The 72,089-nt window shown below is 42.0% G+C and overlaps 3 protein-coding genes across 4 annotated transcripts; 2 read left to right on the plus strand and 1 right to left on the minus strand.

Moving 5' to 3' along the window:
• Positions 1-6,266: 6,266 nt before the first annotated feature.
• LOC141578697 (binder of sperm protein homolog 2-like) lies at positions 6,267-14,227 on the plus strand. Its single transcript, XM_074370847.1, has 5 exons — positions 6,267-6,306; positions 7,485-7,517; positions 9,986-10,126; positions 10,367-10,514; positions 14,112-14,227. The coding sequence occupies exons 1-5, from the start codon at positions 6,267-6,269 to the stop codon at positions 14,116-14,118; spliced, it is 369 nt and encodes a 122-aa protein (XP_074226948.1). The 3' UTR covers positions 14,119-14,227.
• An 8,978-nt stretch (positions 14,228-23,205) lies between these two features.
• SULT2A1 (sulfotransferase family 2A member 1) lies at positions 23,206-42,050 on the plus strand. 2 transcript variants are annotated; one of them, XM_045510630.2, is made up of 7 exons: positions 23,206-23,395; positions 31,769-31,972; positions 33,218-33,426; positions 35,780-35,906; positions 38,425-38,519; positions 40,112-40,289; positions 41,605-42,050. In XM_045510630.2, the coding sequence occupies exons 2-7, from the start codon at positions 31,837-31,839 to the stop codon at positions 41,715-41,717; spliced, it is 858 nt and encodes a 285-aa protein (XP_045366586.1). In that variant the 5' UTR covers positions 23,206-23,395; positions 31,769-31,836; the 3' UTR covers positions 41,718-42,050. The 2 variants fall into 2 exon arrangements, with proteins under 2 accessions (XP_045366586.1, XP_010945180.1); XM_010946878.3 differs by having other exon boundaries at positions 31,772-31,972.
• A 26,819-nt stretch (positions 42,051-68,869) lies between these two features.
• On the minus strand, positions 68,870-71,593 carry LOC105062572 (cone-rod homeobox protein). The gene is made up of 3 exons (XM_010946877.3): positions 71,494-71,593; positions 70,609-70,760; positions 68,870-69,517 (listed from the first exon to the last, which is right to left on the minus strand). Exons 1-3 carry the CDS (start codon positions 71,591-71,593, stop codon positions 68,870-68,872), a joined length of 900 nt encoding a protein of 299 aa, XP_010945179.2.
• Positions 71,594-72,089: the final 496 nt, after the last annotated feature.

Consider the following 72,089-nt stretch of genomic DNA (forward strand, 5'->3'; position numbering starts at 1 on the left):
CAAACCCAGGCATTTCCAGCCCCTCACGAAATACTCACCCTCTGTCTCTTTGATACTTCTACGTGTGACGGTGAATTCTCACATCTCTCATTCTCTCTAGAAACGCTCACCTGCACGAATGCTGTAGATTAGAATTAAGCTCCACTTGTCTACATGTGGGTGCAGGTCAACTTTTCCAAGAATCAAGACATCTTTGCTTTTCAGGTTGGCTCTCAATTCATGCCCATGATCTCAGCTTTTTCCACGGTGTCAATGATCCCATTCTGCAGAGACAAATCAGGGTATTAGGGACTGAATTGTGTCTCCCTCAAATTCCTATGCTGATGCTTTAACCCCCAAAGATACACGAGAGATGTCTTTCTTTTTCCTCCTTTCTTCCCCCCCACCCCGCCTCCCTCTGTCTCTGTCTCTGTCTCTGTCTCTATCTCCTTTTATGAGCACAGAGGAAAGACCTTAAGCATGGTGAGAAGGTAGCCTCTCCAGAAATCGAATTCACCAGCACCTTGGTCATGGACTTCTAGCCTCCAGAACCATGAGAAAATGAATGCTTGTTGTTTAAGCCACTCAGTCCGTGGTATTTTGCTATGGCCACCTTTACAGACACACAGGGTGTCAGGATTTATGTATCTTATCTGCAATTACTCACCTCTTAAAAAAATAAGAGATACTACTGGAGGTTTAAACACCTGCCATTCATCTGGTGCCGTGTGTCAATGAAATATAGATATTAAACAACTCTTGTAAAAGATCATGGTTAAGTTATTTAACCAATGTCCCCAACTAAGAAGTGAGAAGTCTGGGATTTGAAAGTTAGTCTACCAGACATTAATGCTTGTAATATTTTCCACTGGGTCTAGAGTTGGCATTGCAAGTACCCAAACTCAGTGCTATATATCTCTTCATTTTTTCAGAAGATAAAACTGAACCCCCCCCTGCAAAAAAAAAAAAAAAGGACACTAATGAACTCATCTACAAAACAGAAACAGACTCACAGACATAGTAAACAATCTTATGGTTACCGGGGAAAGTTGGGGGGAAGGGATAAATTTGGGAGTTTGAGACTTCCAAATGTTAGCCACTATATATAAAAATAGATTTAAAAAAAAAGTTTCTTCTGCATAGCATAGGGAACTATGTTCATATCTTGTAATAACCCTTAATAAAAAATTGAAAATGAATAGATGTATGTATATGCGTAAGAGGGACATTGTGCTGTGCACCAGAAATTGTCACATTGTAATTGACTGTACTTCATTAAAGAAATAAGTTAAAAAATAAAGTATCTCCAAGAAAAAAAAATCAAAATACAAAACAAACAAATTTAAAAGAAAACTGAACTGCACACCATTCCCTTGCTGCTAGAGTCGCTCGTAATTTCTCTCTGTTTCCCTGTGGTTAGAGGTATTCATATGGAAGCTCTAGAATCCACGTCCCACTCTGCCACTGGGTAGGTTTATGACTTTGTAAGGTTTTTCTTTCACCTTCACCCCATCCCTCCCAGTACTGTTGGCTAGATTCCAACTTTGGTTTTGAAAAATAGTTTATCATAGTTGGTTGAGTGCCCTGGGGCATGATGATCATTTGGTTGAGCAAGAAAGGAATAATGAGTTCTCTCTGCCTTTTCCTTCAACCCTTCCAGAGGACAGGGTGTTCTGGATCCTGCTCACAGTGTCCTGCCCATGCCTTTAGCGTGTGGGGTCAGATGAATCTCTACAATGTGCCTCACCAACTCAGGATCATCACCACCTCCGTAGCCCAGTGAATATTCAGGACTGTAACTTCTCATTATCTTTGGAAGAAGTTATAATTAGAACTAAGAGTGTTTTTTAAAATTCACCAAGAGACAAAGTCAGATGCACAAACTTCCTTAATAAATGACAATAACTCAAATATCTGCCACAAATATCAGCTTATTAAATAATAGCCATAGAAAATAATAATTATGATCCAAAAAGCAGGCCTCATATTCCTACGGATTTTTGTTTGTAGGGATCCTGGATGGAGGTAGTGACAGACTGAGGTGTGATGGAAATACTTAACCGGAATTACTCCCCACAAAAAAGGCCTATTCACTGGGCTCTCAACAATCGGATGCAGGTAGCCCAGACATTTTCCAGACCAGGCATGCAAGCTCACAAAGCAAAAGGGATTTTCCAGAGTGACTCAGCGAACAAGTGTCAGACGGGAAGCAAGTTCATCGAGAGAGAGTAAGGGTGGAACCTGTGACTCTGAAGAGAGCGGGCTTCCGATGAAGTCTCTTCGCCTGGAAGAGCTCGCTGGCGGCGGGCTCGGCGCCGAGCCACGTGGCTTGCCGGCAGGCGCCTGTGCTGCGTCTGTGCCCTTCCACCTCCGCTCGAGCCGCGTAACTTTGACACATGGTTTTTTGCCTCTTGGGGCCTCCGTTTCCCCAGATGTCAAACCTGGGATACAGTTCCCATGCCACCAAGTTGCGGGAGATGTGTCTCAGCTCGGGCGGGGGAAGCACGAACGCCCACCACACTGCTTACTCGTGATTGACAGGTGACCACATCTCCTGCCCTGCGTTCAAATCCATCAATTCAGCAAAATAGCAACATAGAAAAAGCAAAAGCCTGTGTATCAGACAGGAGAGGCCGCCTCTCCAGGCCTTTATTGACATTTCTCGACTTCTCTTGTGTTCCGTTTTCTCATCTCTTTGAAAGAGGCAAATGTGTTTCTAAGCCATAGCCAGTCCCCATGTGTTTGCAGATGAGGCATAAGTGAAGTCGCATCTGAAAAGACCTCAGCACAGACAGATGCTGAAAGATGAGTGTTAATAACCTCCCTTCCTGACGCTGCCAAGATGCTTGGTCTCTGGGACGGCCTGTTCCTCATTTTGGATTGCCCTGAGGATTCCCCCAGGACACCCGCCTCCTTAGGGGAAGTCACTCTTCCAACCCTTTGTCTCTCTTATAAAGTGCTCTTGTCTCTTCTGCTCTACCTGGATCCCTCCAGAGATGGTGGATGGGAAAGGAAGTCTACAGTGGGCCAAGCCCAAGCAGTGGACCTGAGATTGAGATCTGTCCTTTCCACTTACTGGCTGATCACAGGCATGGTGCTTTCTGAGCCTCACTTATCCAGGAAGCTAAAACTGGCTTTGCCTTTCTAGCTGGAATTTTTTTTTTCAATAATCAAGGGAGTAAATGATATGAAATGGATATGAAAATATTCAGCAAGCTCCAGAGAGCAGTGGTTCTCAAACTTTATCAAACAGCGGACTCACCTGGAGGGCTTGTTACAACACAGGTGACTGGTCTCATCCCCTGAGTTTCAGCAGCTCTGGTGGTGGGGTGGGGGTTGGGGGGGCCTAAGGATTTGTATTTCTAACAAGTCGGCAGGTAAAGGTGGTGGAACTGGTCCAGGGACCACACTTTCAGAATGCTGCTAGAGAGCCTTCTCAGATGGAGGCTCCTACTTTTTCTAGGCACTCTGAGATTTAGGGCTTGGGGGGAAGAGGCTGTGGAGTAAGGCTGTGTGCTGTGGGAGCAGCTGGAGTAGGAGGGGCAGAAATTGGAGCATATAAAACCAGAGGCCACATTTGCAACGGTGCAGGCCACCTGCAGGTAACTGGAAATGGTGAACAGTCTGGCAAGCTGGGTGCCCCTGGTTCTCTGTGTGTGTGGGCTGAAGGCAGGTGAGATGGCAAGATGCGTGAGAGAGGGGAGAAGGGGAGGCCAGAGGAAGAAGGAAAGACCTAGGAGGCAGTGGCTTGGGGTGAGACGGGCAGGAAACATTCTGTCCAATGTCCCTAATCTCTTTGAAATGCAGCATAATGGTTGATGCAGAATAGAGGATTTCGAGAGTTCTGGGTTCAAATTTTGCCTCTTCTTCTCAATGGTTGAGTGATCACGAGCAAGTAACTTTGCATTTCTTTAAGCCTCAGCCTTCTCATCTCTAGAATGGTTATGATAGTCTTTAAGAAAGAGGAAGCTAGGAAATCCTGCCGTATGTGACAACATGAATGAACCCGGGAACTCAACGCCGAGTGAAATAAGCCAGACACGGAGGGACAAATACTGCATGATTCTACTTATATGAAGTATTTAAAATAATCAGACTCGTCAAATGATTATAAATCAATAAAAAATGAAAAAAAAGAAGAAAATATAAAATAATCAGACTCACAGAATCAGAGCGTAGAATGGTGGCCACCAAGGCTGAGGAGAAGGGGCAATGGGGATTTGTTCAACGGGTAGAAAGGCTCAGTAATGCAAGGTGAGTGAGTTCCAGAGGTCTGCCGGTAACACGGCGCCTAGAGCTAGCAGTGCTGGACTGTGCACTTAAAGCTTTGTAAAAAGGGTAGATCTTATGTAAAGGGATATTATCACAATAAGTGAGAGAGACAGGAAGGAAGGAAGAGGTGGGGGGAGAAAGGAAAGAAGAAGCTTAGTATGCATTGCTTTGGAAAGTTCTCCAAGACCTTTTAAGGGAGCAAGTTTCAAAATAAATGGTATGTAGGCTAAGCTCTCCTTTGTGTAAAAAGGGAGTGAAATGTTATTAATACGTGCAGTGGAATACTCATAAACGATTTCTGTAGGTTTCACAAGAATCACAAAATGGTTATCTGTGGGGAGACTGGGGTCAGGGATGGCCAGGAAGACTTACATGATTTCACTTCATAACTCACTTGAAATTTGAACCATATGCATTGCCTCTTCAGAAAACAAATAAATTAAATAGAGGGCAAGTGATCTTTATCTCCCATTGTTGTTCTAAGGATTAAAACAGGAAAGGTAGGCAAAATCCTTGGAACTGTCAAAGTCCTGCATCCAACCCAAACCCGCCAGGAACACAAAGGAGTTGAACAAATTGGGTTTATGACTCATTGGAGCCAGGAAGACCACACAGCATGGCGTACCATGGGCTGTCTCAGTAAGAGGGTGTCAGAACCTATTTCAGGGTTTGGGCTCTGGGTGGGAGATCTGGGGTGGGAGGGCTTGGATTAAGAAAGCTAGGGCTCACCCAAGATTGGATGCTATCAGAAAGGGGAGGCAATTCTATGCCTGGGTATCTCAACAAATCTTCTCTAAATGAAGGCAGACTGTCACAAGGAGAGAGGGCTGTAACTGGCTGAGAAGCAGCAGTCACTCTCTTCGGCCAAGGGGAGGAGGTGTTTGATAATTTGTGACAAGTGAACCTGCTTTCGCCTGTGCTTACACACAATTCTGAAGGAGTCTCGCTTTATCCTGTTGTCTCATGAGCTCAGTAACCTGGTCTGAGACTGTGATTCTCTGAGTTCTGCCCAGTTGGGGAAGGACATGCCTAGCTAGCCCCGGGTGCCAGGCCAGCTTTCAGATGCAGGGGGCTGGCTTGTGTTTCTTCTTTCTCAGAACACACTGTGCACAGTGTAAGTCCTCAATAAATACTGGTGGTGGTGTTTCCTCTCGTCATCAGGGAGGAGGAGGAGGAGGAGCAGGATGACGGAGATCGGATGGTAAATGTGTTCATGTTTGGCCAGGCGTACAATGTGGTAACGACATAAAGCACAGTGACAGGGGATCTGTAAGGATTTCGACATGTTCAGCAGTATCAGTAGACGAGATGGCAAAGGACAACTTCCGGAGGGCACCAGGGTCTAGAAGGAACAGCTTATTTCCTGGGATCAGACAGGGCTGGTTGAGAGTCTAGGCTGCACCCATTTTTGACTGCAGAAAAGGCCTAAATGAAAATATCTCTCTGCTCTTTGATCTGTAAAATGAGGAGCAGGCTCTGGAGATTAAAAACAGAAGAGATAAGAGGTAGTAAAGGTTAACCACCACACCTGGACAAAGCAGAAAACTCAGCCAGCCAATGCAACAAAATATAAGTAAGCCATGGTTTTATCCCAAAGTGGCCCTCACCTGCACGCAGCAGAGCTTCAGCTTTGTGGCGGCTCCCTCCTGAAAGTATTCGCAGGTCAGCAGCATCCCCCAGAGGCAGGATTCTTTCAGAGGCACAGCCACCTGGAGCCAAGAGTACCTGAAGTACTTCTCACTTCTCTGATTTTGAACAAATGACTTCCCTCTCCAAGCCTCGGTTCTGGTATCTACAAAATGGGGGTCATCATTAATCATATATAACTTATAAATACAGCATGTAATAATACCAGCCTTACAGGGACGTTGCAAGCATCCGTTTCTATGAGATAATTAGCATAAGGCATTAAGTACAGGAAACCACCCATAAATAATGATTTATTTAACCATGACTTCAAAAACGTTGACACTTTGTCAGCTACTTTCTGAAGAGCAGGGCTGCGACCAGCTAACATGGATGCCCTACTCACCACACGGCAGATCCTGCATCAAAGTCTCATGCAAACCTACGAATTAGCATCACTATATCAAAGATCAGGAGAGTGGGGCACGTAGGGTAAATCACTTGCACGGATCAGTGACAGTGCCAAGGTTAATACCAACATCCTGTCCAGAACACAGTCTCCAAAACCAGACTTCTTGAGTTTAAACCTTGTTCCCACCAGCCAGTGGTCATGTAACTTCCAGTAGTTCCCTGTTGCCTGTTTTTTCCCTCTGTAAACCTTTGTGGGGATGGGGAGGAGAAGAGAGCTCTAAGGTATAATCTGTCTTTCATAACATTGTTGTGAAGTTCAACTGAGGCAATGACTGGAACATAGAAATGGCCAATTAAACATTGGCTAATGTTACTGATTAATAGGTCTTCATATTTACTTTTTAGCCCTTATCCAGGTCCAATCTGGCTGAGATATTTCCTCAAACAGGTTCAAGGATGATAAAAGTGCAAAATTATAAAAAAAAAAAATTTTTTTGCCTGCCATCCCCAGGTACAGGCAGCCAAACACTAGCCTACTGTCTGCCTCCACAGATTGATCTTTTCCAGACATTTCATATAAATGGAATCATACATGTGATCTTTTGTGTCTGCTTTTAAAGTTGAAAAGTTAATCATGGAACTCACATGGGTTCACTGTAGATAGGTCAGTGTGTCAGTTCTTGGAAGAGTTGAACCATATCCACACGTAGACAACTAAGACTCAACTTTAACCTCCAGCTGTCATCAAACAAAACCATCAAGGCTACTGGAAATATTCAACCTCTAGCACGGAACAAACAAACAAGCTGTTTTCCTGAAATGTTGGCATGTGGGCGAAAGCGAGAATGTTCCCTCCAACAACCTTTCAGATGTGTGCAGTTTCAACCCATGGGTGGAAGTTGAATGACGTTGAATAGGATGGATTTGCTCTAACTTAGTCAAAGAAAGAGCTTGGGAACAGTCAGAGCTCATACCTGAACTGACGGGCTGTCTTGGGTTGATGCAAAACCCCCCACCCTCAACTGGAAGTAATCATAAGTTGTCCAAAATGTGATTGTTTTTCTGCAACAGGAGAACAGTTGGCTGCATGAACTTCAAGGTACTTACAGTGGCCTTGAGCCTAGGAATTTTAGGAGATGGTTTAGGAGAATTTTAGGAGGTGGTCTAATTTTTACCCTTTTTTCTTTCTCTGTCAGACTTGATTGTCCATTTACGCCCTCCGTTTCCAGGTGAGGAGACATTTCTTTATTAGCATCTCAAATGTTAGCACCTACCCATGAGAAAATATTATATTCCTGAAAGCTCCTTGCACTCCCCTGCTGTTTTACTCTTTCCTTCACTGTTCTTCTGGCACAGAAGGCCCTCCTTGGTCATGGTAGCCAAACCATGTATTTCAAGATCCAGGTAAGTTAGCCCTCTGAGATCTCCTCTCCTGCCCCTCCGGAAAAGTCCTCTCTTCTCCACTGAAATTAACATCAGCATTTGTGGGTTTTATCATTTGTATGTTTGTTACTTTCAGCAGCCTTATAGAGAGAGAGATTATCTACACACCATAAACTTGACCCATTTTAAGTGTACCATTTAATGGTTTTTGGTAAATTTACAGAGTACTGTGAACATCACCACAATCCAAGTTTAGAACATTTCCGTCACCCCAAGAAGATCCTTTGTATTCATTTGCCATCATGCGCCCCGCATTCTCATCCCCAGGCACAGGCAACCAACTGCTAGTCTACTGTCTGTCTCTACAGATTGATCTTTTCCAGACATTTCATATAAATGGAATCATACATGTGATCTTTTGTGTCTGCTTTTAAAGTTGAAAAGTTAATCATGGAACTCATGTGGGTTCACCATAGATAGCTTGGTCTCAGTGTCTCAGTTTTTGGAAGCACTGAACCTTATCCACATGTAGACAACTAGGACTCAACTTTAACCTCCAGCTTTGATGAACTTGAGAGTTTCAGGAGAGACATAGAGATGTGGGAACGCTTTCTGGGGATAGTTAAGCCAGCGAAAGGGACACTTTGATTACAAAAACACTGATTGGCTTTTTAACTATTTCAGCCACCAGTTACTTGTTTAAGGGGCTGAGCCAACATAGCCTGGAGTATATGGTGGGAGAACGTGACCTATCAGCCTTTTTGGTTTTGAGAGTCAGAAGGAAGTTATTTTCAGAGCAGTGGACAGCAGGGTTCTTTCTATATAAATAGGGATCACGTGCTGAGGACCAAAGCTGAACTTAGGAGGAGCCTAACGACAGTACTCAGCTCATTGGACTGATGTAAGGATATCATTAAATGTGTTAGTGTTTGTAAATTGCGCACATTATGTCCAGCACAGAGTAAGCTATAAAATAGCTCATTATACAAATAAGTTACAATAACTAATAAATAATGAACATAGCAATAGCTAATTCTATGTAAAAGAAGTTGTTAGATAATAATTTAAAATATTAAATGATCGATATTATGATAACAACAGTTATATAATAAAAGTTCAAGCATGCTTGTTTAAAGTAGTAATGTAATTATTATTAAATAATAAACCATGTATATTGATTAAATAATAAGTAATTGCTAAATAGTAAAAATAAATGAATCTTGTTTCAAAATTATTTCTGGCTTTTCTATAATGGAAAAAAAAATTTTGATTATGGACCAGTCCTTATCAGGTGATACCATGGATCTACCATTGAACAGGATACATGTGGTCACTTCTGACAGATGAGAAAGATTCTGAACAAGTCATTACATGTTAAGTAAATAAAAATGTTCCCTGTACGGGGGAGGCTATAGCTCAGTGGTAGAGCACGTACTTAGCATGCATGAGGTCATAGGTTCAATTCCCAGTACCTCCACTGGAAAAAACAAAAAGGAAGTTCAGTACAAGTGGATCTAGTGCAGTCTGGACATTCAAGGGAATTTCATGGGTATTTACACTTAGGCTGAACATCAGAGGTGGGTAAACATGCAGAGGGTATGTGGTGTTCCTGCCAAGCAGAGATCGCATCTAGTAAATCCCCAAGGCAAGAAAGATGGTGGCACACTCGGGACACCTTACAAAGCTTGAGCAGAGGGAGCACAAGGAAGGGAGGGGGAGGTCCAAGGTGAGGCTGGAGGTGTATCTGGGAACCAGATCAAGTAAGGTATCATAAGCCATTTCAATGTTATTTCTTATCCTAAGAGCAATGGAATATTAATAGATTCATGGCAGGGTCAAGTTGCTATTTAAGAAGGAACACTCTCCCTGCAGTGTGAAAATCGGATAGGGCAAATAGGTTGGAAGCATCCAGAAATGAGTTACTGAGTAGTCAAGGCAAAGCATGATGCTAACAGAGGACAGCTTTGAGAGACACTTAGGAACTAACTTTGACAGGCTAAGAGTTAATTTTTCTAGGAGAGAAGGAGAAAAGAGACTCGAAGAAAGACTAGAATTTCAGCTTAGGAGATCGGATGCCCAGCCCCTAGAGGACCTAAAGGAAAAGGCAGCCAGCAACTCCGGTCTGTTTCCAGCTCCAGGCTGGAATAGGCTCCCCTTCACCATCACGTATATTTTGAGCCACACCCAGAGAAGGCAGAGAGACCAGCCACATGTGGATGTGGGAGTGGTTGGTGCCAACAACTGCGATGGATGCTAGAAAATCAATTCCCTTTGTAAGCTTGCCCCCACATTCTGCCTGTTTTCTCTTTTCCAGTGTTTTTTAACCATTCCTGTGTCTTTCCATTTGTGTATGGCGAAGTAACACACTATGGCTGCACCTCGGTCCACAGTGACTTTGCCTGGTGTTCTCTTGATGAGACGTTCCAAGGCAGGTGGCGGTACTGCACCGGGGCAGGTGAGGATCCCTGCGACGGTCTGTCTTAGATGCCTCGGATCTAAGGAGCAATTGACAGCAGCTAGCTATCTGATTTTTGGTGTCAGGTTAACCTGGATCCAAAGCCTGACTTTTCTACATGTTTTAACCACTTTGGAGACAGTTCTGTGTGGTAGAAAAAGCATGTGTTGGTTTGGCAATGTTTAACCCTAAGACTTTCTGTGTTCATATGTCTCCTTCTGCTCCTCTCTTTCTCTGCAGATCCCCCGAAATGTACTTTCCCTTTCCTGTTTGGAAAAAAACTCATTAATCGATGTACCAGAGAAGGCTATGCGTTGAGTCGTAGTTGGTGCTCATTGACAAAAGATTACAACCGAGACAAGAAATGGAAACAATGCTCTCCTTACAAGTAAGTTGACTGGGGAAGGATGGAGTGGGGGGTCTTATAAATCTCTTAAAGTGGGGAACCCTCTGGATTAATGGAAAGGGAAGTTTGGAGTCTAAATTATCTAGTGATGGCTTAGATCAGAGGTCAGCAAACATTTCCCTACATAGGGTCTATTAGTAAGTATTTTAGGCTGTACAAGCCATACTCAACCCTACCTCATAGCACAAAAGCAGCCACAGGCAATAAAAATAACAATAATAAAACATGGATGTGTTCCAATAAAACTTCATTTATAGACCCTGAAATCTGAATCTCGTGTAATTTTCAGCTGTCACAAAATATCAGTCACTTTTTGTTTTTTGCTTTTTTGTCAACCATTTATTTTTTTATTTGCGTATTATATCTGCTTCTCTATTATAATATTAACTTTTCATTAATGATAAGTGCAACCATTGTCGTCAACCATTAAAATAATAAGAAAATCATTAGTTCACAGACCATCCAAAAACAAATGGTGGGTTGGATTTGGCCTCCAGGCTCTGGTTGGCTGGCCCTGGCTTGGATGATTTGTCCCTGACCTCATTTGAATAAAGAAACAAGATTAGTTTCCATTGAAAAGAAGACAGGGGAAGGAGAAAAGTGTGGTCGACAGGCATTGAAGAGTTCACCTACTTCTATGCTCAAATTATAGTCAAGATTTTGTGGGGTGCACAAGAGTGTCTCATTCAACCTTTCTGGTCAGGCTCCCAGAAAAGTCAAAGCCCCATGTGGGGACCCAGACATAGCAACTGTGTTGTTTTATATGTGCAAAGGGTCCCGCTTTCTCCCCCAACTAACTTTGTTGATTCTTGAAGCTGCTCTGGAGCTTGGACAGTAGTTATTAATTCCTAGACCAGTCTGCAAATTTACTTCTTTGTAAGATGCCTGGAAGGTTCTGTGGCTTCCACTCGTGACTTTCAATTGGCTCTCCCTCACCTGCAGCTTTTTATTATCTTACAATAGGGTATCCATGGTGCTTAGCTACAGCCATCCAATTCCATAGTTTGTATGGAGACAGTTTCCTGGGACTTCTCAAGTTCCTGAAACACTGAACCAGCTAGTGTATGCCTCTCCACGAGATACCATCCCAGTTCAACTCCAGGGAGACTTTGACCAATTGGACCACCACCTTGCACCAGGGGCTGTGTGTTCTTCACCTGCCACCAGTAATGGGCTCCTCCTTGCCATCACGGGTTGCGAGTGACCCAGATCCAAATCCTCATTTTTTTTTAAATGGAGGTACTGGGGATTGAACCCAGGACCTCAGGCATGCTAAGCACACACCCTACCACTGAGCTGTACTCTCCCCCTCAAATCCACATCATATGCTTTCTTTCCTAGACCACTCCCAGTACTCTCACAGATGGGGTCCTCAGAAACAGATGTTCTCTCTCTCTCTTCTTTCCTCCCTCCTTCCTTTCTTTTGTTTAGCCTTTATCTAGAAAGTTTGAGACAGCTAGTAAAAAATAATCAGCCTTACAATAATAAATTGAGTTACTAGACATAATCAAGGGCAAGTCAGAGTAATAGAGCAAGAGGTAAAATCATTGTACAGGCTGTATGATGAGACTGTGCAATTGGAGGTGAGCTTCCTAGCAGCCAAGTAAATAGGAATATATGCTTAGTTCCATTAATCACATTATCCTTAATACTGAAAACCTACTTTCAAGGAAAGGCCTTCAGAGGGGCTTATCATCCCCCTTCATAAGAGATGTTCAATTTTATGCATGCAAATGACTCTCCTCCATCCCATCTTCCTACACTACTGCTACCCTTCTGCTTTGAAAGGCCATACTCGGCAGTGGCTAATTACTAATCCATCACTTACTTCACCTCTGGGAGCCTGCTTCCTTATGTATAAAGTGGGTATTTTATAGACAACCATTCATAACCATTTGTAATGGTTATGAAGATGGGCCTAACACAGAGTAAGTGTGGTATTGTGTGTTTGCCTTTTCCCCTCATTTCCCTTTTCCTTCCTTCTTCCTTTTTCCTCTTCCATCCCAATTTTTCTTGATACAAAGAGATTTAAGGTGGAGTGCCTAGCCATATAAAATAAAAGAGAACAATAATTAGAAGTGGGTTAAAAATAAGGATGGATGCATGGGATGTGGAATGGAACTGAATAAGAGAGAACACAGAGCCGTCATTCCTGCTACAGGTGAGCCAGCTTTGGGCGACCTTGAACTCTCCTTGTCCATATGTAACCATGCCCTTGGAGCCAGCAATTGTCATTCTATGGATATATCCTAACAGAAACATTGGACAACCGCACAAATGTATATGGAAGGCAACGGTCATCATGGTGACCAAAACCAGTTAAGATACCCATCAGTTACAATTGAATGAGGAGAAGAAGGTAAAATAGAATATTGAAAATAGATATCTAGGTTGGTATTTAATGACATGAAAAGCGTTCAAGATACAATGTTATGTTAGATGACAACCTTAAGAAACACAGCAATTTGAAAATACTCACAAGTATTTTATTATAAATATAGAAAAAAGTCCCCAGACAGATAAGTATGAAGAAATGTGAACAATGGTCACGTTTGTACTGGATTGTTGGCAAGCTCCTCATTCTCAGCATATCTTTCCACGCTGTCTAATCTTTGTAATTATAGGTATGCATCACTTTTGGGGTTTTTTAAATATTAATTTTGATTTACACAAGCAATATGTGAATAAATGCACATTGAAACATTGGAGCAACACTTGAATAAAGGGAGTGAGGTGTTACTCTTCTGTCTTACACTCCTTCTCCCCTTCCTGCTCTTTCATGGCAGAAAATACGCACCTGACAACCAAGATGTCTTCTTCCAGGTGAATTCTATGCATTTACACAGATATAAACTATTAAGGTCTTTTTAAACATAAAGGAATTATACTCTCCCCTTTGTCCTGTAACGTGATCTTCATTTAAATATCTACAGTATGGAGATTCTTTCCATGTGAATGCATAAACCTACCTCACCTTTCTTCCTGCTGTGAGTCAAATTTCACAGATTTCCTATCAAAGTACAATTTGATTGTTTCTAATAGTTTGATATTACCGTGACCAAATGGGTACCTTCTACATTGGTTTTTTAGTAAGTGTGTAAGTTTTTTTTAATGGTTATTTAATTATTAATAATTATTTATTATTTTTTAAATTATTATTATTATTATTTAATAGCTAAGTGAAATCATTGGATCAAAGAATATGTACACGTTAAGTGTGTGTGTGTTAAATTTTAAGTTATTCCGAATTATCTTCAGCCAACCTTACGAGACTGCTCATTTTTAATAACTTCTTTAACATTGAAAATTATCAATTTAATAAATTTTTTCAAATTATGGACTGCATCATTCATGTTAAATTAATCAGTAAATTAAAATATTGGATTTGAGAGTGAGAAACACTGACGCCTTCCTTAGCCGCGGATAGCTGACGTTCCTCTGGCCTCCTGTTGCCCTTCTTCCGTGCTAGTTTAATTCTTAGAGGTAGACTAGATCTCCCATCAGGGAGGAGCCCCGATTAGCCTGTCTTGAAGGGTGACAGACTGTGACACTGACCCTGATCCCTTCTTTCTTCCACAGTGTTTAGCGAAGTCTTGATGTTCTTGAAGAGACAGAAGTTACAGGATTTATCAGCTGCCTCTCAAAATACATCCTTTCCCTGATCATTCTGACCAATAAAGATTTGCTCTCTCTTCCATGGGAATGACTTCTTTTCTTGAAAAAAGACACAGCCAGAGCTCAGTGGGCATCAGTGCAGTGCCAGCTGCGGTGGGATGGGGAACCAGTAAGGCATTTGTGGGAAAGAACCTGCATTCAAATAAAGATCCTGATGAATTGCTAACAGTGTCATTTTGGGCAAGTTAACCAAATTCTCAGAGAAACTCAAGCTTCCCCTTATACAATTTTTAAAAATTTTAATTACTATACACTTTTAATTTTTTGAGATAAAGTGTATAACACGCAATTAACCATAGTAAAGTGAACAATTCAGTGGCATTTAGCAGTCACAAAGTTGTGCAACCATTACCTCTATCTAGTTCCAAAACATTTTCATCAACCTGTACCCATTAAGCAGTCTCTCCCCAGCCCTTCAACCTCCCAGCTCCTGGCAACCACGAATCTTTCTGTCCTTATGGAATTAGCCTCTTCTGGACATTTCATATAAGTGAAATCATACAATATGTGACCTTCTGTGTCAGACTTCTTTAACTTAGTGTAATGTTGTTGAGGTTCACCCACGTTGTAGCAGGTGTCAATACTTAATTTCTTTCTATGGCTGTGTTATAGTTCATTGTGTGGATATACCACATTTTGTGTATCCATTAATATGTAGATTTTGTGAAGTGCGTATGTCATGCGTGTAGAGCTAGGTGAATGTTCACAAACTAAACGCTCCATGTAACTGATGACCATATGACGAAATGGATCATTTCCAGCCCTGCTTCATACCCCTTTCCAGGCACGACCCACCAAGGGTAACCACCAGCCTGACTTTTGACAGCAGAGATTCGTTTTGTCTCTTTTTGTATTTCATAAAAATTGAATCATACCTTTGTGTCTGGCTTCCGTCTCTGAATATTACATGTGTGAGATTCATCCACGCTGTGATGTGTGGATGTAGACCCTTCTTTCTCACTGATGTGTAATCTTCCACCATGTGAATGCACCACAATTCATTCATCACTCTTACTCTTGATAATCACTAAGGTGGTCTTCATCCAGGAACATTACGGGCAGCACTACTACCAACATTCCAGTACATGTCTGTGGGGAATTTTTATACTAATGCAACAGAGAAGAACAAACCTGACTTCATATTGAATCTGTTCTTTTAGTTCTAAACTTTGGGCTCTGTTACCTGTGCTGAGTCATGCTGGCTCTGCACTTTTGTAAACGAATGTTGCCTAAAGCCTGAAATACACAGGCTAGCCTGTTGTCAGGCTTAGAATATTATTCAGCCATGAAAAGGAGGAAAGTGCTACCATTTGTGATAACACGGAGGGATCCTGAGGGGTCTTGAAGGTGTTACGCTAAGTGAAAGAGGTCAGGTAGAGATGGACAAACACCATACAATCTCACTTACATGAGAAATCTCAAAAAGCCAAACTCAAAGAAACAGAAGGTATTACAGTAGTTGCCATGGTGTTGGCGGGTGCGAGAAACAGATTTTGGTCTTAGGGTACAAACTTCCAGTTATAAGATGAACAAGCCTGGGGATCTAAATGTACAGCGTGGTGACTATAGTTAACAATATTGTATTGCAGATGTGAAAGTTACTAAGAACATAGATCTTAAATGTTCTCACCAAACCAAAAAAAAAAGGTAATTAAGCAAGGCGATGGAGGCATGAACTAACCCCATTTGATAATCATTTCACAATAAATATGTATTAAGTCATCACACTGCACACCTTAAACTTAACAATATTATTCAATTATATCTCAGTAAAGCTAGGAAGGAAACTTTAAAAAAAGAATTATAGATTAAGCAAGTTGGCTTATTAAACGTCAAATAAGTTCATAGCTTTTGGGAGAAACATGCTTTCTTTATATGCTGGCTCTTCTGCTATTCAAAGAGGAGGATTGGTTTTGAGCAGCAAAAAAACAAAAAAGTCCAATAAACCAGGACTTATAGAAGTGGGATTTAATTCATCATTACAGAGAAAGAGAGAGACTCCTTAGAAACACGACAATTACACCTTCCTTAGAAACACTAGGATTAAAGCAGCACAAATATCTTTTTTTTTTAATGAGGGAAAAAGAAACAAAGAAAAATAACCTCAAACAAATAACAAAGCAAAAAGAAAACAAAACAGGAGGAATAAGGAAAGAGAAAATAGCTGAAAGGCTGTCAAATTAAACGTGTTTGTGATAACAGTAAATCAAAATAAGTTAAATGTCTGAAAAAAAATAATAAAACTATCTCAAAGGAACAAAAGTGCATTATATAGTGCAGGAGGCATACTGACAAGGAGCAGGGATGGGATGTGGGCACAGGATGGGGTTGTGCAAGCACAAGAGGATTGTAGGAAAATCCTTGTGAGAACTTCAATCACTAGATGGTTCACATAGCTGTTACCAGAGCTGCAGGTGGGATCTCCATAAATCTAGTAAAACAGTAACAAAATATCCTTTCGGGTCTCAAAAATCTATAGCACTCTCTGTGTCGATGAGAGCTGTATGAACGTCATAAAGGTTAATGAGGTGGACAGAGGAGCTTGATACTTTGTTCTGTCTAAGATGCCTGAACATTCTGTTCAAAGTAAGGATGGGACTATATCTGCAAGGACCATTAAATGGCCATCAGTGGTGCCCTGGGGGTAAAGGATGGCCTCAGGCCTTTTCTCCATCCCACCCACTCCCTACTCAAATGTTTGTACCCACCTCAACTTCTCTGATAGGACTATCTGCATATTCTGCAGATTCTGGGGCAAAGCTCTTGGCGTGCAAAGCTAAAAAAAAAAAAAAATCTCTGGATTTCTTTCAAATGTAACAGTATCTTGTGTTAACATTTGTACAGTGTCTATGTGGTTAAAGGATCATCTGGAAGAGGAGAGAAGTTCTTTTTTTTTTTTAACATTGCTTATTGATTTATAATCATTTTACAATGTTGTGTCAAATTCCAGTGTAGAGCACAATTTTTCAGTTATACATGAACATATATATATGCAATAAGGTGATACCTCATTGCAGTTTTGTGCTGAGAATTTACCGTTTCTGGAGTCTGTCCTCCTTTCCTGACATTGTAAGTAGCCTGGAACCCTAGACCTCCACCCAAGCCGGGCGAGATTTTGAGCGGTGTTGGCCTCAGTTTTGCACAAGGGAACTGATGGACATCATGCTAGAGGGAAGATGTACGTAGCTCTGGAAGGAGCAGTATAGCACAGAATCAAAGAGCACTGTATTAGTCTTCTGGGACTGTCATACAAACTACCACAAACTTGGTGGCTTGAAACAACAGAAAGATATTCTCTCACAGTTCTGGAGGCCAGAAGTCCAAACTCAAGGTGTCAGCAGGAACGTGCTCTTTCCCAAGTCCCTTGGGGGAGGAGCCTTCCTTGCCTCTTCCAGCTTCTGGTGGCTCCTGGCGGTCCTTGGCTTGCAGCCACATCACTCCCATCTCTGCCTCCATCTTCATGTGGCCTTCTCCGTATGTCTCTATCTTCTCTTCTGTCTTTTATAAAGACACTTGTCATTGGATTTAGGATGATGTCATCTTGAGATCTTTAACTTTATTACAACTGCAAAGAATCTTTTTCCAAATAAGGTCATATTCATAGGTTCCAGAGGTTAGGACACAGATGTATCTTTTGGGGGACCACCATTCACCCCACTTCAGCACAGATCACAACTGCCAGTGTTCCAATCTCAGCTCTGCCACTTAGCTGCTACATGACTTGGTAAAACTGTTAACCACTCTGAACTCCAGAAATTGACACAATCATTGTAAACTGACTATATTCAACTAAAAAAAAATTCTAAATAAATACCATTTTAATAATTGCAAAAGAAAAAAAAAGCTAGTGGGTCTGTAGAAAAAGAGTAAGGCCTTACCATTCAGCACAAGAACTATATTCAATATCTTGTAATAACTTATGATGATAAAGAATATGCGTGTATAACTGAATCACTATGCTGTACACAACATATGCTGTGAAACCAACACAACATTGTAAATCAACTATACCTCAATTAGAAAGAAAAGCTAGTGGGTCCGGACCAGCAGCAGCAGCCTCACAGTGGGCATTTGATGGACATGCAAACTCCGGGGCCTGATTCAGTACTGACTCAGAAACTCTGGAGCTAGAGCCCAGCATCCTGTATTTCAACGAGCCCACCAGGGTTAGTTCCATGCCTTGGCTTCCATGAATAATGCTGCAGAGAACATGCAGGTGTGAATCTCTTTGAGATCCCAGTTTCATTTCCTTCGCATGAATACCCAGAAGTGGAGTTGCTGGATCATATGATGGTTCAATTTTTAATTTTTTGAAGAATCTCCATATCGTTTTCCATAATGTCTGTACTAATTTTCGTTCCTCCAATGATGCACGAGGGTTTCCTTTCCTGAGGTTTGCTAAAGTATAAGAGAGACTGAGTTAGGGATGAACTAAAGTTCAGAGACAGGCTCAGGGCTCTGGTTGAGGAAAGGATTCCTGTTAAGAATGGCTGGGGAGGCGGGTGGGTATAGCTCAGTGGTGGAGCGCATGCTTAGTATGCATGAGGTCCTGGGTTCAATTCCCCGGTACCTCTATTTAAAAGAAAAGAATCTAGCAATGAAAGCATTACGAGATTAAGATTAGAGATCATGATACTATTAAGAGAGCTCATCGGCTGAGTACTTATTCTCAAAAGTACATTGTCTCAGAAAGTGCTCATATTTATGCTTAAAAGATTATTCAGAACTGGAGAGAAGTTCTGAATTTTGTGGTGAGAATTTGTTGATTATTGAACTCCTTCCTTGGCACCATCAATAGCCTGGACTCCTGGATATGCATCAGGGAGACCCGGACATGGGGGCACGTCTTGAGTTGAGTCTAAGCCTAAATGGTGATGGGAAAGCATTGGACCAAATAAGACCCAGCACACGGTAAGTATTCATTCATTGACTGTCAGATAAATGAAAGGATCAGAGGAATAACCTATGGCATAAGGTGAAGGGCCATGTGTCAGGGTTCTCTGGAGAAGCAGAACCGATACGAGATTGACTGATGGATTGAGTGTAAGAAATTGGCTCATGCAATTTAAGAAATTGGCTTTGTGTAATAAGAGGTTGATTGATTGATGTTAAGGAATTGATTCGGGCAATTTGACTAGCAAATCCAAAATCTATAAGGCAGGTCAGGAGCTTGGACACTCAGGCAGGATTTGATGCTGCAGTCCTGAGTCGTGAGGTTTCACCAAGAAAACTGCTCTTGCCCTTAAGTCCCCTGGATGATTAGATCAAGCCACCTAGATTATCAAGTGTCATCTCCTTTACTGAAAGTAAGTCGATTATAGATGTTAATCACACAAAACACCTTTGCAGCAACACTTAAACTAGTATTTGATTAAATAACTGGATATTATCGCCAAGCCAAGCTGACACAGAAGACTAACCATCACAGACACTGTCAGAGTCAACTGGCAGAAATTAAAGGATTTAAGTTAATAGTTCAGAAAGAACACTTAAGGCTGACTAGACACTGGGGGGATGGAGAAGTAAGTTCCGGGCATCCCTGACCTTTGGCTTCACCTGCTAACTGCTCAGAGTCAGGCAAACTAGCCATAGTTGTTCTGTTTGTCTCATCTGGTCTCCGCTTGTATGGCTTCTTGCAAGAAACCCTATACATTTGGAAGCCTGGATTGAAACAGGGCAGACAGTCCCCTCTCTTTAGGGAAGGGTAGGAGCCACCCAGGCAGTTGGAGGGGTTGTGCTTCCTGGAGGCGGGAGACTAAATTAGGAGCCATCGATAAAAGCAGCTCCTCGTTACTGCCAGGTCCTGGGTGATGCCAGTTCTTAACTCCTCCCGCTGGATCTGTTGTCTTCTACAGTGGAGATACGCGCCCAAGGATCAGGGGGGAAATGAAAAATGCACCACTTTCATTGATACCAGGACCGTTACTGAAAATCTCGCAACTACAGAACTCCTCTGGCAAATGAAGCCAGAGCTCAAGGCTTGGACCTGGAATCTATGTGAAACTTCTGTTCTCTCCTCCTGCAAATCCAAATCGAGTGTCTGGAGCAGGAGAGAGAGAAGAAGGAGAAAGAGAAGAAGAAGGAGAGAGAACCTTGTCCAGGCTTGGGTTCTAGAGTCAAGTCCGTGTGCCCTGCCCAGATGCGCTATTTGTGGGCGCAGAAAGAAAAAGAGGCACAGAGGAGGAGAACTAGATAACGAAACATCCTGGTAACCGTTTCTTACCAGTTTGTAGAACGTAGAAGTAAGCATAGTCAGCAGAATCCCAAACTGCAACTCCCTGCTGGAAAGGGAACATGCCTATACGTGGAGTTTGGACCAAAAATGTCAGGGGCCCCTGCCCTAGGGTAGAGTGCAGACGGAAGCAGCAGGTGCGGATCCTCGCGCCGGGGCCTGAGGCTGGCCCACGAGCAGGCCTGGCTAGGGCTTGGCACACCCTCCCGCAATGCGCACCTGTTATCCAGAATAAAAGTCTCTGTCCCTACATAGTTATCAACTCTTTACTCCATGCGGAATTCATTATTAAGCATCCAGAAAAATATCAACTACTACCCTCACAACCAAGTGAATTGTTATCAGTAACATCCTACTCAGATTTCTGGAGTAAACTAGCTGCCTACAGGAAGGTATAAAACCTTCTGCTATGAACAATGATCACTTAAAGGCATATATGTCTGTCCTGGCCATGATAAATTTGAGTTTGGGTGACATTTGTTGGACCACAGCTATCTTAGCACCTGGAAGTCGGCAAATTATCTAAAAAGCAACCTGCTGGCTGATTACCAAAAATGCACCCAAACACCCATGCAACGCAGCGTTTATCCCTTGTGTGTTCCCTGTGTGCGTCTGTGCTGGGTCCATGACTAAGTTTTAAGCAGTAGAATAAGCTGAAGAGATGCTTGGGATTCCCAAGGTTGGATTATAAGAGACGTTGAAAGCTCCACCTGAGTCTCTTGGAATGTTCTCCCTGGGTAAAGCTGTCACTAACAGGTCCGTCTGCAGGATGGCCACGCTGTGAGGAAGCCCAAGCTAGCCGTGTGGAGAGGCAGCTTTGAGAGAGAGATGCTCAACCAGCTACAGGCGAGCCCAGGGGCGAGGCATGCTGATGAAGAAGCCTTCCGATGCTCCAGCCCCAGGTGTCATCCGGTAGGATGTCAGACCCCAAATGAGAACCGCTCAGCCGAGCCGAGTGAACCCCTAGAACCACGAGATTGCGTTTCAAGCCAGAGGTCAGCAAACTACAGTCTGTGAACCAAATCTGGCCCTGCTGAATATTGTTGGTTGTCACAACCGGGGGAAGGGGTGCTACTGCCATCTAGTGGGTAGAAACTAGGAATATTGCTTCACACGCTACAGTGCACAGGACAGCCCCCCAAACAGAGAGCGATCCAGTCCCCCAAATCAACAGTGCTCAGCCTGAGGTCTGAGCTGGCACTGCCAGACGAAAGGACGGCTCAGAATCTCCATTCAGCGGGCTGCCGAGTGTACACTGCGTGTGTACAATCTGGATGGCAGAGACTAAGCTTCAAAACAGAACCAATGCCTAATAAGATCAGATTTACATTTACATAAACAAGAACATTCACATCTTGAAGGAACAGGAAAGAAATGTAAGTTTTTCCTTTGCTGGGGGAGAGAAAGCAGCAGGAGGTAGAGGTGACCGAAGAGAGAAAAAGATGGAATCTGGGTCATGCGGTCCAGATAAAAAAAGATATGAAGGAGGAACAGAAGAAAGAGGCAGTGGTAATGCTAGTGGCTTTTTTTTTCTTCCAGTATCGTTTCAAGCAATTTTTCACTGGTTTCCTGCAAAGAAGTTATTCTTATCATTTCCTCTTTTAGAAGATTCTAAAAACCAGTCGAAAGAAGCATTCAACTCAGTCTGCTTGATCTGATGGTCAGCTTTCTTGAAAAAAATAATTTGTGTACATACACAAAAAATAATCTGGGGGTATCAAAAGAACCCCAATTTGGCCATTTTAGGTTGAGATCTCCTTTAATATGGTTTCTCCAATTAAGAATTTACAAGTATAAGTTCCATACATATTGTACGTGAACCTGACTAGGGTATTTGTTGGAGGTCTGGCAATTTGTCATTCCTTTTTCAACGCAAAAGAAAAAGGAATGACATTCTGGGGTGGGTTTGTCAGGATAAAACTGCCAATGATGATTGTGTAGTGGGCCAGTGTGATGTTTGTGAGCTTAACTCCTCTAACTTCATCTCTCTTAGATGTCAGTATCTCCCTCCGGCCACCTGAAACCACCATGGGTACTCAAATCAGTGAGTGGCTAGCTCTCATATGTGGCCCCCAGATGAGCAAGTTTTTTAAATTAAGTGAGTGAATAGATAAACAAGATTATACTGTATAGCGCAGGGAAATATATACAAGATCTGGTGGTAGCTCACAGCAAAAAGAAAATGTGACAATGAATATATGTATGTTCATGTATAACTGAAAAAGTGTGCTCTACACTGGAAATTGACACAACATTGTAAACTGACTATACCTCAATAAAATAAAATTTTAAAAAATAAAATAAAAAATAAATTAAATGAGTGGTTTCCCTATGGGACTATTACACGTTCTGAGGACTTACCACCCCCACAAGTTTCCCAGTTGCCAAAGAAAGCCATCGCCAGCTCTTCTCTTCTTCAGAGCTGAAAGCTCTCATGTGATATTTTCACTTTTATTCCAACAAACCCCATTAAAGTAGGCAATTCAAGGACAAACAACAGGCTAATCTCCTACCTACTCACTCAGTCCAAACCACACTCAGTGTCTTTCAACTGAGCAAAATCTTCCCAGTGTTTGTCAACTGGGGTAACCCAGGTACCTCTTCTTGAAACTACGTCCAAGGAAAACCTACTCCTCATGGAGCAGAGTTTATCCACCACCCAATAAAACTTAGGATGGTCAGCCACTAACAGGTGATCCAAGATCCAGGAGAGATTTGTCCAATCATCTGGACTTACAAATGAGACAGACAGACGCAAGTGGCCTCAGATGGTACCAAAGCGCCAATTGTTGTAGAGTTCAAGCAGAGGAGAGAAGTCTGCCCTGAGTGCCTTCGTGGCTGCCAAAGCTGTCAATTGAAGAAAACCACACAACCTAAAAGTTACAAGTTGAGTTTTATTCATGGATCTTACTGAAGACTATAGCTGGGAGAGAGCCTTTCAAGTAGCTCTGAGAAGGTAAGAAAGGAGCCAGGGTATATACAAGGTTTTTTTGCTGGGAAAAAAAAAAAACAAAAAACATGTAGTTGGACATTAAGAGATTGCTGCTGATCACAAAATAGCAGATGTCTCAAGTTATGATTTTAGTGCTTGTCTGTATATGGGAAGATGCAAGAATCTGGGATCACTGAAATTATTCCTTAGATATGTATTTTAACTATCTAGGGCCGGTATCCAAAGCAAAGACTGCTTCCTGTTTTTCTCCAGCCTATATCCTAAGGGTGTACCATTGGTGAGCAGCTGCAGTGGCTAAGGGCTTTATCACTGTGGAACTGGAATCGCAGGCAACGTTCTTTATTTACAGAGCTCTCCGTAATTATGGAAACTTTCCGTATCTCTGGGGACCAGTAGAGTAGCCACTAGCTCTATGTGGCTGTTGAGCATTCATGATGTTGTTCATATGGGTGAGGAATTGGGTGTCCAATTTTATTTGGCTTTAATTACTTTCAATTTAGATAGCTACATGGCCAGCAGCTGAGGAAATAAATTTAAATTTTGTTTAATTTAAATTTCCATGCAGCAAGCGGCCAGCCTATTGATCAGTAAAACTCTAACTCAAAAAAGACTGTTGCACACATGGGTCTCATGTCACATTTTTTCATTCACTGAGGGTAAGGGGGTACGGGATGGAGATAAACGTGGATCCTGGCCAAATTCGTTGAATCTTACAGGCAGATAACTGAAATCTGAATAATCCTTACAAATGCACTGGAGTCGTAATACTCTGTCTATAGAAGATCTAAAAAAGTCAAACTTATATAAACAGAGAGTAGAAGGGTGGTTACCAGGGGCTGGGGGTAGGGGAAATGGAGAGACGTTAATCAAAGGGTACAAAGTTTCCGTTACGCAGCATGGATAAGTTCTGAGGATCTGATGTACAGCATAGAGATGATAGTTAACAATACGGTATTACAGACTGGAAATTTGCTAAGATTGTAAATGTTCTCACCTCAGAAAGAAAAGAGTAACTATGTCAGGTGATGGATATGTTAATTAGCTTGGTTGTAGTAACCATTTCACAATGTATGCATATATCAAATCATCACCTTGCACAACTTAAATATATACACTTTTTATTTGTCAACCATGTGCCAATAAAGCTAGGTAATAAAACCTCTATTTTAAAAAAAACCTGACCTATGGGGTTTGGAGAGCTTCTGGTAGTGAATGCATCAAGGTGCAGTGGGGGGTGACATGCTCAGAGAGGGCATGGAAGCTCCACCCCTCTTCCCCCATATCTCTCCCTATGCATCTCTTCCACTTGGCTGTTCCTGAATTGTAATCCTGTATTAAAAAAACATTAATAGTAAGTAAAGTGCCTTCCTGAGTTCTGTGACTCCTTCTAGCACATTATTGAACCTGAGGAGGGGTTTGTGGAAACCCCTGATTTATACCCAGCCAGTCAGAAGTATCAGGACTTGGGACTGGCCTCTTAAGTGGGGTCAGTCTCGTGGGACTGAGCCCTTAACCTGTGGGGTCTGATGCTAGCTCCAGGTAGTTAATTTCAGAATGAACTAAGTTGTAAGACACCCATCTGGTATCTGGAGAGTTAATGAAGCGGTTTTTAGTATGAGGAAAAACCCTACACATTTGGTGTCAGAAGCATTTTGTGCTTAGAAACAGATCAAAGTAGGAGTCAAAGTCCTCTCCTGTATTCCACTCCTCGTTTGTACTTCTGGAATAAGCCAAAAAAACTCAGGAAAGGATGGCAAAGATACTGATTGCTCTGTCCCAGTGTCTCTTTCCTCTTTAAGGCTGTTGGTCCCCCAGCACCAGAAGACAGATCTAATTGCCTCTGGGGTTGGAACAGTAAAACCAAATTCAGCACCACGGAAAATTCCATGGCTCTCTCTGGTTTGGAGGTGTGCCTCCCACTCGCCTTGGTCATAATATGGCCAACCTGAGATTTATTAGAGATGAATTCTGGTGGCAGATAAGATGTCGTCAACAACACTACTCAAATTGGTTGAGTTGTTCAGTTACTGAGAAAGGGTATGGCTGAGCTTCCTGTTTGCTGATTAAATATACCTCAGGTGTCTTCTTTATGCAAAGCACTGTGTTATCCTTTGGTAAACAGAGCTTACTTTGATGTTGCAACAGAGTATATAGTTCAAAAGGCAGAGAGATATTTCCTTTCTTTTGTTTTGTCTGCCAACTCAAAGTTACTTGCCTAATTCTGCTTTTAAATCCAAGAGATCTAAAGTTTGATGGCTGTCACTCTTCAGTTGAAGCTTGTCCTCCAAAAGAAATATGGTGAAGTCCTAGCCCCCAGTACCTGAGAATGTGATCTTATTTGGAAATTTTATTTTATTTATCTTTCTATTATTTTATTTTTATTTTAACTTGATTGCCTCTGTTAATAGGTGACAGACCTATTTCCAAATAAGGTCTTTTCAGAGGTAATCAAGTTAAAATGACACAGGGAACTATATTCAATATCTTGTAGTAACTTATAATGAAAAAGAATATGAAAAGGAATATATGTATGTATATGCATGACTGAAACACTACGCTGTATACCAGAAATTGGCATGCCATAACTGATTATATTTCAATTGAAAAAGAAGAAAACACTTACGTCCTTCAACCTTTCTACCGTCATGTTACAGTGTTAGAGTATTCTAAATCTATGTACTCACCTTTACCAATGGGTTACTTAATTAGCATTCTTCTGTTTCAGCTTGAAGAACTCCTTTCAGCATTTTTTGCAAGGCAAGTTTAGTGACGATAAACTCCTTCAGCTTTTCTTTGCCTGGGAGAGTCTTTAACTCTCCTTCACTTCTGAAGGATAACTTTGCTGCATGGGGTATTCTTGGTTGGCAGGGTTTTCTCTTGGGCACTTTGAATATATCATTCCTCTCCCTCTTTGTAATATTTCTGCTGAGATATCCACTGGTAATCTTAATGCAGGTTCCCTTGTAAGTTACAAACTTCTTTTCCATTACTGCTTAAGGTATTCTCTTCATGTTTAATTTCTGACAGTTTTTTTTAATAATTACTTTTTCTTTAATATTCCTTTTTTAATGGAGGTACCAGGGATTGAATTCAGGTCTTTTTGCATGCTAAGTTGTTAAGCATGTGCTCTAGCACTGAGCTATGCCCTCACCCCCAATCTTTTACAGTTTTATTATAGTGTTTTGGAGAGGATCTGTTTGAGTTTAGTTTTTTAGGGGTCTATGAGCTTCATGAACTTGGATATATAAATCTCTCCCCAGATTCGGGAAGTTCTCAGCCATTATTTCTTCAAGATTCTACTCCCTTCTCTCTCTCTCCTCCTTCTGGGACTTCAATAATTTGCAGATTTCTTTTTATGATGTCCCATACTCTTTTTTCATTCTTTTTATCTTTTTCTCCTCTGAACTGGATAATTTCAAACTTCCTGTTTTCTAACTCATGGATTCTTTCTTCTGCTTGATCCATTCTGATGTTAGTTCTCTCTATTGCATTTTTTTCATTTCATCCACTGTATTCTTCAGCTGAAGAATTTCTGTTTGGTTCTTTTTTTATGATTTCTATCTCTTTTTTAAACTTTTCATCTTATTCATGTATTGATTTCCTGATTTTTAAATTTTTCTTTGTTTTCTTGTAGCTCACTGAGTTTCCTTAAAACAGCTGCTTTAATTCTTTATAAATAATTTGCAGTTTGGGTATCACTCAGTGACAACTCTAGTACAGTACAGAGTGTGAACTCAGGTGTCACATGTAGGTAACTGTAATCCAGTACAGATCATAGGACTTGGACTCCAGAGTCCAAGCAGCTGGGTGTAAGTCTCACCCAACCACTCGTTAGCTATATAATTCCAGTAAGATTAACAACTTTATCCAGTTTATTAGTGCCTATGAGGTATGGAGTGGGAGAAGAATATAGAAGAAAATAACTTCTGCATGTAATTTGTATAATCATGTTGTGATAAAAGGGTGTAGCACCAGGATACTGGACACTGTATCAGGTGATCAGGATATTACTGACATGTAAGCTCTCTAATTATTGGCTATTCACAGTATCATTTTGATTACTATCACTATCTAGAATTATTTGGCAACTATAAGGAATGAAAAAATATTGAAATATTTAACTACTTGGTTAAAATGTAACATTTGATCTTTATATATAGATTATTCTTTCTGCCTAAACGCATAGTTACTTCCGCCTCTTTTCTTGGCTAAGTTTCAATCAAAAAAATTTTTTTTAATGAAGGCACTGGGGATTGAACCCAGGACCTCATGCATGCTAAGCATACACTCTATCACTGAGCTATACCCGCTTCTTAAGTTCTACTCAATTGAGATAACAGTTTAAATATCACCTCCTTTCATAACTTCACCTGTCCCCTAAACTACTAGAGTTTCCCCTCCTCTGTCTTTTCATAGGTTCCTTCATTTTCACCTTCATGGCACTTATTACACTGTTAGACATGGTTTGGTTTCTTCTCTTTCTTCCTCAAAAGCACAAAAAGGTCAACAGCTGAGTCAGACTTAAATCTGTGGATTCTAAGCACCTTGTGTGACACATAGGTGCTCAGTCTATTGATCTAGCTCAGGAATAAACAGCAGGGAAAAAAAGATGCTGATCGTTCTCTTGACTATAAAATATTCTAATTTAAACGCTATTGCCTTAAAATTTGGGTTTTATAATAAAATTATAACTGAATAATAAAAACTAAGGAGGGGGTGTTGAAGGTTTCAAGCATTCATTTAAGGACACCTCACATATCAGAGACCTCCCATTAGCAGGCAGAAGGGCTTAGGGAGCTGCGCTCCTGGATAGAAACCACAATGTGGAAATGGAGACTCTAGAATTACAAGCAGAAAAATCAATTTTACTGGGAATTTTTAAGTTACTGTGCACTATGTACAGACGCACATAGACAGGTACGCAGGTCAGGTCTTACGTCCATCTACTGTGTAAATATCAGGCCACGAGACAAAACAAAAGCAACGCCAACACAGGAAGGCATCACATGGGCTCATCAGAGAGGCGGATTTCCCTGTCTTCTCGTCACCCTTCAGAACATTGTTTTCACCCAGAGGTTGAGAAAGGCTCTTACTCGATGTGTTCCTGGTGCCTGGAGCTTTGCACGGTTTTGGCACCGCCCCCACCCCATCTCAGTTCTTCCTCATTTACATAATCTTGAAAAGAACAATAAACGGCGAGCACACCCCACACCGTGGATCGTCCAACACAGAGACAAACAGCCAGCCAAACAAACAACGGCGGAAAATCGGCCTCGGGGAAAGAGGCGGAAGCAGCCGGCCGCTCGCATCATGCCGTCTGGGTGGCTCTCCCAGGCGTCGGCTCCCGCGTGGTGCTGGGTGACCGACAGACACCCTGCGGCCTGCCGAGGCCTTCCACAGCTGGAAGAGCAGCGCCGAGGGTTACCAGACCCGGCAGGGCCACGCGCAGAGGCCCGCAGGCCCGGGCAGGGACTGAGCCCGGCGGATCTGAGGCTGTACGGGGAGGGCGGCTGTGCTGTCAAACGTCACTCAGAATCCCTGCCCCCGAATGACAACGGTAAGAACAAAAGAAACGGACTACTAGAGCTTTAATACTGTTGTCCAACAGCATCAGAAACGCAAGAGCAACACTCCTGACTTCGACTCAAGTGAGAACATTCTCGGGGAAATAAACAAGTCACATGTGCGCTTTCTTCATTCAGTGGGAATGCCTCCCAGACCCACGAAGTAGTCTTAGGACAACAGTGTTGTCCAAATTGTGAAGGAGCTGAATGTCCTCCGTGGTCAACTTTGTTACACGTATTCGATCACAAATTTTTTCAAAAAGCACCCGTTCTGACTTCAAATACTTAATCAAAACCTAAAAATTATTTTCTTGACAGCCTCTGACAAGTCAATAAATATTTCAAGAAATTTTTTTAAATTTGGGTTTTGGATCATTCACTAGATGGTCATAATTTTGGCTGACTGAAACTCACAGGAAAGTGGTAGAAACCTAGATGTTTCTTTTCTTTCTTTTTTTAAATATATTTTTATTAGTTTAGTCAGTTTACAATGCTGTGTCAATTTCTGGTGTACAGCACCATACTTCAGTCACATAGGAACATACATATATTCGTTTCCATATTCTTTTTCACCATAAGTTACTATAAGACATTGAATATAGTTCCCTGTGCTATACAGTAGAAACCTGTTGTTTATCTATTTTATATACAGTAGTCAGAATCTGCAAATCTTGAACTCCCAATTTATCCCTCCCCACCCCCTTCCCCCTCTGGTAACCATAAGTTTGTTTTGTGTGTCTAGGAGTCTGTTTCTATCTTGTAAGTACGTTTGTTTTGTTTGTTTTGTTTTGTTTTTAAATTCCACATATAAGCAATATCATATGATATTTGTCTTTCTCTTTCTGGCTTACTTCACTTAGAATGACAATCACCAGGTCCATCCATGTTGCTGCAAATGGCATTATTTTATTATTTGGATGTTTCTTTCAGTGCTCCTAGAGTCAATATTCCATATATTCAGTGGGCACTCCCCCTTCTGCTTGTCATGTGAACATGGGAAGCCATTGGCCCTTAGAGCCCTCCACTGGGGGGAAGCAATAAAAAACAATTGTTATTGTGGATTTTCATTGTGGCAGATACGAGAACTCTCCTAGCTCAGTCCCCAAAGCCTGGAAGCAGTTGATAAATTCTCAGTGTGTTAATGATTAAATGGCAAAGGAGAACTGGCTCCTATATTCTAGTTATGGTTTAATATAAACTCAACCTCACAGCAGGGAGTCTAAAGGAAGTTATTGACTTGTGCTCAAAAAGAGAGATATCAATCCGTGATTTCTCAATTTCCTTCCAGCATTTTATCATCATTATATCTATTTATTTAGTTTCAACTTTTTAAAATTTATCTTCAAATTTAAAGAAATCTTAGAAGAAATGCACAAAGAATTCTTGTATACAATTAACACAGATTTACTAGTGGTAACATTTTGCAACATTTTCTCTCTTTTCCTCACATATAATATTAATTTTTTTTCTTAGCCATTTGAGAGTAAGTTACAGCTCTTATTCCCTTTTATCCCTCAAAACTTCGGTGTATATTTTCTAAGAACAGAGATGTTTCTTTTATAACCACACAAAAATGATAGAAGCTGGGGGATTTAGTATTGCCACAACATTATCTTCTAATTCACATTGTGTATTCAAATGTGGCCAACTGTCCCAATAATAAAATAATAGCGTATTTTGTGGCCTAGGAGCCAACCCAGGATTTAGATTACATTCTTCTTTAACCTGGAGCATATCCTCAGCTTTTCTTTTCTTTTCTTTTCTTTTCTTTTCTTTTTCATTAACAATTTGACAATTTGAATGGTACCAGACAATTATTTTGCAAAAATAGGACTCAATTAAATGTTTTTAAATTGTATTGTTTTTCTTATTTTGGTGGGGGAGGTAATTAGGTTTATTTATTTCCTTATTTATTTTAAAGGAGGTTCTGGGGATTGAACCCAGAACTTCATGCGTGCTAAGAACGCATACTACCCCTTGAGCTATACCCTCTGCCCGCTCAATTACATTTTATAGAATGTGTTCTCACTAATGCATTCAGGTCTAGAGTTCATGTTTTAAATATGCCACATAGAAAGGAAGGAGGGGAGAGGGTAAATTTGCAGGGGAGAAATGTAACAAACATTGCCTCGGCCAAGTGGTCAAAGTCAACTTCAGCAGTGATATGTCAGACTGACATATCATTTTACCTCTGTGCTCTTCCACTCCCAAACCCATAAACCCAGCCTAATCTTGAGAAAACATTGGGCAAACCCCAACAGAGGGACTTCTCCAAAATACCTGACCAGTACTCCTCAAAACTGTCAAGGTCAGCAAAAACAAGAAAACTCTGAAAAACTGTCACAGCCAAAAGAGACTTAAAGAGGCATAAAAACTCAATTTAATGTGGTGTCTGGGATGGGGTCTTGGAACAGAAAAAGGACATTAGATAAAAATTATGGAAATCTGCATAACTTACGGACAGTGGGAACTCTTTGTATTGTCTTTGCAATTTCTCTATACATGTAAAACTGCTGTAAAAAATAAAGCTTATTTTAAAAAAGAAAAGAAAAAACAAAAAAATGTAAATAAAGCTTATTTAAATAAATTTTTTTAATTCACCACATTTCTCCATCCTTGAGCTTGTTACTAAATTCCCAGTTTTCTCCCATGAGTTCAAACCCAAATTACCCCTGAATGTTCTCTGAATGACTTCACAGTTGCTCAATATCCTCAATCTTGTGATCATCTACTTTTATCAGCAGGCACACTCCTCAATAAACTAGGAAAGATTAATGATTGCTTTACCTTTATTATAAAACTAATCTCCCAGCAGCTCCTGCAACTGCCAACAGTGACTACAGTTGAAACTCTTACACGAGCTACAAAGAGCTCTTCGTGATGACAGACGACTATGTGTGGTTTGAAGGGATACCTTTCCCATCCACAGGTTACACACCTGAACTCTTGAGAGACGTGTGGGAGAATTTTGTGTTTAAAGATGAAGACGTCATATTGCTGACTTACCCCAAATCAGGTAAGGAAGTGGAATCAGATACTGAGACAGGCTCATTTATTCAGTAGACAAATGGAATGCTTTCTATATGTTGACAGTGCATTGGGAGGAATAGAACTGTGCCCTAAGACCACTTACGTTCAGAGAAAAGGATTTAGCCAGGCAGTTACACAGTCAGATGAGTGCTCAGAGTGGGTAATCTAAAGGTATTAGGGGACCCATAGGAGTGAATCTTGAGGCAGATTCAGGTGTTTGTGCAGAGGAGTGGAGGAGGATGATCAGTGAGGTCTACAGAGGAAATGGGGATGGGAGGTAATTACATGAGATGATATATGTGTTAATTAGCTTGATTGTGGTCATCATTTCACAATGTATACATATATCAAATCAATGTGTTGTACACCTTAAATATATACATTTTTATTTCTTAGTTATATCAATAAAACAGGGGGAGTGGGGCAGGGAATAAAACACAACTATCACAGTCAAAAAAAAGTGGAAGAAGTAGCATCTAAATTGAGATGAAAAGAATGAATGTGAAACTATTTTGTGAAAAGGAATATTTTCAGTTAAAGGTATCAGCATGGATAATGGTCAGGGATTAGAAGAGATCCTGGCAAATCCAAGGGACTGAAAGGGGGTGGATCATGTTTCTATGGATGGAGGGGTAGTAGAGGGGCTGCAACTGGGCAAGGACTAAGGCTGAAGACATTGAAAGTGGTGTGACAGTGAAAAACCAAGGGCCATGGAAATATATTCAAAGGAGTTAAGCAAATAGCCAAAAGGTAGAAGCAACCCAAGTGTCCACTGACAGGTGAATGGATAAACAAAATGTAGTGTATACATATAATGGAATATTATTCAGCCTTAAAAAAGAATGAAGTTCTGACACATGCTACATGGATGAACTGTGAAGACATTATATTAAGTGAAATAAACCAGTCACTGTATGATTCTACTTAAATGAGGCATCTAGAGTAACCAGACTCACTAAAAAAGAAAGTAGAATAGTAGTTACCAGGGACTGGCAGGGACTGGAGGTGGGAGGGGAGTAGAAAGTTATTGTTAATGGGTACAGAGTTTCAGTTTTACAAGATGAAAAAGTTCTGGAGATTGGTTGTGCAACAGTGTAAGTATACTTAACACTACTGAACTTTATACACTTGAAAATGGTTAGGGTGGTACATTTTATGATAGGTATATTTTATCACAATTTTTTTAAGTCAGATGAAAATGATTGACCATAATTTTTGTTTCTTAATCCAGGAACGAACTGGTTGATTGAAACAGTCTGCCTGATTCACACCAAAGGGGATACCAAGTGGATCCAATCTGTGCCCATATGGGAACGCTCACCCTGGGTAGAGAATGTCACTGGATATGATGTAATAAAGGATAAGGAAGGCCCACAACTCATCAGTTCCCATCTCCCCATCCAACTCTTCCCCAAGTCTTTCTTCAGTTCCAAGGCCAAGGTCAGTGCACAATAGTCAAGATGTGTTTGATGAATGCTTGTCACACTTTAATTTGCCTGGGTGGGAATCACCTGGAGATCTGGTTGAAATGTAGTTGTATTCAGTAGGTATGGGGCGGGGCCTGAGATACTGTATCTGGTGGTGCCACCGTGCAGACTTGAACACAAGGGTGTAAAATCATTCTACAGGTTATACTAGCCAGATATAAACCAGAGACAAAGTGAAACAATAATGTCAAATCTTAGAAAACCTCCTTTTAAACCCAATCAGACTTTATAACTGTGTTATATACCAGATAACCCCCTTGTGTTGCTCTAAAAAATAATTCGTCAATAAATGCCTCCTGTCGTTTAGGTCGAAGCACTGGAGTTACCCATAGGAGAGGCAGCATATTCATAAGTCAATGCCTAAATTCAGGGCAACTACCGGTCCTGGCTGGGTTTTGTAACCACCATGTATTTCTTTTCTTTCTTTCTTTCTTTTTTTTTTTTTTTTTTTTTTTTTGGTGAGGAGGATTAGATTTTTTTTTTTTAATGGATGTACTGGGGATTGAACCCAGGACCTCATGCATGCTAAGCATGTGCTCTACCATTGAGCTATACCCTTCTCCCCTCTAACCAGTATATACTTCTATAAATAGCTGTCTATTGAGCTTAAGCAGCTACCTGACTCTCTGGTGGGGCTGACAGATGGTGCCCAGAAGGGGCCATGGGTATCCAGGATCTAGCATATCTCAGATTTTTTTTAGAAACATAATTTCCTAGAAAGGGTTAATTGGTTTGTAATTTTTTTTAATGTTTTATGCTTAAATTAGATTGTGAAGCAACAAAGATATATTGGATAGCACAGAGAAATACAGCCACTATTTTGTAATAAGTTTGATGAAGTATAATCTATAAAACTATTGAATCACTATGTTGTACACCTGAAAGCAATAGAATATTGTAAATCAACTATACTTCAATTTAAAAAGTAGATTGTGAAGCTTAGAATATTATTCAGTTCTCTTGGAAATTTCACAATGTGTTGCAGCACAATAAAGGTTTGTTTTTTTTTAAAGCCATCACTTTCCAGGATTATTTCTAATCCACCTAGCTACATATGACTTACTGATTTTGTTAAATCCCTATGTAGGGAAACTGAGGCCCAGAGAGAGTTGAGGCCTAGAATAATGTCTCAAAGCTGGTGCAGAATGCAGAGTATAACTCAGATGTTCAAATGCCAATTGTTCTCGCATGTGTGTGCGTATGTGGGCACTAGTCTTAAATATGAGCTTGTTGAATCTTCACACATGTACAAACTAGGCAACTACCTTGCAGATCCAGGTTTAGAAGATTTCCACTTCCCCAGTAACTTTCCTCCTGCACCCTCCCATCAATGCCAACCCACAGAGGTAACCACTCCCTAGGCTTCTAACTCTATAGATTAGTTTTGCTTGTTCTGGAACCTCGTATCCATAGACTCAGACCACATGAATATCTGGCTTCTTTCACTCAACCTAATTGTTGATTTGCAAGCTCCTTAGGAGCTTGCCAGGCATAATCTGAAACTGGACCCCATATGCAGAGGGCAGGAAGAGGCAGACCACTCCAGACTGGGAGGTGGCAGGTTTAATTAGCAAGGGAACTTAACTCACCAGGAGGGTTGTCTTGGGCAGCTGCAAGGCCATTAGCTTTCTGCACCTGCCCACCCAATCTTAAAAGTTTACATAGAGGCTTTAGTTGAGTTCAGTCACGTACACACTCCAGATGGTCTCAACACCACATTACCATCTCAAGACTGGGTCCTTGGGGGGGCTTCCAGGGCAAGAAAGGCAAATGGAACACACATTCCAAGGACACAGAAAGGGGTGAGGTGCCTCCAGTTGCCCGGGTCCAGCTCACAGGTCAACTGGCAGTCATGTCCTCTCCAGGGCTTCCCCCAACAATAATGTCTCAGATTTATTCATGGTGTTGTGTGTGTATGTGTATTGCCGTGTATCTACGAGGATAACGTAATTTGTCAATCTATTCTGCTAGTAAGCTTTAAACTATAGTACACAAATATAATATCACACAACTTTTAAAATCTTCCAGTGCTTCCCATTGTGAGTAGAATAATATTATCCCAAAGGGAAAGGATGATACTTTGCTTTTCCATTGTTTTATTCTTAGTATTATCCCAGTGACTGGTTCGTAGGAACTTTAAAATAAATATTTGATTAATGAATGCAATAACTAATTTATTAAAAGGATCCACTGATATTTAATGGGCATTTTCTAGGAACTGGCTTTTTCTCTATTTTTATGATGATCGAGAAAGTTGGAAAACAACTGTATTGATTTTTTTTTATTATCGTTTTTTTCTCTTTAAGTTGATTTATCTCATCAGGAATCCCAAAGATACTTTGGTGTCTGGTTACTTTTTCTGGCGTACTACAACATTTGTTAAGAAGCCAAAGTCACTGGAACAATATTTTGAATGGTTCATGCAAGGAAATGGTGAGTGAATGTAAATTATGGAAACTGGGGGATTGCCAGAGTCCCTTATGAGACCTCTTTTTTTTTTTTTTTTTTTTCCACTCAGCCTGATGCCTCTGCATCTTACCAATGCATGGGTACAAGGCTCCATCACCACTGGAACCCAAATTGTATAATACTTTCTTGCAAAGCAGCGGAACCTCAGCCATCCTTTCAGCTTGCCCCATCATAAACTATCCTAGCTAATTTCTGAGTCTCCAGGACCTAGTACTAACACAGAGCGCTCACGTTCTTCTCTACTCTCCTAATCTGTGGCTTTCTGAAAGTTTTCATTGCCTTCCTGGACAGCACAATCTTAACTTTTGATCATTTCTTAGATGTATCTTTCTGAAACTCCCTTAATACTCTTGTTCTATCTGTCTCAAAACTGCATGCATTACCTGTAGGATCTCTGTATTTTTAATTATGCAGAATTTCTAGGCTTGCTCAGATATTTGAAAATTTGCAGTTTTTCTCAAAACTATGTGACCAGCTGGATATCTCTGCTGTGATATGTCTCCCTGGCTTCAGACCTGTTTCTCTAACAGCTCATGGACATCTTCGCTGGAGAGAACCATAGATAACTCTAATTCAGGATGTTCAAAATTGAGGGGGAGGAGGCAGGACGGTCCTATCAGTTGCCACTGGGGAGAGTTGATCTCTGTTTTGGGATGGGGAGGGCCGATTAAGTGCTGTAACCAGACCACCCCTGAACCCTCACCCACCAGAGGATAGCAAGGTAGAGAGCATTATACCCACCTAGTGTCTCTGGAGGAAGAGTCACCAAGGAGAGCCCAGAGACGCATTTCCTGCCCTGGACCCGGAAACATCTTCCCTCCAGTTACCTACACACACCCTCTTACTCATAGGCAACCATCGGGTCACGGGCGTGTGGACCTTGCCCTTTGACTGGGGCCCAAGACTATTTACTAAAGAGGGCTCCTAGCTGGGGGGCGGGGAGCGTGTCCAGCAGAACTTCCTTCTGGGTGAGTGGAGGGTTTGGTGATGGTCCCGGGGATGTAGCAACAGTCGAGAGTCCTGACGCTGTAACTAGCTCACCGTATGACCTTTAGCAACTCCGAATCACTGGACATAGTTTCTGGATTTGTAGAATTAAAGGGTTAGTCTAGATCAAAATTAAAATTAAAAAAAAATTGAACACATTTCCTCCCAAATCTCAAACTTCTACTGCAGGTTTAACTTATTCAATAAATAGAACCACCCCTCACCCAAAGGCTAGCATGACTCTGACATTTCACAGGTGTCATCTCTTTCCCACCCCATTTCCTCGTGCCCCTCGCCACCTTCCTTTATCTAGTCCAAGTCTCACAACCTTGATTAATATCTTCGTTCTGGTCTCTCTATTTAGGAAGTCATCCTTCTCAACTCTCTCTATATAAAATAGCACCTCTCCCCATGGCTGCAGTTTTATCTTTTTTTCCCCACCTTAGGGTTCATCACCAATGAGTATGGATTCTGTTTATTTGTTTGTTCCACGTGTCTCCCCACTAAAATGTAGGCTCTTTGGGTTGTTCCTTGTTGAGTCCAGGCTCTAGAGTGGTGCGTACCACATAGTAAGCAGCTAACACGCCTTGGCTGAAGAATGAATGTTCATTTGCCACTCCTTCCATCCGGGCTCTGTTAACCAGATCCGCTGCTACTTCTCACCTTCAGTAACATCACAGGCTCGTTATTGATGTCCTCAGCTGTGTGTCCTCCGGCCCCTCTAGGCTATGTTGTAACCATCTGTTACACATTGAACAGTTCATATTCCCCGATTTTTTTCTGTCAGCATCAAAGTCCAATCTTCAAAGCTTGCAGGTCGTAGTTCTTATCGAGCTGATCCTGGGTGAACTCTAGAGCCCTGGCTCCTGCTTTGCTTCGGGTTACTCCTTCAGAAAAAGAGCAACAGTGAAACATACGGCAGAAACCTAGACATGAAAAGAACAACTGCCCAGTGCTGGAGCTGATCTTGCCATTTGGTGTATAAAATAGTCTGGATTGTGCTTCAGCTGTCACCAAAAATCCAGGAAAGTCCAGTCCGTAGTGGTGGGTGATGAAGACGTATCTTGTAAACCTCACCACTCTCCCAATATCTTGCCTATGTGTGCCCTGTTACTCCCACACAAGGAGAATGGAAAAAAAAAAAAAAGCAAAGGCTGTTGGAATGTACCTATCAACCAAAAATTCTAAATGCTGAACAGACTAGGGGCAACAAGAATACCAGTCCTCAGGACATATGGGTCTCTGGAGAGGATCTCCCTTAGAGACCCTTGAAACCTGGGTGCAAAACCTGCTCCAGATGAACTAGGCTTATTAGAGTGTAAATACATAATGTTGAATAGCACTAATTTACTCAGTAAATAGTTATAACAGGCCTAAATGTGCCCTATGTTGTGCTAGCAGTTGTGCCCACAGGAGTGAAGCTAATCCATGAGTCCCTGCTTTCATAGAGTTTGTAATCTACTCACTCTCTCTGCCTCCCCCCGCCCGCACGCAGTGATATACGGATCATGGTTTGACCACATTCGTGGCTGGATGTCCATGAGAGAGAAGGAGAACTTCCTGATACTGAGTTACGAAGAGATGAAACGGGTAACTATTGTTCTTACAGTTAGCACACGCTCTCTCTCACCATCTTCACACCCTCTAACTTCCCTCCGTTTCTCTGTGTCTCTACTCCACCTTCTCAGTCAAAGGTTAGCCTTGTGAATGGTCATTAGGAGGGAGAATAACGACCTGGGTCTTCATTGCCCTACTTCTGGTTGACACTTTCCGAGCTCCATGCTCTCTCTCTTCATTGTGTTCTTCTTTGTTTCGTCTTACATCATCTTAAGGACTTCCTTCAAGCACTGGCTTATGCTCACACTGGCAACTGGTCCTGTCATTTTTAGAGGTAGGTCACATGCTGCTGCTGATACCCTAGTGGTGGGAGGGGTCTGAGAAACAAGATGGGAATGGGGAGAAGCAAGTTTGGTTCCAGAGATACGTCTGACATCCCAGATTGACTGATAGAAGAAAAAGGAAGTCATGAAATCAATCTGGGTGATTCTGCTGAGAGGCCAAATACTGGATACACTAGTGATGGGCAGGAAAAGCTGTCAGACGATGCTCAAAATCAGTAAAAGTGGGGGAGGATATAGCTCAAGTGGTAGAGCACGTGCTTGGCGTGCACGAGGTCTTGGGTTCAATCCCCAGTACCTCCTCTATAAATAAATAAATAAACCTAATTACCCACCCCCACAAAAAAAATCAATAAAAATGATTAAGCCATAGGAAGAAGAACTTTACCTATTAGTGGTATCTTGGAGAAAAGAGAAAACAACATAAACACAGGCTTTTGCTTCTATCTGAGAAACATTATTTCCTATCATCTTCTTCTAGCTACTTCTGTCCAATGCTCTATGGTCTTCTCATGAATTTCATTTTTACCAGAGAGATTTTTGTAACAAGTTTAGCTCATGTACCTCAGGTACATGCTCTCATACCTTCCTATAATCATGCTTCAAGTCGCAAAATGAACTTTTATTATAGTAATCTCTACAGTTGTATGGGGTTTTTTTGTTAGATCATATTGAAAGCTCATGGAATAAAGAAAAAAATTAAAGAATTATATCTCTAAGAGGAAAATCTATGATTCAAAGTGAAACCTTTCTAGTTTTAAGAATCCATCTTCTTATAATAATCTCCCAGGATCAGGTGCCAAGTACGAATTATTAATACAATATCTGAGGAGATATAGTAAAACTCTATTGTGTTATTCAAATGTTAGTTGTGGAAAACAGTACTATTCAAGTACATGGCTAGGATTTGAAATCAACCCCTTAAATCGTTGCCAAGTTCTTCCTGAACATCTCCTTGCTCAATCCTGATCATAATTGTCTAAGAGGCCCTTCCAAAGCCAGTTTAGAAAACCCAGGTCCTACGTTTTACTGTTAAGGTGCCCTGAACTCAGCAATACTGGGAAATCCGTGGTGATCTCACATCTTTTACACACTGCGTCTTCCTTCTTTACTTTCCCCCTTTCGTCCTCCCGGTCACGTCCAACTCAATTCCTTCTCATCTCTGTGCATTTTTTTCCCTTTTCCTCTTCCCCTCTTCCTCCTCGTCCTGCTGTTTCCGCCTTCTCATCTCCTTTGCTATGTTCTTTCTCTTTCATACACTCTTATTTTTCTTATTTCTTCTAGGACACGAGAAGCACTGTGGAGAAGATCTGCCAATTCCTGGGCAAGAAACTAGAGCCGGAAGAACTAGACTCCGTCCTCAAGAACAGCTCCTTCCAGGCCATGAAGGAGAACAAAATGTCCAATTTTTCCCTCCTGAGGGGTTCTCATTTAACAGAGAATGCAAGTCTTTTGAGAAAAGGTAAAAGAAAATGGTCTGCCTTCAGAATGTATCAGAATATGCAGAGGACATTCTTGTGCTTGCAAGAGGGTACTCACCGTTGGGACTACGGACTGTTTGAATGTATCGACTTTAATTGCTCATCACTTGAGAACTTCTCATATGAGTCCTTATCAGGGGGTCTCTTTTTATAGTACTGATGTGGTCTGTAGGCACTTGGAGAAAGTTTATTAGGCCTGGCATGGTCATCTGACTTATGCGAGGTCATTCAGTCTCTCCTCAGAACATGACGTGGAGATACACATTCCACAAACAGTAACCAGATTAATTCACTACTTTTGCCAATTTGCCAGTTGTGATTGGCCTGAAAAATAAGGACAGGATTGGGAGAGGTCATGCTGGTGCTACTCCGCTGGTGATTTAGCATAGAGAAATATCGTGAACAAAAAAAAATGTATAAAGAATAATTCAACTGGAAAAAGGAACATGGAGAGACTTTTCACTTAGCTGAGAGTCTATCTTGCTATCAGACATTGTAAAGCCCCCTGTGATGAAAGGTGAATCATTTCCAAATCCTTGGGCCCCAGATGAATGAACAGTATCTATTGCATGGAGTGGGAGGAGCCCATTTCCCTGGAACCCAATAGTTCAAATATGTCCAGGATGCTAACCCATGGAAGGAAGAAACTAAATGATTCAAAAGGCCTCAAACAGGTGGGGGCTGCCACCCAGGGCAGAGGGGGGCACCATCCCAGTGGGCCAGGAGGTCAGAGCATGAAGACAAAGAGGCGTCTTCTGAATCCTTAAAATCTAATGGAATTTGCCCTGCTAAGTTTTGGATTTGCTTGAGATCCATGATCCCTTTCTTCTTTCTGATCGCTCCCTTTTGGAATGGGAATATCTATCCTGTGCCTTTCCTACCGTTTTATTTTGGAAGCAGACAACTTGTTTGGCTTCACAGGTTCACAGCTGGAGAGGAATCTTGCCTCAGTGTGGATCATGCCTTGAGTCTCACCCATGCCTCATTTACAGGACATACAGATGAGATTTTTGGATTTAAGGGTTGATGTTAGAATGGGTTGACTTCTGGCCAGTTGGGATGGGGTGAATGTATTTTCGCATGTGAGAAGGATAGGAATGGTGTGGGATGGGGTGTCCAGAAGGCAGAGCATTATAGGATGAACCACATCGCCCCAAAAGAACCAATGGTCATTCTGCTATATTAGCTCTGATCTCCAAGTCAAGTAGACATAAGAAATAGATCTAGGAAGATATGTGTTGGGGTCTTGGGACCTATCCCTAGATCTGACCTGGGTCTCTATTTTATGTTTGGTAGGCATTTCTGGGGACTGGAAAAATTACTTCACAGTGGCCCAAGCTGAAGCCTTTGATAAAGCATTCCAGGAGAAATTGGGAGATCTTCCTCCAGAGCTGTTCCCATGGAAATAACGTTCAAAAGCTTCTGGATCTTACATGCATATTGATCTTTGTTCTCCTGTCCATGTACATGTGAATGAGTGGGGATAATTGCATAAAACTTGTTATTTCATCCTGGAGCCTTGAATTATCAAATCTCTGCATCCTTGATGACTTGACTGTTAAAAGTTAATAGGATACCCCTAAAAAAAATTACCAGGGTACCCCTAATTCACTTTGTGGCATCCCAGATTTTTTTAAAAGTTTATGTTTCATATATACAGAATGATACAGAAATAACATAAGTATTGCCAAAAATTATGTCAATATTTTTATTAAAATGAGAAATAAAATTATGGAGCAGTGGAGGCGGCTTCTCTTTCCATTACCTGTATCTGTATGACATTATTATAATGAGTATTATTATTATAGAGTATATAATTCCCAATCAAGCATTATTCTCTTACTGTGTGGCATCTGACTGTAAACAACATACTGTATTTATGGAAGCTTTTAAAACTTAGAAAAATGGTCTACTGTATAATGCATTCATCAACTTACATTTCCACTCGGTGTTTTATATTTGGGTGTCACTGCATGTTGATTATAAAACTAGTTCATTATTTAGTATTGAGATTTATAATTTAGTTACCCATTCTTCTGCAGATGAATTTGGAGATCTTCCCCACCAATTTTCCCTGTTTAAAACACTGCTTCAGCCTAACAGATGGTCTATCCTAGAGCATGTTTAACAGATAAGTGAATCAAGAAAACGTGGTATATACAAACATTGGGGTATTACTGAGTCTTAAAGAAGAAAGAAATTCTGCCATTTGTAACAACGTGGATGAACCTGGAAGATATTAAGCTAAGTAAAATAAGCCAGATTGGACTGCTTCTTTTCATCCTCCTGGATAAGGTAAGGGAGCAGGTCCTGGGATGGACTTCTCTTTTTAAGCTACCTCAGCCTCCAGATAAGTCCAATCTTGTTCCCAGCCCTGGACAGCAGGAGGGGCATGCTGCTTTGTCTCACCTGCTGTTTCTGTTTCTTTTGATGCAAAGACAAGACCTCTTTTTGGTCCAGGAGATCCTCCCAGAGGAAGCAACATAAGAACTGCCCATGTTTGTGTATTCCATTTGGCTCTGGGCATGGGTCTCTTGGAAAGATGGGCTTGCTGTGTTGGGAAGCATAGAGTTCTGTCTTGGACAAAACGATTGCAGTGTGACTTTTTTCTATGCCTATGCTGTATTGAAGTAATGGGGACTGGGTTGTGTTGCAAATAAATAATTTGCTTGTTGTTGTTTATTTAAAAAGCCAGATCGAAGGACAAATAGCACATGACTCCACTTACATGAGGAATCTAAAATAGTCCAACTCGTAGAAGAAAGAGAATGTAGAATGATGGTTGTCAAGGGCTGGGGAAAGGGGAAATGGGGAGTTGCCTTTTAACAGGTACAAAGTTTCAGTAATACAAGATGAATAATTCCTAGACATTTACTGTGCAATGTTGTGCCTATAGTTAATAATACTGTGTTGTGCATTTAAAAATTTAAGACGGAAGGGGGCCAAAATGGCAGAGTAGAAGGACGCTCGTAGCTCACCTTCTCCCACAAATACACCAAAACTCACATCCATGGACCCACTCAGCCAACCAGAGCACCTGCGGAACTCCGACAGAACATCGCCCTCTTCAAAAGACAGACACCAAAAATCTGGTAGAAGAAGAGGAAAAAAGAAAGAAGAAAAGGCAAAACAGTGCGGGACCGGTCCCACGGGGAGGGTGCAGCAAAGGAGGACTAATGCTTGTTTGCTGGGTCTACCCTTCTCCAACGGAGAGGCCAGTGGGATGGAGGGGGAGCCTCCGAGGCTCAGATCTGTACAGAGCACCCCTTGACTGACAGAACTAAGTTAAATGGGCACAAAGGGTCCCTATGACACCCAGCCTGAGATGTGAGCCAGCAGCTGGGGGCCGGAACATGTTGCCCGAGCCGGGTGGAGGACTGGGGCGGCTGCACTGAGGCAGCCTTGGGGGACTGCAAGGTGCTGTGCACCATAGATGAGGGGATACAAGGTCAGAAAACCTGGGACCTCCATAAAACAACACAGCTGATGTGCCTTGGTGGGGAAGGATGCCATATCCCCATCTCTGAAAACCCGTGGAAGGTTTTTGGGCAAAGAGGGGCGGGGCTCAGGCACAGCCGCCATATCCTCCGGCGCTTAGCACCAGGTGGGGGCAGGGTTGAAACCTGAACCCGTACCTAAGGGCTTAGCAACCTCAAAGGCCAGGAGGAGACTTGTTTCCAGCCCGAGGCGTATAGGATCATTCTGCCCTGGTACTTCAGAGAACTCGAGCTGCCAAGACAAACAAGGAGCTGAGTTTTGGCATGGAGCAGGGGCGGGGCTGTTCTGCGGTCTTCCCCAGCCCACCTACGGAGTGTGGACCCGTAGTGGCCACCCCACCTTCCTGGCAGGAGTGCAGCACCTAACCACAGTGCTGGGAGGGGGCAGCAATCCGCCCTCCTACCACGCCGAGTGCAGCTTCTGACTGTGGCATCGGGAGGGGGAGTGACCTGCCTGCCCACCGTGAAGGAGAGCAGCACCTGACCGCAGTGTTGGCAGGGGGCACGATCTGCTTGCCAGCAGGCACTGGGAGCAGCACAGATGAGGGGCCCCAACAGAGGGCTTCTGGAAATAGCAAGCTGAGTTTACAAAACAGGGCGAAGACAGAAAGACTTCTCAATAAAATCATTAAGAGTGTACAGTCTCCACAAGCACACCTCCCCCTTTTTTAAATCTTTTTAATATCTGTTCTATTATCTATTACATTTTTAATTTTTACTTTTTAAACAATTATATATGCTTCCAGTTTTAACCCCTTTTAAACTTTTCTTTTAAAATATTTTTATTATTATTATTATTTTAAAAATCCACCTGACTTCATTTTCATTTTTCTTGGTTTTGATCTCATGTTATTGATTATACACAGGTTTCAAATATTGTTTTTTGCTCCCTTTTCCTTTTTTTAAGGTTTTTAAAAAGACGTCTCAACTCGATTGCTAGTCTGATTCAAATTGCTTTTCTATTATTCATTATACACTGTTTTCAAACCCTTTTTTTCTTCCTTCTTTTAAAATTCTTTCTGTGTCTTTTTTTTTCTAACTTTTATACCTGCATAGGTGTTAGAGAGATAAATAAATAAACCCCTTAAGGGCCACAATAGATACTGATAATCCATAAGCCACAGTGCCAGAGGGATATCAGCAACATGAAGAAGCAGAGGAACCACTCCCAATTAAAAGAGCAAGGTAAATCCCCTGAAAGAACGATCAATGAAATAGACATTGATGGTCTACTAGGTCAAGATTTCAAAAAAGGAGTTATCAAAGTACTGAAGGTACTAAAAGAGGTAGTGTTTAGAGATATAAAATATGTCAAAAATGAAATTGAAGCTATAAAGAAGAGCCAAGTAGAATTGGTAAACTCATTTGCTGAGATGAAAGCTGATTTAAAGGCAGTACAAGGCAGACTAGATAATGCAGAGGAACGAATAAGTGACCTAGAAGACAGGACAACAGAAACCACCCAATCAGAACAGCTGAGAGAAAAACAAATGAAAACAACATAAGGGACCTATGGGATAATATAAAGCATGCCAATCTATGCATAATAGGGGTTCCAGAAGGGGAAGAACGAACAAAGGGGGTTGAAAAGGTATTTGAAGGAATCATGACTGAAAACTTTCCAAACGTAAAGAAGGAATCAGATATCCAAATATAGGAAGCTCAGAGGGTCCCAAACAGGAAGAACCCAAATAGACCCACACGAAGACATCATAATCAAGATGGCCAGAGTCAAGGATAAAGAAATGATCCTAAAGGAAGCAAGAGAAAAGCAAAGAGTGAGTTACAAGGGAACCCTCATAAGGCTTCCAGCTGATTTCTCTACACAAACACTACAGGCCAGAAGGGAGTGGCAAGATACATACAAAGTTCTAAATGAAAAGGAGATGCATCCTAGGATACTTTATCCAGCAAGGCTATCCTTTAAAATAGAAAGAGAGATAAAGAATTTCACAGACAAGCAAAAACTAAAAGAGTTTAGCAACACTAAATCCATGCTAAAAGAAATATTGAAAGGTCTAAATAGAAAAGAAGCAGGATGCTACAGAAATGAGAAACTCATAACTGGAAAGGTGATAACAACCATGAATTACAAATAGAATAAACACAAAATTGTAAAAGAAGACATCTAAATCATTAAGAGTGGGAGAGGGAAGCAAGAAAACATAGAGTATTTTTTTTTTCTTTTTAAAATTTTTTGTTCTCAGTAGGATAGGTTTGAGATTATATTACTATCTGTTTAATAAAAGCCATTACAGTAATGGGCTAATAGACTTACCAAAAAAAAGGTAACCACAAGCCAAGAACTTATAAGTGAGTCACAAAAACTAAATAAAAGCCAAGATAATACAAAGGAAAATTATCAAACCACAAAAGGAAGAAGAAAGGAACAAAGAGGAAATACCAAATCAACTGCAAAAATAAGTTCAAAATGGCAATAAACACACATCTATCATTAATTACTATAAATATTAATGGACTAAATGCTCCAAACAAAAGACATAGAGTAGCAGACTGGATAATAAAGCAAGAACCTTCAATATGCTGCATACAAGAGACCCACTTTAGGGAGAAAGACACATATAGTTTGAGAGCGAAAGGATGGAAAAGGATATTCCATGCAAACGGAAATGCCAAGAGAGCAGGAGTAGCAGTACTCATTTCAGACAAAATAGACTTTAAAACAAAGGCCACAAAGAAAGATAAAGAAGGACATTTTATAATGATTAAAGGAGTGATACAAGATGAGGATATATCGTTAATATATATGCACTCAATATAGGAGCACCTAAGTACATAAAACAATTACTAACAGAGATAAAGGGGGAAATTGATGGGAATACAATCATTTTTGGAGATTTTAACATCACATTAACATCACTAGACATATCTTCCAGACAGAAAATAAACAAGGCAACAGAGAAATTAAATAATACAATAGAAAAATTAGATTTGGTGGATATTTTCAGGGCATTACACCCTCCAAAAATAGGATATACATTCTTTTAAAGTGCACATGGAACATTTTCTAGGATTGATCATGTACTTGGGCACAAAAGAAACCTCAACAATTTTCAGAAGATAGAAATCATCTCAAGCATCTTTACTGACTACAATGCCATGAAACTAGAAATCAACTACAGAGAAACAAAGGAGAAAAAAGGAACATGGAGATTAAACAACATGCTATTAAAAAACCAATGGGTCAACGATGAAATCAAAGCTGAAGTTAAAAAAATACCTTGAGACAAATGAAAATGAAAACACAACCACACAAAATTTATAGGACACAGCAAAGGCAGTACTAAGAGGAAAGTTTATAGCGATACAGGCCTCCCTCAAAAAAGAACAATCTCAAATAAACAATCTAACCCACCAGCTAAAAGAATTAGAAAAAGAACAGCAAAAAACCCTAAAAGGCAGCAGAAGGAAGGAAATAATAAAGATTGGGAGGAAATAAATAAAACAGAGATTTAAAAAACAGAAAAAAATCAATCAAACCAAAAGCTGGTTTTTTGAAAAAGTAAATAAAATCCACAAACCTCTGGCCAAACTCACAAAGAAGAAAAAAGAGAGAGCACAAATAATCAAAATAAGAAAGGAAAATGGAGAAATTACAACAAATAACATAGAAATACAGAATATCATATGAGAATACTATGAAAAACTATATGGAACTAAAATGGATAACCTAGAGGAGATGGACAAGTTTCTGGAAACATACAGTCCACCAAGACTGAAGCAAGAAGAAACTGACCACTTGAACAAACTGATCACTAGAAATTAAATCTAATTAGCAATAAAAAACTTCCCTACAAATAAAAATCCAGGACCGGACAGCTTCACTGGGGAATTCTACCAAACATACAAAGAAGAACTCATACCAGTCCTTCTCAAACTCTTCCAGAAGATTGAAAAGGAGGGAATACTCCCAAATTCATTGTATGAAGCCACCATCACCCTGATACCAAAACCAGGCAAAGACACTACCAAAAAAGAGAATTATAGGTCAATATCACTGATGACCATAGATGCCAAAATCCTCACCAAAATATTAGCAAATAGAATCCAACAAAACATAAAAAAGATTATACATCTTGACCAAGTGGGGTTCATCCCAGGGACACAAAGGTGGTTCAACATATGCAAATCAATCAATGTAATACATCATATCAACAAGAGAAAGGACAAAAACCAAATGATCATCTCAATAGATGCAGAAAAAGCATTTGATAAAATTCAACACTCATTTATGATAAAAACTCTCACCAAAGTGGGTATAGAGGGAACATATCTCAACATAGTAAAAGCTATATATGACAAACCTACAGCCAGCGTAGTACTCAACAGTGAAAAACTCAAAAGCTTCCCACTAAAATCTGGGACAAGACAAGGATGCCCAATATCACCACTTCTATTCAACATAGTCTTGGAAGTCCTAGCCACAGCAGTCAGGCAAGAGAGAGAAATAAAAGGGATCCAAACTGGAAAAGAAGAGGTGAAAGTGTCACTATATGCCATGACATGTTACTATAGAAAACCCTAAGAGGTCCACACAAAAACTACTAGAGCTGATTGAAGAATTCAGCAAGATAGCAGGGTACAAGATTAACGTTCAAAAATCAGTTGCATTTCTTTACACTAATGATGAATCAACAGAAAAAGAAAGTAAAGAAACAATCCCCTTTAAAATAGCACCCAAAGTAATAAAATACCTAGGAATAAATCTAACCAAGGAGGTGAAAGAATTATACACAGAAAACTATAAACCATTGATGAAGGAAATTAAAGAAGACTTTACAATATGGAAAGCTATCCCATGCTTCTGGATTGGAAGAATCAATATTGTTAAAATGGTCACACTGCCCAAGGCAATCTACAGATTTAATGCAATCTCTATCAAATTACCCAGAACATAGTTCACAGAACTAAAACAAATCATAATAAAATTTATATGGAACTACAAAAGACCTAGAATTGCCACAGCATTACTGAAGAAAAAGAAAGAGGCCGGAGGTATAACTCTCCCAGACTTCAGACAATACTGTAGAGCTACAGTCATCAAGACAGCATGGTATTGGTACAAAAACAGACATATAGACCAATGGAGCAGAATAGAGAGAGCCCAGAAATGAACCCACAAACTTTTGGTCAACTAATCTTCAACAAAGGAGGCAAGAATATACAATGGAATAAAGACAGTCTCGTCAGCAAATGGTGTTGGGAAAACTGGACAGCAGCATGTAAAGCAATGAAGATAGAACACTCCCTTACACCATACACAAAAATAAACTCAAAATGGATCAGACTTAAACATAAGACAAGATACAATAAACCTCCTAGAAGAAAATAAAGGCAAAACATTATCTGACATACATCTCAAAAATGTTCTCCTAGGACAGTCTACCCAAGCAATAGAAATAAAAGCAAGAATAAACAAATGGGACCTAATTAAACTTACAAGCTTCTGCACAGCAAAAGAAACCATAAGTAAACAAAATGACAACCTATGGAATGGGAGAAAATTTTTGCAAGTGAAACTGACAAAGGCTTGATCTCCAGAATATATAAGCAGCTCATAGGACTTAATAAGAAATAAACAAACAACCCAATCCAAAAATGGGCAAAAGACCTAAACAATCAATTCTCCAAGGAAGAAATACAAATGATCAATAGGCACATGAAAAAATGCTCAATATCACTAATTATCAGAGAAATGCAAATCAAAACTCAAATGAGGTATCATCTCACACCAGTCAGAATGGCCATCATTCAAAAGTCCACAAATGACAAATGCTGGAGAGGCTGTGGAGAAAAGGGAACTCTGCTGATGGGAATGCAGTTTGATGCAGCCACTGTGGAAAACAGTATGGAGATTCCTCAAAAGACTAGGAATAGACTTACCATATGACCCAGGAATCCCACTCCTGGGCATATATCCAGAAGGAACCCTACTTCAAAATGACACCTGCACCCCAATGTTCATAGCAGCACTATTTACAAACTAAAACCAGACCTATCCTATGATCCAGCAATCCCACTCCTGGGCATATATCTGGAGGGAACTCTAATTCAAAAAGATACATGCACCCCACTGGTCATAGCAGCAGTATATACAATAGCCAAGACATAGAAACAGCCTAAATGTCCATCAACAGATGACTGGATAAGGAAGATGTGGTATATTTATACAATGGAATACTATTCAGCCATAAAAACGGACAACATAACACCATTTGCAGCAACATGGATGTCGCTGGAGAATGTCATTCGAAGTGAAGTAAGCCAGAAAGAGAAAGAAAAATACCATATGAGATATCTCATATGTGGAATCTAAAAAAAAAACAAAAACAAAAACATAAATACAAAACAGAAACAGACTCATAGACATAGAATACAAACTTGTGATTGCCAAGAGGGTGGGTGGTGGGAAGGAACAAACTGGGATTTCAAAATGTAAAATACATAAACAAGATTATACTGTATAGCACAGGATATACACAAGATCTTATGGTAGCTCACAGCAAAAAAAAAAGTGTGACAATGAATATACTTATGTTCATGTGTAACTGAAAAATTGTGCTCTACACTGGAATTTGACACAACTTTGTAAAATGACTATAACTCAATAAAAAAAAAGTTAAAAAAATTTTAAGATGGAAGGGCTCATGTTAAGTGTTCTTACCACAATAAAAAAAATCCACTAATTAACTTAAAACAAATAAATATTTCCTATTGAGAAAAAGAAGAAAAAAAAGAAATGAAGAAAAGTCTCAAATCAATGGTCTAAGCTTCCACCTCAGGAAGCTAGAAGAAGAAGGGGCAAAATAAACCCAAAGCAAGTAGAAGGAAAGAAATAATAAAGATGAGAGCAGAAATTAATAAAATCAGAAACAGAAAGTCAATAGAGAAAATAAATAAAACAAAAGCTGGTGCTTTGAAAAAATAATAAACTTGATAAAACTCTATCAAGACCTGGTGGAGGGTATAGCTCAAGTGGTAGAGGACATGCTTAGCATGCATGAGGTCATGTGTTCAATCCCCAGTACCTCCTCTAAAAATAAATTAAACCTAATTACCTCCCCCCCCAAAATAAAAAAATATATAATTAAGCAATATAATAATAAATAAATATTAAATATTTGAAAAATATTAACAAAAAAGACATTGAGAGAGTAACAACACAGTTACTGACCTCAGCAATGTAGAAAGAAATATGACTAAACCCCACAGACATTTAAAGATGGTAAGGGAGTGCTATTAACAACTAGTTACATAAATTCAACAATTTATATTAAGTGGACCAACTCCTTAAAAAACATAATTTACCAAAATTCACCCAAGATGAAACAGATAATTTGAATTGTCCTATAACTAATAAAGAAATTGGATTCATTGTATAATTCTTTCTGAAAAAGAAATCTTCAGGCCTAGATCATTTTATCATTGAATTCTACCAAGCACTTAAAAAAAACATACCAATTTTACACATTCCCTTCCAGAATATGAAAGAGGAATAAACATGTCTCAACTCATTTTATGAGACCAGCATTACACTAACAACAGAAGACACTACAAAGAAAGAAAACTATAGACCAATATTGTTTATAAATACAGATGCAGAAATTCTCAACGAAGTATTAGAAAATTGGATCCAGCAATACATACAAAGAATAGCAAGTCCTTACTAGGTGGGATATATCCTAAGAATGCAAGGCTGCTTCAGTATTCAAATCTCAGTCAACATCATTCACCATACCAACAAACTGATGTAGGAAAACCACATAAGCATATCCACTGATGCAGAAGAATCCTTTAACAAAATTTAACATACATTCTTGATTAAAAAAAAAAACTTTCAGTAAACTAAGAATAAAAGGAACTTCCCATAGCTAATGAGGGCATCTACAAATACCTAGGACTAACATTATACTTAATACTAGGGCGATGCTTTCTCTCTAAGACTGGAAACAAGGCACTACTTCTTTTCACCAACACACTGGAAGTCTCGGTCATCACAAAAAAAGGCAAGAAAAGGAATGAAAAGTCACACAGCTTGGAAAAACAGAAATAAACCTATCCCTACATGCAGACGTCGTAGAATCTAAAAACAAACAACAATAAAACTCCTAGAGCTAAACTGTAGTATGTAAGATCAACACACAAAAATTACTTGTATTTAAATATGGTAGCGAAATACAATTGGAAACTGAAATTTTTAAATATTGTGTATAATAATTCCTCATAAAAAGAAAACTTACACATAAATAAAATATAGACAAGATCTGTAGGCTGAAAACAACAAAATGCCGATGAAAAAAATCAAAGAAGATCTAAATATATGGAAATATACTATGTATATGTCCTAGAAGTCTCAATGTTGTGAATATATCAATTGTCCCCCAAATTCAGCTGAAGATTTAATCCAATTACAATCAAAATCCCAACAGTACTTTTTGGACAAGCTAACCCCAAAACCTTTATGATCGGAAACTAATAGAACATTGCAAATTTAAAAAAATAAAAATAAAAAGAATTATCATTTTTTAAAAAGTTTTTTCATGACATTTGCCCATCAAAATAAATAAATACCATTACTTCACTGTAACCCTGCTATCATTTAATTTAGCTTACTATAAAATTTATTTCTTAAAAATTATATCCAATAAGGAACCAAACTTTTTCAATCTGCTAATAAATTCCTGAAAATTGGAGGAAAAATAGTTGGGGGAGGGTATAGCTCAAATGGTAGAGCACATGCTTGGCATGTATGAGGTCCTGGGTTCAATCCCCAGTACCTCCTTTAAGAATAAATAAATAAACTTACTTACTTACCTCCCCCAAAATAAAAAAAAAAAACTTTTTAATTTTTAAAAATAGGAACTCTCTTGAAAAAAAAAACTTGTATGGTAATGCAAGGGAAGTGAAATAGTTCAAACAACTTTGAAAAAGAAGAATAAACTTTGGAGGAATTATGCTCCTTGATCCTAAGAATTACTGTGCATCTGTGGTAATCAATTCAGTGTGACTCAAAGATGGACAGAACAGAATAGAGAACCCAGATACAGTCCCGCACAAATGTGATCAATTGATCTTGGACAAAGGTACAAAACTAATTAAATGGAGAAAGGATATTCCTTTCAATAAATGGCGTTGTTACAAATGAACTTGGACCTAAACATCACACCTTATACAAATATTAATTCAAAATGGATCATAGATGTAAACATAAAACATACAACTATAAAAACTTGTAGAAGAAAATACAGGAGAAAAATCTTCATGTCCCAGGATTAGGCAAAGAGTTCGTAGGCATGACATCAAGAGTATGACCCATAAAATAAAAGTGATAAATCAGACTTTATAAAATTTGGAGTGGGGAGTGGGTTGCTCTGAGAAAGACCCTGTTAAGAGAACGAGAAGACAGGAGGCAGGGTATAGCTCAGTGGCAGAGCACATGCTTAGCCTGCACAAGGTCCTGGGTTTAAATCCCTGTATCTCCATTAAGAAATGAAATAAATAAACCTAATTACCTCTCCTCCCTCCCGACCAAAAAAATTTTAAAAAGAGAGAGAGAATAAGAAGACAAACTGCAGATGGGAGAAATATTTGAAATAATACATCTGGCAAAGGACTTGTTCCGGACTACATAAAGAACTGTCAGAACTCAGCAGTAAGAAAACAACCCGTCTTTTTTTTTTCCAATGAACAAGAGTTGAACAGATACTTCACCAAAGAGGATATAAGGATAGCAATAAGCACATGAGAAGATGTTTAGCATCATTAGCCCTCAGGGAAATAAGCATTAAAAAGCACAAGAAGTCACCAGCACAGATTTATTAGAATGGCTAAAAGAAAAAAATGCTAACATTCCATAGTGCAGACAAGGAGAGAAGCAACTGAATCTCGTGTGCTGGCTGTCTTGGTCCATCCATGCTTCTACAACAAAACACCATAGACGGAGTGGCTTATAAACCACAGGAATTTATCTCTCACAGTTCTGGAGGCTGGAAGTCCGAGGTCAGGGTGCCAGCGTGGCCAGGTTATGGCCCTCTTGCAGGTGTCAGACATCTGGGAGCATCCAAACAAGCGGAAGCGGGAACTAGCTCCTTGGAGTCTCTTGTCCAGGGCACTAATCCCATTCACGAGGGCTCTGCCCCGCCTTCATGGCCTAATAACCTCCCAAAGGCCCCACCTCCTAATACCATCATTTTGGGCATTAGGTTTTCAAAACAGGAATTTGGAAGAGACACAAACATTCAGATACTGGTGGAAGTGTAGACTCCTAACTCGCTCTAGAAAAGAAGCATTTTGTTATAAAGTTTTGTACTCTTTATAAATTAATTTTTTTTGAGATATAGTTGAATTCTCCAACACCATATACAGAAATAAACTCAAAATAGATTAAAGACCTACATGTAAGAGTGGTGGAGTACTATAAAACTCCTAGAGGAAAACACAGGCAGAACGCTCTTTGACATAAATGGCAGCAATATATTTTTAGATCCGTCTCCTAGAGTAAGGAGAATAAAACCAAAAATAAACAAATGGGATCTAACTAAACTTAAAACTTTTGCACAGCAAAGGAAACCATAAACAAAACGAAAAGACAGCCTACAGCATGGGAGAAAATATTTGCAAATGATGAGACCGACAATGGATGAATTTCTAAAATATACAAGCAACTCACACAACTCAAAAAAAAAAAAAAAACCAATCAAAAAATGGGCAGAAGATCTAAACAGACATTTCTCCAAAGAATACACACAGATGGCCAACAGGCACATGAAAATATGCTCAACATCACTAATTATTTGAGAAATGTAAATCAAAACTACAATGAGGTATCACCTCACACCGGTCAGAATGGCCAACATCAAAAAGTCTACAAATAATAAACTCTGGAGAGGGTGTGGAGAAAAAGGAATCCTCCTACACTGTTGGTGGGAATGTAACAGAATGGAGGTTCCTTAAAAAACTAAAAATAAAGTTACAGTATGATCTAGCAATCCCACTCTTGGGCATATATCCAGAAAAAAACTCTAATTTTAAAAGACACATGCACCCCAATATTCATAGCAGCAGTTTTTACAGTAGCCAAGACATGGAACCTAAATGTCCATCAACAGATGAATGGATAAAGATGAAATATTACTCAGCCATAAAAAGGAATGAAATAATGTCATTTGCAGCAACATGGATGGACCTAGAGATTATCATACTAAGTGAAGTCAGTCAGAGAAAGACAAATATCATATATCACTCATATGTCAAATCTGAAAAAATGAAGGGGAGAGGGATAAATTGAAAGTTTGGAATTGGCTGATACAAACTACTATGCACAGAATAGATAAACAAGGTCCTACTGTACAACACAGGGAGTCAGATTCAATGGCTTGTAGTAACCTGTAGTGAAAAAGAATATATATACATACATGTATAACTGAATTATTTTGCTGCACACCAGGGACCAATACAACAGTGTTAATCAGCTATACTTCAATTTAAAAAAAAATAGAAAATAAATAATAATAATAAAATTTTTTAAAAATCTAAAACTATAGAAAAGATCAATGAAGCTTAGAACTGGTTCTTTGAAAAGATTAACAAAATTGGTAAACCTTTAGCCAGAGTCATCAGGAAAAAAAGAGGGCCTAAATCAATAAAATCAGATATGAAAAAGGAGAAATTTCAGCTGACACCACAGAAATACAAAGGATCCTAAGAGACTTACTACAAGGTTGGCCAACAAAATGGACAACTTAGAAGAAATGGACAAATTCCTAGAAATGTACAATCTGCCAAGACTGAATCAGGAAGAAATAGAACATGTGAGCAGAAAAATTACCAGTAATTAAATTGAACTAGTAATTGAAAAGACTCCCAACAAACAAAAGTGCAGGACCACGTGGCTTCACAGGTGAGTGCTCCCAAAAATTTAGAGAAGAGTTAACACCTATCCTTCTCAAATTATCCCAAAGGTGATTCTGTTTGACTCAAAAGCTCCTCTGCCCCACGGCTCCGTCCTTTGCACCACTCAGAGACTCAGTCTGTCGCTGCTACTTTGGGGTCACCTCTCCTATTTTCTCTGCTTCCCATCCTTTTATTCTAGAAATGGAGCTCCGGAGAAACTAAAAGTAGAAATTCTGCTCATCTGCCTGGCTATTCCTCCAGACCCCTGGACAATGGTTCTGTTCTTTGTATCTTTTCCACACTTTGTTATTCCTGGACAATAGGACATCCTGTGTCTCTGGGTCTGCATATATCCCACACTGTCCCCTAGATATCTCAAAATGAGTTTCCTTTTCACCTGTTGATTCAGAGACTCCGGATGTCCCTTCTGGCAAATGTCCCCCTCATTTCCAGTCTCTCTGGATTTCTGTTTGACTTCTTTCTTACCTCTCTTCAGTCTTCACAAGGCAAAGGCACTCCAGCTCTACCCCAGAGCACCCAGAATGGAATAAAGCTTGAATTTTACCCATTTGTTGAAGGTACAAACCATGAACTCTTTTCATGTATACCCTGAGTGCTTTTCCTACAGACACTGTGGCTGAGTCTAAAATCTTCACCTTCTCCAGAGTAAAACACACAATAGATTCTTATCTTTACCACTGATACCATGGATACCAATGGACCTACATTGACCACAATGAAAACCACCAAAGACGGGTCATTATGGATCCTGTCTCACCATGGGTCCCAATAGATTAATAGTGTTGATCATAGTCATATGATTGATGGTGCAAATATGTATATTTGCTACAGGTAAGGAAACAGGGAAATTCTTGCTCTAGAACTACCCTGGGGGACACAGATATGGGAAAGTTCCAAGACCTGCCTTCAGAAAGTCACCACCTGTCTCCTTCCTGAGCTAAGTGAGATGTCCAGATGCTTCCATTGAGGATGGTCAGGACACAGCCTGAAATTGTGAGGGGAGGTAGGACTGAGCCCGGGAGAGCCTCCTAGGAGATGGCAAAGATTCCTGGAATCAGAAGTGGGTAGGGGACTCCTTGTGTAAAAATGTGATACAGAATTGAGACTATGGGGAAAGGAGGAATCCTACGCCAGAGTCCAGGCACTCTCTAGTCAACCTGTCAGAGTAAATGCAAACTGTCTCCAGGCATTAAAAAATTAATCCATTTTCCATTCACTGATGATCCTTGGGTGGCTGGAGATCCCCCAGGGCACCACCCTCTCTGCCCCCTGCCTAGGGCGAGTCTGAATCTTATTTCCCTCCTCTCCGCCCCCAGGATGCCTAACAGGGACTTCCCCTACCTTGGCTCCCTCTCCTGGAATGGATGGAAAATTACATTCCTCCCTGTCCTCCTCTATGAGGCGAGGGTCTGAATGGAATGAGGTTTCAGTGGTTTGTGTGTGTGTCCATGCAACCAGGGCCTGTCAGATAAGCAGGAGGGGCTTTTATTATATCCTGGCAGTCTGTCTCCCCCGCCACCCAGCACTCCCCTCCAGAGCCTGTCACGTGAGCAACCCCCTCCCAAATCTGATCTAATTCCTTCTCTGCTCTGCTGAGGCCCACCTGGCCTAAGAGGATTGGGGCATTTGCTAAATGGGACCAGGACAGGGTCAGAGGACCGGCTGTGGGGAGACGCAGGGACCAGGGCGGACACAAGGAGGCAGTAGAGGAAGAGTCTGACCCGGAGATAGAGGTGCCTAGAGAAGAGAGGTATTCCTACAGGCTTTGGTAGAACCAAAGGAGAGGCTACCACTTCCTGGCTCTGCAGGAAACAGTGCTCACAAGATGACCATGAACTTTTTAAATTTTCAAATTATCAAGCCCCATACGAGGTCCAGATAAGTTATCTGATTTTTTTTTAAATTGAGCCAGATCCCTGGATACACAATAAATATATCTATTGAATCCTACATACGGGACACAGATTTTAAAATAAAATTTTAAATACCATCTAAAACGTCAGGCAATAACAAAGACGAAGGACTAGGGAAAAAAACCTACAGAAAAATGTACATAAGACTTCCCTGGTTAAATAATAGCACTTGGAGAGTCTTTGTAAATAACCAAAGGAATGAATAAATAAGTAATCTACCTATATCGGAAAGCTCGGTATTGCAAAAATGTCAATTGAGTCCCAAACCACTAATAGATTTAATGCATTTTTTTTAATTCACAAACTTTTATTTGAAACTACAAATAAATAGGTAGAGGTAGAGAGAAGCAAAAACAAAAATGTCTAGCCATCAAGAGAAGATAAAGACTTAATGCAATTTTAATCAAATTCCCTACAAGGTCTCATAGAAAGTTCTTGGGAGCATCCACGAAAGCAAAATACACCTCACAGTGAACACAAAAATACCCTCCTCCCCAGGCTGGATGGTTGGAGGTGCCGTCACGACATGGAGGGTAAACAGCTGTTAAGACCGAGATGCCACAGTTTCCTGCATCCTCGCCTGGGCGCCACGCGGAGGCCCACGACCCTCTAGCACCTCTGGCCCCGTGGGGTCTGCAAGACTTTGTGGGGACATATGACCTATAAACTCAGTAACCGCCCGGGGCCTAAGTCGTTCTCATCTTCAGAATCATCATCCTTTTGGTACCCAGACATCAAGGGAGAGGGAGGTCCCCGGGAGGGATCTCGGTAGGAGAATATATTTGCAAAATCTGGAATTGAAAGAGGCCCAGGACAGAAGTTGGCGGCAGAGGGGTCCTGAGGCCAGACGGGTGCTGGAGCTGGGACTGAGGCTGGGGCTGGAACGGGGGCTGAAGCAGCTGGGACTTCCGCCCGGGCGCCCCGAGCCGGGGCCCACCTGGCCGGGCCCTGGCCGAAGGCGCCGGGATCCGGTGCCGCGAGCAGCCCCGCGGGGCTGGGCGGAGCGGGGCTGCGGAAACCCGGCTCCTCTGGGAATGTGGGGCCGGGGGCGCCGGGGGCGTCGCAGGCTCTCTGGTCTCCGCCCTTGGACAGTCGCTCCAGCCTAGAGCGTTTGGCCCGGCGGTTTTTGAACCACACCTGGGGAGACAGAGGGGCCCGGGACGAGGCGTCAGAGAGCAGGGGCCGCGCGCGTCCACCTCTGCCCGGGCTGCGGGGCTGCTGCGGGGCGAGGGCCGCCGGCCTCGCCTCTGCCTCCGCCCCCAGCCCCAGTTAGAGGCCCCTGCGGGTCAGGAGGCCGCCGGGGGGCGGCGCCGAGGGCAGGAGGGACAGGGCTGGGGCACCCGCGAGCCCAGGAATCAGGAAGGGGTCTGCCCGAGAGGGTCCGCAGGTTCAGAGGCCCTGAGGTCTGGGCACAGGGAGGCTTCGTGGGGCGTCAGTCCTGGCCAGACGGGGTTGGCGGGTTTGTGCCGCACAGGGTTGAAGTGGACTCGGGATCCAGTCGTGCGCCCACACCGGGGAGATCCCTGGCTTGCCGTGTGACCCAGGGCCGCACTGGGCCCCTCTGGCCTGACTGCTCCCCACCTGCTGCGCGGGAAGGGCAGGGAAGGTGGTCCAGGGGCGGGGCACTTGGTAAGTGGCCAAGTGGGAGCAGGTCTGGGGGACCGGGGGCGGGGAGGGGGTCAGACCTGCACTTTGTGCTCCTCTAGGTTGAGCTTGGCCGCCAGGCCCAGGCGTTCCTGGTAGCCCGGATAGTCGTTCTTCTTAAAGTGCTCTTCCAGCATCTCTAGCTGCTCTTTGGTGTACACCGTGCGCTCCTGTCGCTGCCTCTTTAGGGGTCCTGAGCAGCGGGCGGGGTCTGGCCAAGGAAACAGGGTCAGATGAGCCCCACCACCAATTCCCAGCCGATCTGGCACCCTTCTCCTCCTAGGCCAGGCCCCTCCTGTGAGCAGGGGGGAGAGGGGCTCAGGCCTGACGGCAGCAGGAGGCAGTGCCTGGATGAGGGTGTGGCATCTGGACCAGATGTTCTTGGTCAGACCCTGGCTCCCCACCTTCGAGCCCCAGCGCCTGCCCCTCTCTGGGCCTCAGTGTCCACATCTTTGAAATGGGCTTGATCACAGCTCCTGGAGTATTACAAGGCCCCCAGCCAGCAAGGCAGGCAGGGAGGCTCTTCAGCACCCCCACCACCCAGCCCCCATCCAAGGACTGAAGCCACCCTGACATTTGCAGAGGACTACTATGTGCCAGCTCTCTGCTCACCCAGCCCCAATAATGTAATTCCACTCCCCCAAATCTGCTAATTCCTCCCCACAGTGCAGAGCAGGAAGCCCTCCCAGACAGCTGGGCCTTCTCTGGATGCCCAGGAGGCCTCCTAGCCTCAGCCACAGGATGCCACCCACACAGCCCCACCACCAGCCCAGGCCCCTCCTGGTGGTCCAGACTCACCCATGAGAGATCTGGGTTCTTTCTTCCTCACTGCTGCTCTGTTCTCTGCACGAGTCTCTGGCCATGGGGCCTTGGGCATGTATCCCAGCTTCCTGCTGCACCCACCTAGGCACACCCTAAGAGTCCTGGGACCCACTCTCTCTTGCCCCACCCTTAACCCCACCCCCTTGCAGGAGACACGATGATTTTTTAATCCTTTTATTATGGAGTAACTACTGTTCACTGGGCGCTGCCAGGAAACCCCCATGGTAAGACCGCCTGGGTCCTGCCCTTTTCCCTGGTGAATGAATGAACTGGGTCTGGTTTGGGTGTTCGACTCAGGAGCTTGGGTCCCAGGAACCCAACTTCCCACCTCCCCCAGCTGCATAGACCTGAACTCCTGGCTGCGCCGGGGTCTCCAGGGGATGGGGTCAGGGAAGAACACAATTTACAATGCTCATCCCTAAGGGGGTTTTATTATCATCAATGTCAAATGAAAATTAAACGAGTGATCACAGACAACATGAAACAAAGCACAGAGATCTTGTTATCCAATTTGCCTCACTCTCTGAATTGCCACTCCCCGGGGCAGTCTACCAGAAGGAGACCTTTCTGGCAACATTCTGCCATGACTGGACATCTTTTGTGCTTCTTGGGTGGCTGGGAACATGCTGGTCACCAAGACAGTCAGTGGTGCTGCTGTCAACAGGGGAGGATCTAGTAATTTCCTTGGTCTATAAGATGTGACTAGAGGACACCTTCTCCCTCCTTTTTAAAAGAAATGAAATGGAACATCTTGATAATTAAATAGGCAAAGTTGAGAAGAGTCTCCATGCCTGGGATTGGTCGGTGAGAGGATGCGGAAGCTGGCTTTCTAATGCTTTTGGAGTGCTGCTGCTTGTTTGAGACAGACTTGGAGATAATTGACAATATCCTCAGCCAGAGACCATCAGGAAAGCATAGTTGTTAAGTAAATTTATTGTCTCATTGCAATGAAGGGGAACACACACCATGGGAATCCTAGGGGCATCTCAGTAAGTTGGTGTTTGAAAGGACCTACACAGTATTTGAGCTTGTTAGGTAACTTGGGGGAAGTTTCCCCAAATAAGTGACTTTTATGCCCAAAAGAATTGAAATCAGGGACTCAAGCAGATACTTGTGCACCCATGTTCCTAGCAGCATTATTTACAATAGACAAAAAGTGAGAACAATACTAACATCTATTCAATGAATGAAGTAAAATGTGCTGTACATACAATGGAATATTATTCACCCATAAAAAGGAATTTCTGATACATGCTGCAACAAGGATGAATCTAGAAAATATTATACTACATGAAATAAGTCAGATTAAAAAAGGACAGATATTGCACAAGTCCACTTCCACCAAATATCTAGCATAGGTAGCAATGATCTGCCCCCCTATTGTCAGTAGCAATGATCTGCCTGTGCATTCTGATGTCTGTGTAGTTTTCCATTACATGATTTAGCACTATTAATTCATTTATTCTCTCATTGGTGTGCATTCGGGTTTTTTTGAGTTTTGAAGTTTTTGTTGTTGTTGTTTTTACAAATACTGATACCAATGAACATTCTTGAGCATGTCTTCTGACTCACAAACATATACATTTCTGTTGGTACATTCCTAGGACTGGAGTTTCTGGGCCATAGAGGAAGAATTTGCTCGAATTTAGTAGATAATGCCTAACAGATTTCTGAAGTAATTTTACCAGTTTACTACTTCCAGTTACTCCATATCCTCACTGAAAGTTAGCATTGTCTCTTTTTTAATTTTAGCCATGCTTGTAGGTTTATAGAGTAAAATCACTCTGGCTTTATTTTTTATTTTCTGGATGGCCAGTGAAGTTGAACACCTTTTATGGTCTACTTTAATACTTTTTGTTATATTGTAGAATTTTCTGTGTAGAGATTACACACAGATTTTGTTAGGTATTTTTCTCTAAGTGTTTGATGTTAGTGTAAATTGTATCAGTTTTTTAAAAAATATTACCTAATTGTTTGTGACTGGAATATATAAAATGATCAGTTTTTGCTATATGGACTTGCATTCAGTGACCTTGTGAAATCCTCATGTTAATTCTAAGCGATTACCTATAGATTCTTTTGGTTTCCCAAATAATAATAGTAATATAATGTAAATGATAGTTTCATTCCTTTCTAAGCAATTATGCCTTTTATCTCCCTTTCTTTCTTTATTGAATCTTTATTTCCTAATTGCATGGGCCTTCAGTACAGTGTTGAAGAGAAATGGTGAGGACTAGGTGTTCCTGCCACATTCCCAGTAATAGAAAAAGAGCTCTCAACATTTCAATTAAACATAATGTTTTCTGTAGGATTCTTTATCAAATGACGGGATTTGCTTCTCTTCCTCATTTCAAAGAGTTTGTTATTTTTAATCAAAAATAGATTTTGAGTTTTATCAAATGCCTCCCCTGCATATACTGAGATGATATGATCTTCCCTTTATTATGTTAATGTGGCAAATTCCCATCCTTGGTTTTTGAATATTAAACCATCCTTGCATTCCTAGAATAAACTCAGCTTGGTCAAGATATATTATCCCTCCTCTGTTACATATGCTGGATTCTATTTGACAATATCTTGTCTAAGACTCATATCTAAGCTCATGATCTATAATTTTCCTTTATTTTAATGTTCTTGCCAAGTTTTTGATATCAGGGTTATGCAGGTGTCATGAAATAAAATGAAAAATGTTCTCTCTCTTTCAATTCTCTGGAAGTTTGCAAAAGATCAATGTAATTTCTTTCTCGGTTGTGATGCGGAATTTGCTGGTGAAGACAGACAGGTATGAAATGTTTTTGTATGAAAATTTTAAATTATGGATTACTCTTCTTTAATAGCACTATTAAGATTTTCTCTTTTTGTGTGTTCTTACCTTGATAAGTTGTGTTCTGCTAAGAATTTGTCATCTAAATTTTCAAATTTCTTACCATAAAGTTGTTTATAATATCCTCTTATGATCATTAATGTCTTTAATGTTGGATCTTTAGTAATGTCCCCTTTTCCATCTTTATTTTGGTAATTTCTCTCTTTCTCTCTGTGTGTTTTCAGGAGCTATTGATTTTATTAGTCTTTAACAAAACTTATGCCTTTGTTGCTTTTTTCTATTGTACATTATTTATTTTATTAATTTCTGCTCTCGTCTTTTTATTTCTTCCCCTCATTTCTAACTTCTTGAGATGATGTCAAAGATGGTTGATTTTAGTCTTTCTTCTTATCTGATATCTGATATATGGCATTTAATGCCATAGATAACTTAAATGAAAATTAGATCACAAACAAGGGTACGCCAATAAATTTGGCAACTTAGAGGAAATACACAAACTCCTGGAGAAATACAAGTTCATGAAACTGACACAAGAAGAAAATTTAAGACATGAACAATTACATATTTGTTAAATAAACAAAATACATAATTAACCTTCCTCTAGAAAACTCCAGGCCCATATGCTTCACTGGTGAATTCTGTCACATTCTTAAAGAGAAATAATATCTTGCACAAACTCCCCTCCTGATGTCGGTCTTGTGTTTTCTTTCCCTACCTAATCTCCTCCTCTGCTCTGCTTTCTCCTCCTCCTCCTTGGAACCTATTTTCCTCTCCGTTCCTACCCTTTCTTGATTTCACTCCCTCTCTCTTATCTCCTTCATACTCTGAGGGGCCAAGAGCATCATCTTTCAAGTTGCCAAACAGGGGTTGCATTTGCACGCTTTGTGACCCCAGGGCTGATCTGTTCTCATCTCCCAGCCTCGGTTTCTTCATCTTTAAACTGAAAAGCACCAGGATGACTGGGACAGGCTCTTGATCACCTTGGGCGAAAGTTACTTAACCCCTCCTGATCCATAAAATAGAGGAGGTGGGGGGTGGCCCCAACCTTATGAGGTTGTAATGAAGATTCCGTAAGGGAGAAATATAAGGAAGTACTTGACAAATCCTAAGGGCTCCATAAAGAGTATACCTATGATTTCATTATTACTGTGTGTCCCAGGCATGATTTCACATGGAGGTGGTAAGGGTGGAGGAGACCATCTCTTAGTTAAAACTCAGTTGTCTCCACGAGGTCCCCTCCCCCATGGGTCATGCGTCTGAACCTAATCCCCGCTAATTCCCCTGCCATTCTGCTGAGGCTGGACCATCATAAGAGGATTGGAGCATTTGCTAAATTAGTCCTGTTCGGGGACAGAGGAAACAGCCAGGGAGGGGCTCAGAGATCAGGAGGGACAGGAGGGAGGACAGAGACATATGGGGGTGAGGAGAGAGATGGGGAGAGGAAAAGAGAAGAGGGAAATACACTTGAGCTTGAGGCCAAAGAAGGAAGAAACAAACAAGAGAGAAGCAAGAGTGAAAGACAAGACCAAAAAATGGGGAGGGAGGGAGAATGCCAGGAGATTCTGGAGTGTCTGCATCCTAACACGATGACTGTAAATCCCAGTTTTACCTCTTCCTAGTTGCGGGAACTTGGGCGGATCATCTGACCTCCTTCTGCCTCAGTTTGCTCATCTGTGAAATGGGGATAATCATAACATCTGTCTATCATAGCATCTCTCTGTTGGACTGTTTTGAGAATTTAAAGAATTAGGATCGGCTTTCTCCAGTGCCTAGCAAATAGTAGCTGCTCAGTAACTTTTTCTTTCTTTCCTTTCCAATTTATTGCAGTTTTATAATTGATATACTATCAATTCCATCCATCTTAACCATAGAGTTTGATGTGTTTAACCATAGAGTTCGATAGGCATTCAGATACAGTCATGGAACCACCACCAGAGTCAAGATACAGAAGCTGTCTAGCACCTCAAAAAGAGTCCCTTTCATCCCTTTGCAGTGAACCCCATCCACCCATCCCCAGCTCCTGCCAACCACTATTCACTTTCTGCCACTATGATTTTACCTTTTCTAGAATTTCAGGTAAGTGGAATTATACCCTTTGTACTGCTTGTAGCCTGGTTTCTCTCACTCATTATTGTGCTGTTCATCCATGTTGCTATGTATACCAGGAGGCGATCCTTTTTTATTCCATTGTCTGGATGCACCAGTTCGTCTATCCATTCACCCACTGATGGACATTTGGATAGTTTCCTGTTTGAGGCCGTGATGAACAAAGCTGCTATGGGGGGCACAAGAACAATTTCAGGGGAAAATTTGGGGTTAAGATAAACTCTTATCATAATGTCTTCAAGGTAGACATTTAAGAGTGTTTCCACATTTTTGGTTATTGTAAACAGTGCTGCTCTGAACATGAGTGCATAAGTTTTTGTTTGAACACCTTTCTTTGGGGTTTATACTTAGGAGTGGAATTGCTGGGTCACTATCTAGTTCCAGAACTTTCTCCTCACCCCAAATAGATACCTCATACCCCTTAAGCTATCACTACCCACCTCCCCTCCCCCCAGCCCCTGGCAACCACGAATCTGTTTTCCATCTCCGTGGATTTGCCTATACTGGACATTTCATATAAATGGAATCATACAGTATGTGACCTCTTGTGTCTTTTTTTCCTGTGAATGTATTTATTACCACTGAGTTGCACACTTTAAAATGATAATAGTGGTCAATTCTATGTAATGTGTATCTTACCACAAAAATAGATAAATGTTTATTGGGCTCTTACCATGGACCAGACTTCAGGACAAAGGACTTAATATAACAATCTCATTTAATTCTCTCAAGGTAGGTCTTCACAATGCCTCACGTTACAGGTGGGGAAGCTGAAGCTGGGAGAAATGAATTGCCCAAGGTCGTATGACCAGAAGTGACTGAGCCAGGTTCAAACAGTAAGTCTGTCTGATCCATCAATCTTGTGCTAGACACACACACACACACACACACACACACACACACATTTTAACCTGGGACTCAGTGACTGAGGGGGACAGAAGCAGAGATTGATGGCTTGGAGCTGGCAAGACAGAAAGTCAAAGGCAAAGAAAAGAGAAGAAGGGGAAAGAAAGAAAAAGACAAAAATCTGGCAGAAAGAAATGGGGACCTGGAGTCTGAGACTCGACAATAAGGAAGAAAAAAGAAAAAAAAGGAAGGAAAAAGAGAAAAGAAGAGAAAAGAAGAGAAATGGTGGGGAACTGAAAGTGACCAGGGAGAAGAGCTGGAAGGCGCCAAGGGCGCAAGGAGAAAGGGACAGGTGTAAGAGGAAGCTGCAGGGGACTGGAAGCTAGTGGGGAGGGCTTTAATCCTTACAGGGACCACTGAGGCAGGAAGCATGGTCATCGCCCCTCTGCAGCAATGGGGAGGCCCAGGGACGTCACAGCGGGTGGAAGCTGGCCATCTGGAGCCCACATCCCTGCTTAATTGGCTTTCAAGAGACATCACGGAAAAGACGGTGACCAGACAGAGAAAGCATGTGGACACACTCATGCCCCCCAGAGACAAAAGGTGGGGAGAGATGGGCGGGGGACAGACAATCCCTGTTTTTACCTCCCCTAGTCTGCTTTTCCATGGAAACAAAAAACATCACGCAGACTTTAAGCAAGGCTCAACATTTTAATCATTTGTCACTCCGCAGGTGGCCAGCAAAGGAAGACCTGGAGTTCCAGTACATGGGAAAGGGGAGGACAGAGGGCCTGATGCAGAGTGAGGGAGGCCTCTGGCCTCTTGTTCCGTCCCACTTTCCTTGTCGCTCTTCCTGGCTTTAGGAAGTAGAACCTTTGACACCCCCAAGGGACAGCTGAAGAACCAGCGTCCAGGAGGCTGGCCCAGGACAAGGAACCTGGAATCTCCCAAACAGATTCACTCCTCCCTCTGTCCAGCTCCTAGAGGAGTCTTGGAAGACCCCAAGATGGGGGTCTCTTGAAGACTTACCCTTCCCTTGGCCTGTGACTGTCCCTCAGCCTCTATTACTGTCCGCCCTCCTCCAGAACATCATGTCCATCCTTCACGCCCTGCCGGACCTCCTTATTAAGCTGACTTTGAATTGTTTGCACAAGACACACCCTCCTCTGTGAATGGGGATCTCCGTGGGGGCAGGGGGAGACTCGTTTACACCCGAGACCCCAGCCTCCAGCACAGCGTGGGGGTCTCTGTGAAATAAAATAACAGACACTGCATCCTGGTCCCGGCTTGTGCGCAGATCCAGGGCAGAGCGTCATCCCTGCCTGTCCCTCCCCTGTGAATTCTGCCCAGATCCCCCCCATCACATACCCCATCACATGCCATCCTTCTGTGCATACGTTGCATCCCACACTGAACTCTGAGTCTCATGTCCCAGCATGGCTCAGACCCATGAGAGATGATCAAGCGATGTGTTGAGTAAACCATCTTGGTGGGCTCTAATGATCACAGTGTGCCCTTCGGGGTCTAGGCTGCATGGACCTCTCCTGGCCTGGACCCAGAAAAACCCTCTGATGCCTCCCAGGCTCCCTTCACACGGTGCCTCCCTCCTGACCTCCCTTCCCACACTGGGGCCCGGAGCCAGCCGGTCTTGGCTTGTGAGCACAGATTGCAAGTGTCTCTTCCCAACTCCAAGTTCAGGGACCTCAGCTTGGCCGCCTTGAAGTCTTAGCCATAGTGGGAGTATTTACACCACGGGAATAGGCAAACACTACGAACCAGGGTTTCCTCTTCCTTGGAGAACCCAGACCCTGAGGAGGCAGGGGCCAAAGCACCAAACTTCCAAGAGTGTCAAAATGCCTGAATCCTTCTTGAAATGCCCGCAGTGCTTGTCTCTGTGGCTGTGGGTCAGATGGTAGTGAAAGACATACGGTACTGCCCCAGGAGAACTTCCTCAGGCCAAGCTCTATTTATTGTCCGATCCCACCATTGAAACAGGAAACAAAAAAAATCTACAAGAGAGGATGTGCGTTTGGGATGTGGGGCTGCCCCCAAATCATTTCTCTCAGCCCACCCCTGCCTCTTGTGTATTTACAGATGGCCACCTCCTCTTCTATTTGCCATTCCCACAACTATAGCTGGTGCTCCCCACACAGCAACCCCAATTCCCCAATGTCTGGGTGAAGTTCATCTTTAGAAAATGCTAAAACAAAAGAAAGAAAAAAGGAGACATGAAACAGACTAGTTGCCTTTCATTCTCCTACCAAATATTCCCCTTCCCAATGTCTGAATGAATGAATGAATGAATGAATAACGAATTGTCTTTAAGAAGAAACTAAGAAGAAAAAGAAAAAAATATATATATATGTATATAGATAAGTATCAAAGAGCCCCCTAAACCTACCATGTAAACCTGACATTTGTGAGATCTGTAAAATTGCCAAGTGAATTTCTGAACTTAACTGTATAATTGGCCTAAGGTTCCATCACGGGGCTTTGTAAAGTCTGTCTTTGGAATTTCTAGAAGGATCTCTACCCATATGCTAAAGAAGTGTCCCAAATGGAAAGTTAAGGAATTGAGCCCCCCGACCTGTTGTTTCAAGGGCACCGTGATTCTGACCTTAACATTACCCCCCCAGTCAACCGCAAGTGTGGTTTAATATTGTCTTGGGGCAAATTCTCAGCACCAGGTTCTGGAGTCTGGGGCTCGGGGTTTGAAATCCATACGAAACGGTGTTGGGTGTGGAGAGAATGACTAAGACCTATGGAGCGACCCGGGAGACGGAGGGGCCTCTGTCCCCAGAAGGAAACGGGTGGACTGTGCTGGGCTGAGTGGTACTGGAGGCAAAGAGGCCACGGCCTTTGGAAGGGTGGCCAGCTCCTGCTGCTTAATCAGGGATGCCACCCCAGGGCAGGTGGAGACAATGTGCAGGGAGGCAGTTTGGACGAGAGGTGGAGAGAGATGGAGAAGGTATCTTCTACAAGATCTGAAACTTCCAGGCACTCTGATCCTTGTAGTCCAGGGGGTCCATGGGGTTGTAGGTGAACTTCCAGGTGCCTGTGGGGTCCTTGAATTCTAAGCTGTCCACGGGGCTGTAGGTGCCATAGCTCTGGCCCGACAGGGAGGTGGGGGACTGGGTCAGGGAGGGCCCCATGGAGGGGCCAGAAAGGGGACTGAGAGCCGGGCCCCCCAGCTGGGGCACCATGGGAGAAAGGTAGGGGTCCAGGCCACTGAAGTAGGAGCTGGGCGACCCGTAGGCTGAGGGGGAAGAGCAGAAAGCAGGGGCGGGGGCGTAGGTCATGGCGTAGGGCGCTGAGGTCAGGGAAGGGCCCGAGGCCACCAGCCCGGCCCGCTGCGCCTCGGGCAAGGGGGACTCCGAGGCCGGACTCCAGATGGACACGGTCGCCACTGCCGCGGTGGGGGAGCCCGCCGGGCCGGGGAGAGGGGGGCTGTAGGAATCTGAGATGCCCAGGGGGTCTGGACAGACGTCCGTGGAGGACCTTGGAGACGTGCCTGCCTTCCTCTTGGCAGGACGGGCCTTGGCTTGTGCCCCCGGCGGCTGCTGCTGCTGCTTCTGCTGCTGCCGCTGCTGCCGGCACTTAGCCCTGCGGTTCTTGAACCAGACCTGGGGGTGCGAGGGCAGATCGGGGCGGGGGCGGGGTGAGGAGGAGGCCCAGGAGAGCCTCCGCGGTGCCCACGAACGAGGGTGCCGACTGGTGAGACATGCCAGAGCCAGACCTCTGCACCCTGAGATCGGTTATGGGACACTATTCATCCACCCGTCATACATCCGTGCATACACACACATGCATACAACCAGATGTATCTACAGTCAAAAATCCATGCAGTTGTACATACATATACCCACAATCAGATGCACCTACATACAGTCACACATCCATACAACTGTACACACACACACACACACACACACACACACACACAATCAGATGCACCTATGTACAATCATGCATACCTAGTCATACATACATACACACATTCATCCATCCAACCATATGTACGCACGTACTATCATACAAGATACAAACATATATATATTTATATTCATTCATCAGTTCATCTAATCATTCACACACGTACAATCAGACATATATATATTCATCCATCTAATCATATGTACATACACACAATCATGCAATCACACATACATACATTTATCCATCCACCAGCTAATAATCATGACGAACAGTCTTCTGCTACTTTGGGGACATACCAGTGAGGCTGCCATTCTAGTTGAGACAGACAGATTACAAATACACAGTAAGTAATCACATGGTATTTTTAGATGATAAATACTATAGAAGAACCCACTGAGCAGGATAAGGGGAGGCGGGGAAAGGTTGCAGCTTTGAGTGTTAAGGGCTCATTGACTGGCAAGGTGATCTGATTGGTTGGTAAACACAGACTTGAACGAGGTGATGGGGAATATACCTTCCAGGTAGAGGGAAGAGGGAGTGCAAAGGTCCTGAGGCAGGAGTGTGCTTGGTGGGCGTGTCAGAGGAAGAACCGGGGACAGAGCGGGCAGAGCGGAATAAGACTGCGTGGGAGCGTAAGAGAGGAAGCTAGCGAAACACTGGGGGCAAGGGATTATGAGAGGCCTTTCTGACTTTGGCTGTTACTCTGTGACCTCTCCCTCCTTCCTCCACTCTGGGTCCCAGGAAGGGCCAGGGGAGGTCCAGGACCAGAACATCCCACCTGAACCCTGGACTCCGGCAGGTTGATCTTCAGAGCCACCTCCTCGCGGGCATACACATCCGGGTACTGAGTCTTAGCGAACAGAGCCTCCAGCTCCTCCAGCTGGCTCCGGGTGAAGGTGGTCCGTTCGCGCCGCTGCTTCCTCGGGGCGCCTGGGGCGGGGACAGGAAAATGAGACCTTCAGGTGACCTGGGCCCATTCCCTTCCTCTGCCGGTGTGAGGTCCTAAAGGTGCGTGGGATGCCGAGATATCCCTTCTGGGTTCATTTGCCCAAACGACGGGGGTGCCCATTCCCTGAACTCACCCTGTGCCCCTGGGAAATGGGGTTCTCCTTGGCCTGTCATTTTGGAGCTCATGCCTCACCCCGAGGAGAACTAGCTTTAGCTATGTAAGTTTGGTTTTTATTTCTTTTCTGAAATTTCTTATGCACTAAGACATATTCAGCTGAAACAGGACATTTTGGATAGCCAATCATTTATGGATAGCCAGCCTACAAAAGAGGCAGGTCCATAACGGTCAACTTAATAAAATTTGAAAAACAAAAATCAGTTGAAGAATAATGCCACCAAAAACAGAGCGCTCACCTCTCTGGAAAATAAAGCATTGCTAATAGATAGGAATCCTAGTTCCACTTCCAGATTGCTTCCCCTCCCACACCCCAGAGGGAACCACTACCCTAAGTTTCTGTGAATGGCCATATGCTTGCCTGTATCCCTAGGAAACATGGAATAGTGTTTTGTATTTGCAGACGAACGCATTTGACTGGTGTATGACCCTGACGTCACCCCTATAAGTGCCCATCTTCTTCCTGAGGGCAAAGGACCCCAGAGGTCCCCAGAAGATGGGGGGTCAGCCTGGGGTGGCAAGGAGAAGGACCGTACTCACTTGGGTAGGACACAGCTTGGTGCATCAGATCCACACTGGGGCCACTCAGGGCCAAGGCGTTGACGGAATAGTGGGGCCCCGGGTTCATATACGCCATCATGATCTTCGGGGATGCTGGGGCCCAGGCTGGTGGGCCTGCAAGAGAAGGAGGGGGTACTCAAACACTCCCCAGTTTATCACCATCTGGTTCAAACCCTGCCTCTGTCTCTTCTTGGGTACGTGACCTTAGGTATTTTATCTCTCCTCTCTGTGCTTCAGTTTCCCCACCTAGAAAATGGCTCTCTGCTTAAGATCATCAAAGCTTCATTGACACTTTGTAAAGCAAAGAGTGGAATCTGTAAGGAGCATCCTAAATGGAAACTCTTATTCCTACTCCATCCTTTAAAAAATCTTATTTAGGGGAAGGGTATATATAGCTCAGTGGTAGAGTGGATGCCTAGCATGCATGAGGTCCTGGGTTCAATCCCCAGAGCTTCCATTAAAAATAAATAAATAAACCTAATTACATCCCCTTACCCAAAAAAAAAGCAAAAAATAAAATAACTTACTCTGTCACTCCCCTCTCCAAGATCTTTTTCTTTTTCTTATGACCTCAA

The sequence above is a fragment of the Camelus bactrianus genome, chromosome 9 (assembly GCF_048773025.1).
Source record: "Camelus bactrianus isolate YW-2024 breed Bactrian camel chromosome 9, ASM4877302v1, whole genome shotgun sequence".
In the NCBI taxonomy this organism is placed as follows: Eukaryota; Metazoa; Chordata; class Mammalia; order Artiodactyla; family Camelidae; genus Camelus; species Camelus bactrianus.

Bases quoted from the DNA above. Each gene is read 5' to 3' on its own strand.
- LOC141578697 (XM_074370847.1), top strand. From the start codon at position 6,267: ATGGATGCCCTACTCACCACACGGCAGATCCTGCATCAAA. The intron at 6,307-7,484 runs GTCTCATGCAAA...TTTCTCTGTCAG, and splicing joins ACGGCAGATCCTGCATCAAA to ACTTGATTGTCCATTTACGC. The intron at 7,518-9,985 runs GTGAGGAGACAT...TCTCTTTTCCAG, and splicing joins TTTACGCCCTCCGTTTCCAG to TGTTTTTTAACCATTCCTGT.
- SULT2A1 (XM_045510630.2), top strand. From the start codon at position 31,837: ATGACAGACGACTATGTGTGGTTTGAAGGGATACCTTTCCCATCCACA. The intron at 31,973-33,217 runs GTAAGGAAGTGG...TTCTTAATCCAG, and splicing joins GCTGACTTACCCCAAATCAG to GAACGAACTGGTTGATTGAA. The intron at 35,907-38,424 runs GTGAGTGAATGT...GCCCGCACGCAG, and splicing joins ATGGTTCATGCAAGGAAATG to TGATATACGGATCATGGTTT.
- LOC105062572 (XM_010946877.3), bottom strand. From the start codon at position 71,593: ATGATGGCGTATATGAACCCGGGGCCCCACTATTCCGTCAACGCCTTG. The intron at 70,761-71,493 runs GTGAGTACGGTC...TCCCCGCCCCAG, and splicing joins CCAAGCTGTGTCCTACCCAA to GCGCCCCGAGGAAGCAGCGG. The intron at 69,518-70,608 runs GTGGGATGTTCT...TCGCACCCCCAG, and splicing joins TGCCGGAGTCCAGGGTTCAG to GTCTGGTTCAAGAACCGCAG.